General features: G+C 40.5%; 2 protein-coding genes, 1 non-coding gene and 1 pseudogene across 5 annotated transcripts; 2 read left to right on the top strand and 2 right to left on the bottom strand.

Moving 5' to 3' along the window:
* The first annotated feature begins 3,563 nt into the window (after window positions 1-3,563).
* Window positions 3,564-3,670, top strand: LOC115802897 (U6 spliceosomal RNA). The gene has a single exon (XR_004023475.1). It is a non-coding gene; the product is annotated as a U6 spliceosomal RNA (small nuclear RNA).
* Window positions 3,671-32,523: 28,853 nt separating this feature from the next.
* SINHCAF (SIN3-HDAC complex associated factor) lies at window positions 32,524-61,955 on the top strand. Of its 3 annotated transcripts, none has more exons than XM_022577898.3 (6): window positions 32,524-32,691; window positions 46,838-46,985; window positions 48,286-48,385; window positions 50,002-50,128; window positions 56,272-56,422; window positions 59,834-61,955. In XM_022577898.3, exons 2-6 carry the CDS (start codon window positions 46,858-46,860, stop codon window positions 59,991-59,993), a joined length of 666 nt encoding a protein of 221 aa, XP_022433606.1. In that variant the 5' UTR covers window positions 32,524-32,691; window positions 46,838-46,857; the 3' UTR covers window positions 59,994-61,955. The 3 variants fall into 3 exon arrangements, with proteins under 3 accessions (XP_022433606.1, XP_022433605.2, XP_089776590.1); XM_022577897.3 differs by lacking the exon at window positions 32,524-32,691 and adding an exon at window positions 32,713-32,918; XM_089920464.1 differs by lacking the exon at window positions 32,524-32,691 and adding an exon at window positions 33,824-34,053.
* Window positions 61,956-62,598: 643 nt separating this feature from the next.
* On the bottom strand, window positions 62,599-63,109 carry LOC111176505 (large ribosomal subunit protein uL16-like). Its single transcript, XM_089921569.1, has 2 exons — window positions 63,080-63,109; window positions 62,599-62,959 (listed from the first exon to the last, which is right to left on the bottom strand). The coding sequence occupies exons 1-2, from the start codon at window positions 63,107-63,109 to the stop codon at window positions 62,639-62,641; spliced, it is 351 nt and encodes a 116-aa protein (XP_089777695.1). The 3' UTR covers window positions 62,599-62,638.
* LOC115802890 (small nucleolar RNA SNORA70) lies at window positions 63,023-63,144 on the bottom strand (annotated as a pseudogene).
* Window positions 63,145-71,780: the final 8,636 nt, after the last annotated feature.

Here is a 71,780-nt window from a genome sequence, read left to right as displayed (position 1 = left end):
AACTCCTAAGAGACTGATGTGTAAAACCAGCTGCCAATTTGTAGTTTCACAGTAAGAAGTATAACGCCAAGAAGACCAGATGGTCAGCCCAGTCTCCCTTATGGGAATAGGTGTGAGAAGTGGGAAGGCACATGTTAAACTAGGATAATAGAAACCAGAGTCCAGGAGTTCAAGATCAGGATCTTAGAGGTCATGAAGCCCTTCACTATCATGATAAGTGAAAATTCATGTTATAAAACAGTATGTACAGTGTAACCCCAGCTTTGTTTGTTTGTTTATTTATTTATTGGCTGCGAGGCTTGTGAGATCTTAGTTCCCCAACCAGGGATCTAACCCAGGCCCTTGGCAGTGAAAGCACGGAGTCCTAACCACTGGACCACCAGGGAATTCCTCCAGCTTTGTTTGAAGATAAAAAATAAACCTGGAAAAACATACATCATAACATTATAATAGCAGTTATAATCTCTGCATAATGGAATTACGAGCAATTTTTATTTTTCTTATCTCCACTTTATTTATGTATGTATTTTGGCTGCGCTGGGTCTTTGTTGCGGCACACTGGCTTCTCTAGTTGCAGCGCGAGGACTCTAGAACATGTGGGCTCAGTAGTTTCAGCGCGCAGGCTTAGTTGCAGTTTGTGGGATCTTAGTTCCCCAACTAGGGATCGAGCCCGGGCCCCCTGCATTGGGAGCACAGAGTCTTAGCCACTTGACCGCCAGGGAAGTCCCCTTATCTCCACTTCAAATTTTTTCTACAAAGTAATTATGAGTTCCTTTTGAGGAAACAAAATAAAGGACAAATTAAAAGTCCAACATTAGAGACTTTGGTAAGTAAATCATGAAAATCTACATGGGATGTTATGCCGTCATTAAATACCATGTTGGAGAAGAGTTTTTAGTGCTTGAGGAAGTAACAGTTAATATTTATGAGGCGCTTACCATGTGTTAGGCACCGTTCTGAGTGCTTTATGTGTCAGAACTCATTTAATTCTGTACCAAGCTTACAAGGTAGATGAGGAAGCTGAGGTAGAGAAACGTTAAGAAAATTGCCAAGGTCACCCAGCTGATCCCAAGGTCAATTTTCTTTTCCATAAAATAAGTTCCCTTCCTAACATTAGCTCATCAGATTGATATGTGAATTAAAGGAGATAACGAATATAAAGAAAATAATCCAGTGTCCAGAATGGGGGTTAGCAAACTTCAGCCCACAGGCCAAATCCAGCCCTGTCACCTGGATTTGTATGACCCATGAGCTAAGAATTGTTTTCATAGTTTTAAATAGTTGGAAAAAATCAAATCGAAAGGAGAATAGTGGGACTTCCCGGGTGGCGCAGTGGTTAAGAATCCACCTGCCAATGCAAGGGACACAGGTTCGAACCCTGGTCTGGGAGGATCCCACATGCCGCGGAGCAACTAAGTCTGTGCGCCACAACTACTGAGCCCGTGTGCCACAACTACTGAAGCCTGCACGCCTAGAGCCCGTGCTCTGCAACAAGACAAGTCACCACAATGAGAAGCCCATGCACCGCAATGGAGAGTAGCCCCCCCCGCTCGCTGCAACTAGAGAAAGCCCACGTGCAGCAATGAAAACCCAACGCAGCCAAAAATAAATAAAATAAACAAATTTATTTTTAAAAAAGGAAAATAGCATTTCATGACACGTGAAAATTACATGAAATTCAAATATAAGTGTCCAAAAATAAAATTTCATTGGAACACTGTTAAACTCATTCTTTTTTGTATTGTCTGTGGATGCCTTTCTGCTCTGCTGGGATGAGTAGTTGAGACAGAGCATGAGCTGCAAAGCTTAAAATGTTTACTATCTGACCCTTTACAGAAAAAGTTTGCCAAAAGCCCCTGTTGAGGTCTAGCACTGATTATAATAGTTACATGAAAGAAGTCTAGTATTAATCAGTTAAAGCAGTGGCCTCCGACTTTGGCCGCACTTCAGAAGCTCCTTCCATGCTCCATTGGTCGCCCTACCCTGCTCCCCTTCACAATTTCAGCTTATCCTGTAGCGAAGTAGTTGGGAAGTTTGTATTTTCAAGGGCATACTGTGTCTCATATGTTTGTGTTTACACATATATCTAGTTTAATTTTGACAATGATCCTATGACAGTGGTATTATGACCCCAGTTTTACAGATGAGGAAACTGAGGCCCAAAAAATGTAGGTAGTTTGCTGAAAATTTGTACAGTTTAGGAAGTGGCAGTAATAACAGTTTTCTGGAGCTTTGTTAAGTGAGTATTCTTACCATGCACGCTGCCTCTCTGAACCTCTTCTGCTATTTCACATGCTTTGTTTATTCTATTCTCTCTGACCCTTGGTCACTTCCTGTTTGGGGTGGGCACCCTGATACCACAGAGAAATCAAACATCAATCCCATAACTACCAAGAGGAGTAGCTAATTCTCTGGCCAACCACAGTGTACTAATGGGTAAAAGCTAACCTTAGTTACTCCTTTCAGCCCAGGTAATATTTAAATCCCAGTGTATTTTAACCCTATTCGTCTGGAACTGACATTGCTGTCTTTGTTGAGGGACACTGTTGGTGGACATTCTCAGTGGAGGTGAGCACAATGGCAGGTTGATGGGGATGGGGATTTCTGAAATCACACTATGTAGACTTTTCACCATTTCACCGGGCACTTGTGTAATCTTGTATGTGCTCACTTTTACAAAGTGAAAATGGCTTTTCCTGTGTACATTTGCATTTGAGCACCTCATGCTTGCTGGTAATGCCAACTCATAGCAAATGAAAGATCCATAAATAATGTTAAATCCAATGGTACAGTATTTATTTATGCCAAGTTTATTAGTAAACCTTGGTGCTATTTTTTTTTCTTCTTTCACATAGAATCTGTACTTATTTCGTCTATTTTCATGGTCCTTTTTAGACTGTTACTTTAATTCAGTTTTTTTCCTTCTGGGCACATTTAATTTCTCCCGCACTGAGTCCATCCCCCTGTGGCCACTCAGTAACCAGGGCAGGCCAAGGGGAAGAGAGTGTTGGGTTCTTTGCCAGCACTGGCTTGGAAGCAATGTTGTCCAGTGACTCTGCTTGCCAGAAGTGTGAACAATACCTCTGGGGCCCAGATCCAGTAGAAGGTGTCTTGCAAAGTTGCTGCTTTCCTGGAAGAGCAAGTCTTAAACAGTTAATGATTGTAAAGAAACTCATTAGGAAAGGCATATTTTACCTCCTTTTCTATCACTGTAATAGAGGATTCAATCAACTGTAATTTTTTCAGCCAGGTGCCTGTGGAAGCTGCCTTGTTTGTTTGGCTTTGTTTTCATGAAATCGCTTGTCAACTGTGTTCTGAGCATCAGTGAGCTAATCCTGCCCCTCTGTCATATCCACGGTAGACAAAGGCCACTAGCACAGAGTCTCCACAATGAGAATGGCAGAGGATCTATTAATGTGTCAGTTGCCTGTGAATTACAGCCAAGATATTTGCCCAACATATGGCACAAGGTTATCACACTGTAAAAGCATCTCATTGGAAGACAAGCAACGATGCACGCACACAGACACTCATAACTACTTAGTCGTATAAAAATTATGCCCGTGCTCGCTTCGGCAGCACATATACTAAAATTGGAACGATACAGAGAAGATTAGCATGGCCCCTGCGCAAGGATGACACGCAAATTCGTGAAGCGTTCCATATTTTTAAATAAATAAATAAATAAATAAAATAAAATAAAATAAAATAAAAAATAAATAAATAAAAATTATGCCCAAGGACAAATACTCTTGGGAATTTGATGCAACCACTAAATGACAGTAGAGTTAATCTGTTGGGAGCATTTTACAAGATAGGACAAGAATAAATTAGAGATAAAATCAGAGCAGCTTTTGGAGATAAAGTGGAAAAACAACCACATTTAGTTCTAATCCTCAATTAGGATTGAGGGTGGTGTCCATGGGCAGGAAAGAGTGCTAGGAGCAGAGTCCATTTTACCCACGAAGACATTTCAATGGAAAGGAACAAGGTAGTGTCATGGAGACAGGTATCACCTGGCCTTCTGACAGCCCCTCCAGACAGGCCCAAGAGGTTTGTCTTTCACTTTTGCTAATTAGGAATCTTTAATTAGCAGCCCCAAGTTAAAAGGATGCAGATAACTAATTCACTAACAAAGCTCAAAGACAGGAATGTATAAAATAGAATGCCAAATTATTCATTTCCAATGAGAAATACAATGGCACAATTTAACAGTTACTGAGTCAGCCTAATCAAAGGCCTCTCTCCTGGTCGGTAAGAGAGGCCTGTAGCAGTGCGTTCCTGTGTTAACCGAAAAGGGCACACTGGGTGAGTGCATAGGGGGACCATGGTTGCAAGGTGGATGGAGAGAAACGGGCAGAGTGGAGCAGATACAGTGGGAATGGCATCAGTTTCTCTGTATGTGATTCTGAGCCCAGTAGACAAAAAGCCATACAGAGTCGGGAAAGGGGCTGTATATCAGTTTTCTAGGGCTTCTGTAACAAAGTACCACAAACTTAAAACAACAGGAGTGTATTCTCTCACAACTCTGGAGGCTAGAATTTTGAAATCAAGGCATCAGCAGCGTTGGTTCCTTCTGAGGCACTGTGGGAGAATCTGTTCCCTGCCTCTTTCCTAGCATCTGGTGACAGCTGGCAATCCTTGGCGTTCCTTGGCTTGTGGACACATCACTCCAGTCTCTGCCTCCATCTCCGCAAGGGGTTCTCCTTGATAAAGATTCTCTCCTTGACCAAACTCTAGTCAGGCTCCTCTGAACTCCCTTCTCAACGAGACCTCGACTTTTGGAGTTCTGTGTCATTCTTTGTATCACCCAGTTTTAGCCAGAACGCCCCACCGTTGATACCAGATCACACTCGATATGTGGTTTAGTTTGTCATCCTGTTCCATCCCCCAAGTAATGTCTGATCACCCTGGCCTGACTTCAGCAAGAATCCTGTTAGTTTCCTTAAGCAAGAAATCCCCACTTAACCCTGCTGTTTCCTCTTAGTGATTTTCCATCCACTGACCGCCCCCCCCCCACCCTGCTCTCTGGCTATAAATTTTCACTTTTCCTTGTTGTGTTCAAAGTCGAGCCCAAGCTCTCTCCCATACTGCAAAACCCCATTGGAGTGGTCCCTACACCTACCATGATGGTACCCTGAATAAAATCTCCCTCATTGTTTTTTAATGTGTTGTGAATAACCTTTCTCATAAGGACACAAGTTAGATTAATGACTCACACTACTGCAGTGTGATACCATCTTAACTACAGTTGCACCTTAAACAACACGGGTTCGAACTGCATGGATTCACTTACACTACCACAGTACTATATGACCTGCAGTTGACTGAATCCACGGATGTGGAATCAAGCATACGGAAGGCAAACTGAAAAGTTATACGCAGATTTTCAGCGGAAAGTCAGTGCTCCTACCTCCCCCCGCCACCTCCTCTGTCAAGGGTCAACTGTAACCACAACTACAATGAGCACCTCACATCTGAGGTGCCGGGATTTAGGGCTTCAACATGTCTTTTGGAGAATACAGTTCAGCCCGGAACAGGCAGCCTCACTATTTCTGCCTGAAACACAGCATAGTGGACACTCTGATGTTGTCTTCCACACTCTTATTCCTTCTTCTGCTAGGGTACCTCCCTCCTCCTGTCTCCAGGGAGACTTTTCCACCACTCCAAACCTGGGATTCCACACCCCTGGCCACACAGGACTGAGATGTCACCCAAGCAGAGCATGTGGCCGGTCAACTAAAACCCTTCCCTCAGATTTCTCTGAGTAGAGTTGGTGGGGGAAAGCTCTTCCCCCTGGGATGTGGGACTTGGGCATGAAACCCTAGACCTGCTGCGCTGTGTCCCCAAATAAGTGGAGAGAACTTGTCTGCAGTACGAGCAAATGAAACCACCAGAGGAGAGAAGATGAGAAGAAGTGCAGAGAACCAGAGCTTGGAGGTTCCTTCTCCCAGCTTTCTCCAGGCTCAGCCCTGGCACTTCCAGGGTCATGAGAACTAATCAGGCCTTCTCTGTGCTCAAACTAGTTTGAGTTGGGATCTATCACTTGAAAGGAAAAGAGTCCCAGGAGAAACATGTAGCGTAGAGAAGACAAAAGACACAGAGCATTAAGTGGATCCTTGAGGGCTGTGCCATTTGGGAAAGCCCTGGGGAGAGCCCCTTGGGAAGGATAACGTCCCCCCAGAGGAGCAGAGGGGCTGGCTGGAGAAGAGAAGGGGACCCTGAGAAATACTCAGGGACACTTTGGGGGCTGAGGTATGTGGCTCTACAGGGGAGCCACCAAATCAGAAATGTTGGTGTTAAAGCTCAGCTGGACTCAGTTATGACCCTGTGGGAGGGACCTGAAGATATTTGAATTAGAAATGAAAAGGCAAGTTATCAAAAGATTGGTTGGCAAGCCTAGAATCCTAGCAAGAGGTATTGACCCGAGCTGTATGACTTAACTGTTTACTAGCATCAGGCTCCAATATCTGTTTTTACAATAGAACATGCCTGTCAGACATATATTAATTTATTCATTATTCAACAAATATTTATTAAGAGCATATGATGTCCCAGGCACTTCAGTAAGAATGAGTATATACTGACACACAAAAGACATGTGATTTCCCCTCCCATGGAGCTTTCAGTCTATGGAGAAAAAAGATATTTAATGAATAAATATACTACTAAACGTATAATTACAAATGGTAGTAAATGGGAAGGAAAAGTTATAAGAATTATGAGGAACCTATTTTACATCAGAAGGTCAAGAAAGGTCTCTCTGAAGAGAGACTATTAAGACTTGAAAGTGAGTAGAAGTTAGCCAGACAACGGTATGGGGGAGGGGGTGGTAAGGCAAGGCAGGAGACGGCAGGAGAATCCACGTGAAGGAAACAGTATATGCAAAGGCCCTGTGGCCAGAAAGAGCTTGACGAGAAATGAAAGAGAGGCATGGCTGAAGAATAACTAGGGTGGGCAGAGAGTGGCTTGAGAAGAGCCTAGAGAGATGGGCAGAGGCCCAATGTAAGGATTCTAGAGTCTATCCCAACTGCAATGGAAAGGCACTGAAGAATTTTAATTAATGTTCCAAGGCACCTTTTAAGAAAGAGAAGTGATTGAAGAAGGACAGAGAGAAAAGAGAGACCAATTAGGAGGCTGTTTGCAATAGTTGAGATGAGAGAAGACGATGGCTTGGGCTGGGTGATGACAGAGACGTCTGCATTGGAGACACTTGCTGACGGTAGAATTGATGGTGTGGGTCTGGTGTGGATATGGTAGGTGACAAGAGGGAGGCACTGAGAATGACTTTCAGGTTACTGGCTTGAACTTTTGGTGGTTGGTAGTGCCATTAACTGAACTGAGAAATAATGAAGAAGGATGTTGCAAGGAAACAGGCAAGCAAGATCAAAGGGGGATTTCAGTTTTAACATGTTCAGTCTAAGATTCCTGGAGGACTTCCAGGTGGAGATAGTAAATACTAGTTGGATATGTGAGTCTCATGATATAGGAAAGATCTGGGCTGGTGGTAGAAATCTGTGAATCACTGTAAAAAAGCAATCAGAATAGTTGAGACTGCCTAAGAACAGAGTATAGAACAAGAGAAGAGGAGAGCCTGGGGACGGACAGGAACTCCTTGCACTGAGTTGTTGGGTACAAGCCAATGTGTTAACAAAGGGGACTGAGAAGGCACAACCAGGCAGGTGGCAGAAGAACCAAGAGAAGGCAGTGTCACAGATTCCAAAAGGAGAGTGTTATGAGGAGCCACTTGTCCCATGTAACAACTGCTGACAAGTCCAGTAGGATGAGGACTGAAAGGTGTTGACTGAATTTGGTGGCCTCATCAAGAGCTTCCTCAATGGAGTGGTGGGGGCATAAGCTAGATGGAATGGGTGGAAGGGTCAATGGGAGGTGGGCAGTGGCATCAGGAAGAAGTGTAGACAGTGCTTTCAAAACCTATTTAGGGAATTCCCTGGCAGTCCAGTGGTTAGGACTCTGCGTTTCTACTACCAGGTTCAATCCCTGGTCAGGGAACTAAGATCCCACAAGCTGCATGGCCAAATAACAATGATATCAACAACAAAATCCTCTAATACCTCGGAGTCCTAACCATTGGAGCAGAGAAATGGTACAGTGACCAAAGAGGAAATGGGGGGTCAAGAGGGGTAGGATTTAAATATGAAAGATACTAGAGCATATTGGAATGCAAATGGGAATCATTCCAACCAACCAGGAGGATAAAGACCAGAGGAGGTACTAGATGGAAACCAGGAAGTAGCTTAAGAGGATGCACTCTCCTCCAGACAGGGTAACACCTGCCTCCAGCTTTGCTCTGCTTTTGTTGATGACCTTCCCTCCTCATCCCGTTTCTTCTGGTTGACCTAAGAATGCTTCATTTCCATGAATATTTTTCACTTTCTTCAGAGTCTTTAAAGGTGACAGTACATCTTTGTGTTCATTCCGTTGTGTTTTGATTTTATAGTTTAGTTCTTTGGGAAGAATTTTCATCTTTCTTAGATACTCTACTGATGAGACAATTTTTGTCCCAGTGTAGCCTAAGTGGTGTGATTGGAGCACCTAGTAAAATTTATCCTTGCCCCAAAGTATCCTTTAGTCAGAACTAATAATAATTAACTTAAGTATAGGAGTTACCTTTAATGAGCATCCTAATTTCACAGATGTTACCTCCTTTCATCTTGGTTTTTTGTTTTGTTTTGTTTTTTGAGGTTATTTTTGGCTGCACCACATGGCTTGTGGGATCTTAGTTCCCCAACCAGGGATCGAACTCTGGCCCTCAGCAGTGAGAGTGCGGAGCCCTAACCACTGGACTGTCAGGGAATTCCCTCCTTTCTTCTTTTTTTCTAAATTTTTTTTTTTTTTTTCCGGTATGCGGGCCCCTCACTGCTGTGGCCTCTCCCGTTGCAGAGCACAGGCTCCGGACGCGCAGGCCCAGTGGCCATGGCTCACGGGCCCAGCCGCTCCGCGGCATGTGGGATCCTCCCAGACCAGGGCACGAACCGGTGTCCCCCACATCGGCAGGCGGACTCTCAACCACTGCACCACCAGGGAAGCCCTTTTTTTCTAAATTTTTATCAGAGTATAGTTGATTTAGAATGTTGTGTTAGTTTCAGGTGTATAGCAAAGTGAATCAGTTATACATATACATATATCCACTCTTTTTTCTTTTTTTTTTAGATTCTTTTCCCACATAGGCCATTACAGAGTACTGAGTAGAGTTCCCTGTGCTACATAGCAGGTTCTTATTAGTTATCTATTTTATAAGAATTCTGTGAGGTAGTTTTCAGTATCTCCATTTGGAAAAGAAGAAACTGAGACCAGGAGCAGTTAAGAGATTTGCAAGGTTACAGAGTTAATAAATGGCAGATCCTGGGTAGTCTAAACCCAAAATTTCAAGCAAAGCTCTAGTTGGATCTTTACACATGTAGTTTCATTGCTCTTGAGGTTCATATGGATGATGAAATAATCACAGATATTCTGACAACACTTCCCAGCTGTCAGCCTCCAAGAACAAGGGGCAGGGAGCCAGAGTAGAAGCAGAAAAGCACAGATTTGACATTCAGCTCTGAAAATGCCTCGTGACTGCCCTGAACCCATCATGTGGGTATCTTTCACAGATAACCGTCATTCCACAGAATTCAGCTCATGTCCTCACAAGTTAAAAGGAGACTGAGAAGTAATCTGGTTCCTGTGGACAATCAGACTGGAACCACGCATGTATTAACTGCAATTAACCTGGAGGAGGCTTATATTCTTACTCTTGTTTCAGCACACAAAGTGGAGGGTAGAATAAAGCTTTCCCACAACTTAATTTTCTGAGAATGGTGTTTGAAGTTGGGATGAGATAAGGGATATGAACTCTCTTGAAAAAGGTACTGCCACATTGCTGTGTGATGCATTATTGGTGGTGGTGGAAGGGAATTGGCAGCTCGCGGTATTATCCCAGAGCTCAGGGCCTTGTGAGCCAATGACCCTGCCTCCTACCAGGAGGCGATGGAGGCTACCGTGCCTCCCCTGCATCCCCCAACTGTAGTGCTCCATTTATTGAATGGCCCATTGCTCTTCCATCACACCAAAGAGATTAAAAATGGAAGAGGGACAGTGTCCTTTAGAAGCTGTAAGGACAGTTCAGAAGCCCAGATCGATTCTTTCTTGGTTATGCTAAGTAAGCAAAGGTTTTGGGAAATGTCCACCATGTCGTTAAACTGTAGGACACCCCACACACACTTAGTGATAGACAAACTGAGAAAAGCCATCCATTTTTCAGAAAATTATCCTATATAAACTAAGAAGGTAAAATGATAGGTGCACTATTTGGATTCAGAAGAACCAGGGTACAATCCCATTTCTATAACTTATAAGATGTGAGATCTTCATTTCTCTCAAGCTCATTTTGCTCAGCGATAAAATGGGTCTAATAATAATGCTTAGTTCACAGCGGCAGTGTGAAGTAAAGAGATAAAGTGACAGACCAGATAATATCGGTAAAGTGCCTGGTGCTTTGTGTTACAGCCATTGGTCTGTAGCTGAAATGTAGGAAGGTGGGCTTGTAGATGCCCTGAGGAAAGTACAAGGAATCAAGTGAGGTTTCGAGAACAGTTGCTCCAGAGTGGAGGAAGTGCTGGTCTGGAAAAGTGGGAGGTGGGTGTGCAGGAGTTTGGGTGCCCTGGGGGCTGCAGAAAGTGGTCTGCTGGCTTAGTCGGATTTGGACTGGAGGTTATAAGGCTTTGTCATTTCTGACACATTAAATAAAGTCTGTCATATTGACTTCTAAATTGGAGGTTTTATAATTCACCCTGGAGGGTAAAAAGCATTTTGCTGCTAGATTCACTGCTTGGTTGTATTCTCTTTCCCGAACTCATGTGATTTTCATTTCTCAGAACCAGTTTATCAAGACTAAAGACTCATGCCTATGCTGTTGGCTTGTTTGGAGAAAACAAAGCCATTAATGATAGTTAACATATTAATTGCAGAATGTGCTTCTTTAGGTTTCTGTTGGCAACAAGTTACCAGTCTAACAGAGTAAGTGAAGTGCATCCAGACTCAATTTAAAACCTGGCCAGGCAGGGCTTTTAATCTCCACGCTTCAGAATTTCGTTATTAGAGTTGCCAGAACGCCAAGCTTATAATTTACAAGTAGTACCCGTGTGTCACTTAGAAAGAAACCCAGATCTGAAAATAGAAATGAAACTCAGGAAAACACCAACCCAGATAAATGAATCTTATGTCAAATGCAGAAAGCTTGTAAACCGTGCTCAAGGTTACACTAATTGCTTAAATTTCGATGAAAGCAGTTACATTAACCAGTTAGTATGTCACTGCCCAGAGGAAAGTGGCAATTCGAGAGAATTATTTCAGAAAATTTTCTCACATCATTTCTTGCTCTTTTTTTCTTCTCCTGTCTGACTGATTTTTCAATTCTTAGGTAACAGAATGCTCTTTCTATAACAGCCATGGTAATACTTCCATTGGGATTACTTTTACCTAAAGCATTACCCCTAAAGGGCCAAGGTCATGGGTGATCCCTATACAGAACTTTGTTACATTGCCACACACTGTGTCCCTAACCCCAATCAGTTGTTAGAAACGTATATGCCATTGTTCAGGGTAGGACAAGAGTGAGATTGAAGTTGAGGGTAAAAACAGAGTACTCGCTGTTAAGGGTAGGACAGATGTGAGAAGGATAGTTGCAAACCATTGTGTCCAGGGCTAAAACCTTGGACCTCCTTTCTCTTTACCCCCACATTCCAGCCAATCACCAAATCCTCCTAGTGTTTTCTCAATTTTTTGTTTTTGGGTCGGGGGCGGGGGGGACATTATCCATCCTTTCTTTCCTTTGTGTGGTGGTTTGTTTTATATGTCAACTTGGCTAGGCTATACTACCCAATTATTTAATCAAACACTAATCTAAGTGTGGGTTACTTTGAAGGTATTTTATAGATGTGGTTAATATCTTCAATCAATTGACTTTAAGTAAAGGAGATTATCTTGTTATTGTGGGTCGGCCTCATACAACCAGTTGAAAGCATAGGGGAGGAAAAGCTTTTTCTCTACTCTCTTAGGTTGAGCGAATGGGAGCTGCAAATTAAAGTCACAAAAGACTGATTAACAGGAAGAGAAAATGGAGTTTATTTATGCAATATGCATATAGCAGCAGAACTCTGTGAGAACTCAAAGGAATGGTTAGAATTTGGGGCTTATATACCATCTTAATACTAGGTGAACGGAAGATGGAGAAAGGCACTTACAGGAAAACATTTATCTTTGTAAAGATAAATGGGTTTTCAGGAGAACAAACAGGAGATAAGAAAGTTGGTGATAATGTTTGTCTGTACAGGTATGAGTAGTCTTTCCGACTCCTTCAGGGCCATAAAAAAACCCTCCTCTGTAGAAGGGGTAGCTCTTTTTCACATTTTCCCTTCTGGGAATAGATCTGCCTTGAAGAGGAATTTATGGCAGCCTAATTTCCCAGAAGTTGCTGCTTTTAGTCAGATAAGGGGAGCTCTGAGAAGGATTTTTTTCTCTATCTGTTGAATTTCAAGTATCTTCACCTTAAAATAATCTTTATACCAATATAGGATTCTGAGTGGATTCCCACAAAAGACTTTAGGAGCAAAAATGGAAGTTTCCCAGAGAGGAAGTAATTTTGCCTTAAGACGGCAGTCTCAACTCCTGCCTGAGTTCTAAGTCTCCAACCCGCTGTCTCCCCTACACATTTCAGTCTTGTCAGCCCCCACAATGATTAAGCCAATTCCTTAAAATAAATCTCTTTATATATACATATGTAATATATAGGCTCTGTTTCTCTGGAGAACTCTGAGAGATATACAGCACCACTATCCCTAATGAAGGCCCTTATCTAATATTCGTACTATTGGAAACTTAACTAGTCTTCCTATTTGAAGTGTTTCTCTGCTCCAAAATCTTATACATCAACTTCTTTTTTTTTTTGGCTGCATTTGGTCTTTGTTGCTGCTCATGGGCTTTCTCTAGTTGCGGCGAGCAGGGGCTACTCTTTGTTGCAGTGTGCAGGTTTCTCACTGCGGTGGCTTCTCTTGTTGTGGAGCACGGGCTCCAGGCACGCGGGCTTCAGTAGTTGTGGCACGCGGGCTCCATAGTTGTGGCTCACGGGCTCTAGAGCGCAGGCTCAGTAGTTGTGGCACACGGGCTTAGTTGCTCTGCGTCATGTGGGATCTTCCCGGACCAGGGATGAAACCCATGTCCCCTGCCTTGGCAGGTGGATTCTTAACCACTGTGCCACCAGGAAAGTCCTATACATCAACTTTAAGTTTATCTTTCATTGGTTGCTCCCCCAGGCCTGCAGGAGCAACTAGCTCAACTAGTTCAACTCATTAAGGAGGCAGTCTATGCCCTCAGCACTTGGCGGACTCCACTGATTCAGCCTTATTTTCCAGCACTCTTTTTCTTCTAGTCTCCAGTTCCTGAGTATGCTGTGGGCATTGTCAGCTTCTCGCTATCTGCATTTTTTATCACCCATTTCCCCATTCCCTTGTCCTTGTTTATACATGTCCTACCATTCCTCCAAGGTCTAGCTTTTCTGACAAGTCTTTCGCTGCTTGTATTAGTTTCTTATTTCTACTGTAACAAATTATCACAAACATAGTAGCTGAAAACAACACATATTTATTCTCTTATAGTTCTGGAACTCAGAAGTCAACAATCAGTTTCAGTAGGCTAAGGTCAAGATGTCAGCAGAGCTGGTTTCTTCTGAGGGGGAATCTATTAACTTGCCTTTTTCAGTTTCTAGCAGTCACCTGTATTCCTTGGCTTGTGGCCCCTTCATCCATCTCCAAAGTACATCACTTCAATCTCTACACCTGTCGTTGTCAAATGGCTTTCTCTCTCTCTTATAGTAAAATTTCCTTCTGCCTCCCTCTCATAAGGACACTAGTGATGACATTTAGGCCCCACCCAGGTAATCCAGGATAATCTCCCCATCTCAACATTCTTAATTTAATTTCATCTACAACCTCCCTTTTGCCATACAAGGTAACATTCATAGGTTCTGTGGATTAGAATATCTATGGGGTCAATTATTCAGCCTACCACACTGCCCCATCTTTCTTACTTCCTTAACTCCAATGAGCATGGTTAATTGTTTAAAGCACTCTCTCCAACGCCCTCTACTTCTTTGTATTCATGTCTTCTCTCCCACCTATCCGGAAAGCCATTGTCTCTAGAACTCCTGAGTCCTTCTAGGACTTAGGCAAGTACAGATCAGCACCACTGCAAATTCATGATGTCCAATCTCAGCTAAATCCCTACACCCCCTTGACAACACTTTCATTTATCCTTTGAAAGCACTCTCTCCCATTCCACTCAACAACGATTCCCTCACGATTCTTCTCAATCCACTCAAGCACGGGACTTTCCATCTTAAACTGACTAAACTTACTTCCATTTCACTGACAAAATCAAGGTCATCAAGCAACAGATATCTGAGCTTCTCCCACTCCTAGAAATGTGGCTTCATTTTTCACCATGGCTACATCCTTCCCATGGGTCTCAGAGGATGAGATATCCTTCTATTGCTCCAGACCAACTCATCTACTTCTGTTCTTGAGTCTTCTCTGTATTCTTTTCCCAGGATCTTGCTTTATCAGACATACTGTCTCTTTATCTCCAATGTCTTCCTTCTCAACTCATTCTTTTCATTTCTTTCAACAAATATTTATTGAGTACCTACTATGCAGCATAAAATGCAATGCTGGGTCTCAGCCTACAAGCATGATCAAGTTATTCACACACTAAAACATAACAAAACATATAAACAAAAAACTTCCCTTGAACTTTCATTCCTCTATAGCTTCTGCTCTCTCCTTCCCTTCCTCAAATCAGATCTGTTCATCTATTCCTCTAAACATGTTGATTTACCAGTTTTCTCAATCTCACTTCATGTGACCATTATCCAAATTAGAAAAAAACACTTATTCTAGACTCCATCCTCTCCTTCATGTACATTTAGTAAAAACCAAGTCCATCTTATTTCCCTCCTTGAAATCTCCCAATCTGTCCTCTTCAGTTACTTCATTTATATCCAATTATGGACCTTAATGATATATATTTTTTAAGCTAAAAAAATTTTTTTTGGCTGTGTTGGGTCTTCGTTGCTGTGCGCGGGCTTTCTCTAGTTGCGGCGAGTGGGGGCTACTCTTTGTTGCAGTGTGTGGGCTTCTCATTGCGGTGGCTTCTCTTTATTGCAGAGCACAGGCTCTAGGCACATGAGCTGCAGTAGTGGTGGCACACAGGCTCAGTAGCTGTGGATCACGGGCTCTAGAGCGCAGGCTCAGTAGTTGTGGTGCACAGGCTTAGTTGCTCTGTGACATATGGGATCTTCCCTGACCAGGGCTTGGGCCTGTGTTCCCTGCATTGGCAGGCGGATTCTTAACCACTGCGCCACGAGGGGAGCCCCACCCTTAATGATATATTGCCTAAACTATAGCACTATAATCTTAAGTGATCAGCCTGCTTCCAATCTGATTCCCTTTTAATCTGTCCGCACTGAACCTAGAATTAGATAGTTAAAAACATGAATCTGGGACTTCCCTCGTGGTGCAGTGGTTAAGAATCCGCCTGCCAGTGCAGAGGACACGGTTTCGAACCCTGGTCCAGAAAGATCCCACATGCAGCGGAGCAACTAAGCCCGTGTGCCACAACTACTGAGCCTGTGCACCACAACTACTGAAGCCCACGTGCCTAGAGCCTGTGCTCCGCCACAAGAGAAGCCACCGCAGTGAGAAGCCAGTGCACTGCAATGAAGAGTAGCCCCCACTCGCCGCAACTAGGGAAAGCCCGCATGCAGCAACTGAAGACCCAACGCAGCCAAAAATGAAATAAATTAATTAAAAAAAATAAAATTAAATTAAAAAAATAAAAACATGAATCTAATTATGTCATTTCCCTGTTTAAATGCTTTTAATGGCTCCCGTTTCTTACAGCTTAAGTCCAAGCTCTTTATTAACATGGCTCACAGGCCCTTCATGACCTGACCAAACTTATCCCCCATTAATCCCAATCATGCATTTGACACTGTAATAATTCTGCATGTTCCTTCAATATGGCATGCATTTTCCCACTTAAAAGCTTCTGTTTATGCTGTTACTGCAACTTGGGAAGCACTGCCCATGTTTGTTCACCTGTCAACCTCACATTCATCCTTCCAGATCCACTCAAGAAGCATTTTCTCCAAGCCTTCTCTGAACACCAGGCTGTGCTAAATATTCCAACTTTGTGTTTCCTTAGTACCTTGTGCATACTTTATCATGTTATGCTGAAATTATTATTTACCTATCTGGGATCCTTACAAGCTCTGTAAGGGCACAGACCATGTGAACTCATACAGCAGTAATGGGGAGTATGTTTTATTTAATACAGAGCTTGTATTATTTTGAGTATTTGGGTAATTACTTTTTATGCAACTGTTACGTCTCCCTTGTGAGGCTGGAAGCCCATTAAGGATGGGAAGTATATTTTATAACATTGTGCATCCTTACCAAATAGCAAATGTCCATAAAGATATTAATTAACGATTATTATTGTGAATATTATGAAAAACAACTCAAGTTTATACTCTACTACTTGTGGGTTAGCTCTATCATTCCTACATAATAAGAGAAGTCCATTTGAGGTAAAATCTACTTACAACAAATTCCAACAAGATTTCTAAATTCTTATACTGATAGTTAATATAAAACATTGAGAGGAGTGAAGTGTCAGTTAATATTACACATACACACAAAATTTTTTTTGTTATTGTAAAAGTATCCAGCTAACAGGCAGAGATATCAACACAATTTGGCTACCTTAATAGATAATTCCTTAGGTAAGGAACACCATATTTTACACTGCATATGTAGACAGTCCTGTTCAACCACATTCTTGCTGTGATACCTTTAAGTCCCCTCCCCCGCCCCAGATAAATTCACCTTTTTTCAAAGCACTGCCAGAATGATCTAGTCCTCTTTTGCTTTCTTACAATTTCAAGGGAATTTGGAAGAGTCAAGGCAAACATTTTTTTCTGTAAAAATATTTATTATTTCCACTTGGCCCACTGCTTGGGAGAGGGCTCCAGGGTGGTTAAAAAGCTGCCTAGTGCACATGAAAAGACGCTCAACATTGCTAATCATTAGAGAAATGCAAATCAAAACTACAGTGAGGTACCACCTCACACGGCTCAGAGTGGCCATCATTTAAAAATCTACAAATAACAAATGCTGAGAGGGTGTGGAGAAAAAGGAACCCTCCCACACTGTTGGTAGGAATGTAAATTGGTGCAGCCACTATGGAAAACAGTATGGAGGTTCCTCAAAAAATTAAAAATAGAGTTGCCATGTGATCCAGCAATCCCACTCCTGGGCATATATCCAGACAAAACTATAACTCGAAGAAATACATGCACCCCAATATTCATAGTGGGACTATTTATAATAGCCAAGACATGGAGAGAACCTAAATGTCCATCAACAGATAAATGGATAAAGAAGATGTGGTACATATATACAATGGAATACTACTCAGCCATTAAAAAGAATGAAATAATGCCATTTGCAGCAACATGGATGGATCTAGAGATTATCATACTAAGTGAAGTAAGTCAGAAAGAGAAAGACAAATACCATATGATATCACATATGTAAAATCCAAAATATGACACAAATGAACTTATCTGTGAAAAAGAAACAGACTCACAAACATAGAGAACAGACTTGTGGTTGCCAATGGGGAGGGGAGGTGGGGGAGGGATGGATTAGAAGTTTGGGGTTAGCAGATGCAAACTATTATATATAGAATGGGTAAACAACAAGGTCCTACTTGTATAGCATAGGGAACTATATTCAGTATCCTGTGATAAATCATAATGGAAAAGAGTATGAAAAAGAATGTATATACATATGTATAACTGAATAACTTTGCTGTACATCAGAAATTAACACAACATTGTAAATCTACTGTACTTCAATAAAATAAAAAATTTTTTAAAAGTTGCCTAGTGGTTGCAGAGAGAATCTTCAGGCCAAAGGCCTGACACAAGGCGGATGTCAGAGGGGCTCCTCACAGGCCACCAGGCTCTGTTCTGGAGGTTCCTAGACGTGCTTGAGGGTAAGCCCTTTTGAAGAGATCCTCGCCCAGCCCAGTGTGGGGGCCTGCAGCCTGTGGAGCTTAGTTAGGTGGTGGCCGTTTCTTGATGTTTCACCTTTTCATCTAGGAAGTGGCTCTCCAGGAAGTCACAGAGATGGGGGTCTGCATGGGCAGAACCCAGGGCATGCAGATCCAAAAGGCTGGTTCATGAGATGGTGGCTTTCCTAGTGTCCTGGGTTTCCCCACTCATCTTGGGAGTGCTTCTCCTTGTCTTGGAAGAGGGCTCAGTCGCCGTGTAGGCTTTGCATTCTCAAGAGATACTCACACTTCTGATGAATCTGGGAGTTCATGGTTGATCAGCAATAAGGAGCTAAGCTCCATATTGTTGGCTGGTCCCAGAGGTTGAGGATGGCTGAGTGGTTGATTCTGAAGGTTGTGACTGGAAAAGAGGGTGGAGGGTGATAGGAGGCTAGAAGAAAGGGCGTCCCTGGGCCTTTTCTGTCCAAATACTGTTGAAGCAAGAGACAGATCCGTGGGACCAGGAGAGCAACGAAGGCAAACTCTTTATTCTTCCAATATAGCATAAACATTTTTATGCAAGTGTGATCTGGATAAAATAAGAATACCTTTCAAAGAACATAGCCATCATAAAAGGGCAGCATGTAGGCTGAGGGAATGACCTAAGAAGCCTGTTCTCCTTATTCCTTATGGCTATTTCCTTCTTAATACTTCAGGTGTGTTTGAGCACACTTTTGTGCACCAGTTGTTTTACCCCTTAACCTCATTGTCCACTACTTCCCTAGAGCTTACGCCACTTGATCCTCACAGTGTTTGTATCACCCAATCACTTGGGCTTTTCTTCCTATAGAGGTATCTCTGATTTTACATTTGAATTTACAAAAATTATTAATGATTATGAGTAGCTTAACAAGTATTCTTAGGCAACTGCTTTTCACAAGGCACTATGGAAATTCACAGACAAATCAGGTGTGGATGATCCTGTGGATGTGCAGGTTTTTTTTTTTTTATACATTTATTTATTTATTTGGCTGTGTTGGGTCTTCATTTCTGTGCAAGGGCTTTCTCTAGTTGCGGCGAGTGGGGGCCACTCTTCATCGCGGCGCACGGGCCTCTCACTGTCGCGGCCTCTCTTGTTGCGGAGCGCAGGCTCAGTAGCTATGGCTCACGGGTCCAGTTGCTCCGCAGCATGTGGGATCTTCCCAGACCAGGGCTCGAACTCGTGTCCTCTGCATTGGCAGGCAGATTCTCAACCACTGCGCCACCAGGGAAGCCTTTTTTTTTTTTTTTCTTTTTAATATGCAGGCATCAAGGGCTTCCCTGGTGGCACAGTGGTTGAGAGTCCGCCTGCCGATGCAGGGGACACGGGTTCGTGCCCCGGTCCGGGAAGATCCCACACGCCACGGAGCGGCTGGGCACGTGAGCCATGGCCGCTGAGCCTGTGCGTCTGGAGCCTGTGCTCCGCAGCGGGAGAGGCCACAACAGTGAGAGGCCCGCGTACCGCAAAAAAAAAAGTTAAAAAATGCAGGCATCAACTGCAGAAATTCTGATTCCATTGGTTTGTGGCCTAATACATTTTAAAATTTAACACTTCTGTTGATACCAAAATCAGACAAAGACACTGAAAGAAAAGTAAACTACAGACCAACATTCCTTATGAATGTTGATGCAAAAATTCTCAACAAAATTCTAGCAAAACAAATTCAGTAGCATATTAAAAGTACCATGACCAAGTGGGATTTATTTCTGGAATGCAAGAATGGTTCAACATACCAACCCCCCCCCAAAAAAAAAACACCAAAAAAATAAAACCACTTATATGATTATCTCAATTAATGCAGAAAAGCATTTGGTAAAATTCAACACTCTTGTATGATTAAAAACACTCAACAAACTAGGAGTAGGAGGAAACTGCCTCAACATAATAAAATCCATGTGTGAAAAAACCCACAGTGAACATCATACTCAATGATGAAAGATTGAAAGCTTTCTCTCTAAGGTTAGGAACAACACAAAAATGCGCACTTATGCCACTTCCATTCAACATAGCACTGGAGGTTCTATCCAGATCAAATAGGCAAGAAAACTAAATAAAAGACATCCAAATTGGAAAGGAAGAAGTAAAATTATCTCTGTTTGCAGATGTAAGGAAGGAAAAGATTTTCCTGAACACTCTTATCCCTGGCTGCGTCTGAAAAGTAAATGGACAAAGACAGATTAACAGGAGAAAAGCATACAGATTTATTTGTTTTACATGACATGAGAGCTTTCATAAGGAAATAAAGACCTGAAAAAACAGTTAAAACCTAAATATTTTTATGCCAGATTTGATAAAGTGTAGACAGTTGTGAAAAAAAATGATCAGTCAGAATATGAGGGAAGGGTAGTAAACTGAGGGAAACTTATCAAGGCCTGCTTGATTGGGCTTTCCTTGGTGACCCTTTATTTTTGGAGATAAGGATGCTCCTTTTCTCTGGGTAAAGGCAGGGCATCTCTCACATGAGATGAAACTTGTTGATGAAACAACAGGACTTGCTTCAGGGGAAAAGGGTTGGGGGGAAGGTCAAAATGATTTTCCTGTTTCTGCCATTTTCTCAAACTTCTTTAGCTTAAAATATCCAACATATCAAGGTGACATATTATGGGGTAGCATGTCTTGAATATCATCACAGATGATATGACCTTATATGAAGAAAACCCTAAAGATTTCACAAAAAGAACTGTTAGTACTAATAAATGAATTCAGCAAAATAGCAGGATACAAAATTAACCCACAAAAATCAGCTGCATTTCTATACACTAACAATAAACAATCTGAAAAGGAAATTATGAAAATGATTCCATTTACAATAGCATCAAAAAGAATAAAGTACTTAGGAATTAACCAGTGAAGGAAAACTTGTACAATGAAAACTGCAAAACGTTGTTGAAAGAAATTAAAGAAGATATAAATAAATTGAAATGTATCCCATGTTTATGGATTGGAAAACTTAATATTGTTAAGATGTCAATTCTACCCAAAGTGATCTACAAATTCAATGCAATCCCTATAAAAATCCCAATGATGTTTTTTTCTGAAGTAGAAAATCCCATCCCCAAATTTATGTGAAATCATAAGGGGTCCTGAATAGCCAAATAATCTTGAAAAAAAACAAAGCTGGAGGACTCATACTTCCTGATTTCAGAACTTACTACAAAACTACAGTAGTCAAAACAGTGTGGTACTGGCATAAAGAGAGACATATAGACCAATGAAATAGAACTGAGAGCCCAGAAATAAACCCATGCATATATGGTTAAATGACTTTTGACAAGAGTGCCAAGACCATTCAATAGGGAAAGGACAACCTTTGCAACAAATGGTGCTGGGAAAACTGCACCCAGAGTTTTCCACAAGCAAAAGAATGAAGTTGGAACTTACTTAACACCATATACAAAAATTAACTCAAAAGGGATCAAAGACTGTAATATCTAAAACGTAATACCTAAAACTATAAAACTCTTAGATGAGAGAATTCCCTGTTGGTCCAGTGGTTAGGACTCGGCACTTTCACTGCCGTGGCCTGGGTTCAATACCTGGCTGGGGAACTAAGATCCTGCAAGCTGCATGCAGCCCCCTAAACAAAAATGGCCACCAAAAAAACCTCTTAGATGAAACATAGGGCAAAACCTTCATGACACTGGATTTAGCAGTGAATTCTTGGATAGGACACCAAAAGCACAGGCAACAAAAGAAAAAATAGCTAAATTGCACTTCATAAAAGTTAAAGCATTTTCTGCATCAAAAGAAAATATCAACAAAGTAAAAAGGCAACCCAAAGAATGGGAGAAAATATTTGCATACCATATATAAGGGATTAATATTCAGTATATAAAGAGAACTACTAAAACTCAACAACAACAAAACAACCTGATTCAAAAATGGGCAAAGAACTTAAATAGACATTTTTCCAAAGAAGATATACAAATGGGGCTTCCCTGGTGGCACAGTGGTTAAGAATCCGCCTGCCAATGCAGGGGACAGGGGCTCGAGCCCTGGTCCAGGAAGATCTCACATGCTGCGGAGCAAGTAAGCCCGTGCACCACAACTACTGAGCCTGCACTCTGGAGCCCACGTGCCACAACTACTGAAGACCACACATCTAGAGCCCTTGCTCTGCAACAAGAGAAGCCCCCGCTCGCCAGAACTAGAGAAAGCTCGCGTGCAGCAATGAAGACCCAACGCAGCCAAAAATAAATAAATAAATAAAATAAATTTATTTTTAAAAAAAGCTATACAAATGGCCAATAAGCATATGAAAAGATGCTCAGCATCACCAATCTTCAGGGAAATGCAAATCAAAACTACAATGAGGGGGCTTCCCTGGTGGCGCAGTGGTTGAGAGTCCACCTGCTGATGCAGGGGACACGGGTTCATGCCCCGGTCCAGGAAGATCCCACATGCCGTGGAGCGGCTGGGCCCGTGAGCCATGGTCACTGAGCCTGCGCGTCCGGAGCCTGTGCTCCGCAACGGGAGAGGCCACAACAGTGAGAGGCCCATGTACCAAAAAAAAAAAAAAAAAACAAACTACAATGAGATACCACCTCATACATGTTAGGATAGCTACTATCAAAAAGGCAGAAAATAACAATTGTTGGTGAGGATGTGGAGAACCTTTGTGCACTATTGGTGGGGATGCAAAATGGTGTAACTCCTCTGGAAAACAGTGTGGTGTTTTCTAAAAGAAATTAAAAATAGAATTACCATATAATTCAACAATTCTACTTCTGGATATATACCCAAAAAAATTGAAAAGAGGGTCTTGAAGAGATATTTGTATGTACATGTTCATGGCAGCATGATTCACAATTGCTAAAACATGGAAGCAACCCAAGTGCCCACTGATGGATGAATGGATAAGCAACATGTGGTATATAAGTATAATGGAATATCATTCAGCCTTAAAAAGAAGAATATTCTGACACATGCTACAACGTGAATGAACCTTAAGTACATTATGCTAAGTGAAATAAGCCAGTCACAAAAAGACAAATACTGAATGATTCCACTTATATGAGATACTTACAGTAGTCAAAACCATAGACAGGAAGTATATAGAATGGTGGTTGCCAGGAGCTGTGGGGAAGGAAGAATGGAGAGTTACTGTTTAAGGGGTATAGTTTTACTATACTTTCAGTTTTACAAGATGAAAAGAGTTATGGAGATGGATGGTGGTGAAGGTTGCACATTATGAATGTATTTAATACCACTGAACTGTATACTTAAAATGGTTAAGATAATAAATTTTGTTATGTGTATTTTAGCACATTAAAAAAAACTGAAAAAAAAGTTCATTGGTGATTTTCATGCCCTCCACAGGTTGAAACTATTAGATTTAGCTCTCGTCATATAGAGACATCAGAGTAACTGAAATATAAAGCAGAAATTGATGTGTGCCTTAAGATATACTGACAAAGTGCTAGAAGAGTTCAGAGGAGGAAAATAGTACTTGCTGTTTGAGGAATCAGGGCCAAGTCCATGGAGGACTAAAGTGGAATGAATCCAGAATTTGGACCTAAGAGACGTGGTTTCCTCGTTCACCTCCACCTCTTACCATGACACATGAGGCACCGAATAAGCCTCATAACTGTGAGAAAGACTCACATCTGTCACAGAATTATTGTGAAGGCTTTAAACAATGAAGAGAGATAAAAACATGTGGAAGCACAGAGAGTAATGCTAGATCTAGAGCTGACAATCAAAAAATGATAATTATGTCTGAACCTGAGCTGGCATTTGAGTCAGGGCTTGAAGGATGGATAAGATTTAAACATTCAGAGATGAGAGGGAAGGTAATTCTAGGTAGAAGAAAGAAAGAAGAGCTTTTATGGGCTGCATGGTTTTATGGCTATTTATATACATGTACCATACAAAACATTTTTGGAACTTTTGAAGCCAAACCAGATATGGATCTTTGGTTCAAGAAGCTAACAGTTACCTTAGTAATTCATTCATTAAACTAATACAGACACTTTTTCTTTTGTAATGTTGCTTGTATTCTTAATGGGCTACATGCGTTTTAATAGGTGTCTTTCTACCTTAAAATATTTTAGAAGTAATTGATGTTCATAAAAGCTCGAAGAGGAAAAAATTATATAAAATAAAAATTACTCCTCCCGGGCTTCCCTGGTGGCGCAGTGGTTGAGAGTCCGCCTGCCGATGCAGGGGATACGGGTTCGTGCCCCGGTCCGGGAATATCCCACATGCCGGAGTGGCTGGGCCCGTGAGCCGTGGCCGCTGAGCCTGTGCACCTGGAGCCTGTGCTCCGCAACGGAGAGGCCACAACAGTGAGAGGCCCGCGTTCCGCAAAAAAAAAAAAAAAAAAGAAAAAATACCCCTCCCACTTTCTTTCTCAATTCTATCTTCCTCAGAGATAACTGTGATTAAGACTGTGGTATGTCTACTTAAAATCACTTTTTATGTACGTACAACCACATTATATATATATATTCCTTTTGGCCCTTCAAATGAAATCATAATTTACCCACTGTTCAGGAAACTGCTTTTTATCCACTTTAGAGTGCTAATATCTTCCTATGTCAGTATATATAAAGCAACCCTATTCTTTGAAATAGGAGCATAAGGTTCCATTTTATGTGTTTCATCATTTCTTCAATCAGTTACCTATTGATGAGCATTTGCATTATTTCCATTATGAATAATGCTGGAATGAGTATCTTTGGACGGACCTTTGTGCTTTGTATAAATATATCTTAGGGGAAATTCCCAGAGTGGAAGCAAACAAAATTTTCACATTTCAATAGATAATGTTAAATTGGTATCTTAATGGAATGAATAATTTATACTCCCAATAAAAGAATATGAGAGTTTCTGTTTTCCTACATGTTCATCAACCCTGGATATTATCAAACAAATTTATTTATAATCAAACCTACATAAAAGTGGTTGATTTTCCTTACATTAAAATTATTAATAAAGTTATAAAATTTATAACTAAAAATCTTATTATAAGTATGACTAAAGTTCGGCATCTTTCCACATGTTTATTTCCATTTATATATTTTTGGGTGAATTAACTTTTTAATATTCTTACTCTATTAAGAAATTATCTTTATTTTGCAAGATTTTTTCAGTTTGACTTTTTTCATTGATACTATCATATTTTTACCCATGTACAAATTTTTAACTTTTATGTAGTTAAATTTATTAATCTTTCAAGTCTTTTGAGTTCCCTCACTCCAGGATTAAAAAATTATTTGATATACATTTTAAATTCCAACATTTAATTGCAACATTTTTTTAAAATAATATTCATGATATGACAAACAGGGAAAAGTTTATAAATTTTATCTTTTGATTATATTGCATCAATTATGGTAAAAGTTAACAGGAATATGTTTTGTTTATATTCAGTTTTCCAAATCAAGAATTTGGACAAAAATACCTAATTATTTAAAATACGGAGGCTTCCCTGGTGGTGCAGTGGTTAAAAATTCGCCTGCCAATGCAGGGGACATGGGCTCGAGCCCTGATCCGGGAAGATCCCACATGCCATGGAGCAACTAAGCCTGTGTGCCACAACTACTGAGCCTGCGCTCTAGAGCCCACAGGCCACAACTACTGAGCCCACGAGCCACAACTACTGAGCGTGCGTGCCACAACTACCGAAGCTCACGCACATAGAGCCGTGCTCCGCAACAAGAGAAGCCACCGCAATGAGAAGCCCTTGCAATGCAACGAAGAGTAGCCCCCGCTCACCGCAACTAGAGAAAGCCTGCGTACGTCAACGAAGACCCAACGCAGCCAAAAATAAATAAATAAAAATGAATAAATTTATTTTAAAAATATGAAATTTATTCTAGTGCTACTGGCAACTGTTCTGCTTTGAAGAAGTGTCAGAGGTAAAATTTCAAAGAATGCATTTTAGGGCTTCCCTGGTGGCGCAGTGGTTGAGAGTCCACTTGCCAATGCAGGAGACGCGGGTTCGTGCCCCGGTCCGGGAGGATCCCACATGCCGCGGAGCGGCTGGGCCCGTGAGCCATGGCCGCTGAGCCTGCGTGTCCGGAGCCTGCGCTCGCGGCGGGAGAGGCCACAACAGTGAGAGGCCTCAAAAAAGAATGCATTTTTTCAGAAGTAGTTTCAAAGATCTGGGATTCCCTTCCACAAAGTCTTATTTTGTAAATTATTAATCTAAGTATAGATTACATTATTGGCATTACAGTAGTGTTTTAGTTGTCAACAACTGAGTACTAACACCCTTCCCTATTTTCAACAAGCTTGAGGATATGTTTTAATTCTATTCCTGTAAAGAAGTTTAAATTATATTCATATACTAGACCTTGCCTGCTAGCAAAACAGTATGCAATGTTTTACTCTCCTCTGATACCATCTTCTCTAACCATTGCCACAGATGCAATATGGTACATTCATTACCTCTGTTTCAACTGCTCTGCCTTGTATTTCCATTTCTGGAACACTAAAGCACTGCCAAATTAACAATATATCTAGATAAACTATTAATGCTTATATCATCTGAAACCTTGAAACCAATATCTCTCATTTGTTGACCTAAGTTATAAGATTGCATTCTAGTTTTTAAAATTCAAGTACAAAAATTCAAATTCTTCAAAATATATATTTAAAAAGTTAAAAAAATTAACTGTGAGCAAAATATTAAATTTTTCTAGATTCCTAGATATTTTATTCCCAAAGTTCTTAGAAATGGCCACCCAGCATGTCTCTTTTACTTTTCTGTATTGTGTCTGCTTCTTCACTTGTTTAACTGTTGGTGATGTACTATGCTTGCCTTCAGTAATGATTTGAATAGTTAGAAAAGGGGTTGTTCCAGGAAGTGGATTCTATGGCTGGGGGATCAATTTCTTATTGACATTTAGAAAAATAAACTTTTGCAGCAGAAATATATATTGATTATACCAACTGTAATCTAATCATAGGGGTTTGTCTCTAGATTCTCTGCCCTTTTGTGGTGCAACTACTTCCAACTCAGTGTAGGTACCAAATCCAGAGGGCTTACATTCTGATTTCTCTTAGATTCCAGCACCTGACATGATCTTTTCACTCGAACAAGATTCATGTGTGACTTTTATTCAAAGTCATGATGCTTCTAGTCATGTCTTTCCCCACCACCACAAGTACCTGGCTGTCTCTAAGAACTTTGTTCCTGAAGTTGCCATTGGTTCAACGTTCTTTTCATCCTCCAATCCTTCATCTAATCCTGCTGATAATTCAGCTTCACCTCTTCAAAGATGCTTTCTCTTACCTCCAGATTACATCAGATCCCCTTGCTATACATGGTTAGGTTCACAGTTCCTTTTCCCTTTTATTTCTCACAGTTTGTAATTATATTTGTTTGGTTATTTGGAATGCCTGCCTACTGCATTCCATGAGAAACTGTTTCTGCATTGCTCCTCATTTTATTGTTAGAGCCTGGCAATTAGTAGATACTCAATAAGTATTTGTTGAATGACTGAATGAATAAATTCATGTCCAAACTCAAATCTCATACTCTCCAAAACAACATTCCTAACCTCTCCAGCCACAGTGATAGAAAAATCCCTTTCCTGAACTTAAGGCTCCTATTGTTTTTAATATTTATTTATTTATTTTGGCTGTGCCGGGTCTTAGTTGTGGCATGTGGGAACCTCGTTGCAGCATGCAGGATCTTCAGTCGCGGCATGTGGACTCTTAGTTGCTGCATGCATGTGGGATCTAGTTTCCCAGCCAGGGATTCAACCTGGACCCCCTGCATTGGGAGCTCGGAGTCTTACCTACTGGACCACCAGGGAAATTTCCTTAAGGCTCCTATTGTTGATACCGCTCATTTATCCCATGGAATCATACTGATAGATTCACAGAATTCAATAGGAGTTTACAGATAGCAAGGTTTCTATTGTAAATAATGTAACTCATTGAAATAAAAGTCTTGGTTTTATTTTTGTGAATGCCATCATTAATGATGGGGAGTTGCCTTCTGAAGTATACTGGACCATCCTTGGACTATTCATATGTTTAGAAATATTTCTGATATTTAGCAAGACATTCTTGTGATTTTCAAGGCTAATTTTGGTTCCTAAGTGTAAAAAAATAAGCCCATTGGCTTTTCTTTTCCTTTTTCTTTGGCTCCGCTGGGTCTTCGTTGCTGCTCTTGGGCTTTCTCTAATTTCGGTGAGTGGGGGCTACTCTTCGATACGTCTCATTGCGGTGGCTTGTCTTGTTGCGGAGCACCAGCTCTAGGCGCGCAGGCTTCAGTATGCGTGGGCTTCAGTAGTTGTGGCACACCGTCTCAGTAGTTGTGGCTCTCGGGCTCTAGAGCTCAGACTCAGTAGTTGTGCCGCACAGGCTTACTTGCTCTGCGGTATGTGGGATCTTCCCTAACCAGGGCTCGAATCCGTGTCCCCTGCATTGGCAGGCGGATTCTCAACCACTGTGCCACCAGGGAAGTCCCTGGCTTTTCTAATGTTGGTCCTTCAGATAGTCAAAGATTGCTCTCTTGCTCAATCAAAACATAACCCTTCCTTCAATTATTGCATTTATGCTGTGGTTTCCAGACTCTTTCATCATCCTGATTTCCTCTCCTGTGAACTCATTCTAGTTTGTCAATGTCCTTCTTAAAATAAAATTATTTTTGTTACTGATACTTTTATTTTTTAAAGTATGCTACTCAAATGCCATAAGACTTAAAATTTCTATAAATTCAGAGGTTGCTCTTTCTAAGAGTAAATTTGTGACAATTCTTTAAGTCTTTAAGTTCAGAAATTTGAAAAGTTAATTTTGATTAAGTAATAGATACCTTTTTCTGGCAGCTGCCAACAGTTGCTGGAGGATTGCTTAGATCACATAACCAATTCCATACTTATAGTTTAAAATTATCTGACTTGCTCTGAACCACTTGCTAGTTGAATTTCAAAAGGATTTAAACAAATAACTAACAAAATACTGTGCTTGTTTAGGCGTGAGGAAAACGTTTAGTCTTATAGCTATTACCTGCTAAGGAACCAAACCCAATGTTTACTAATAATAATCAGCTCTTTCCTGGGCTCAACAAAAATGTTTTGATGTGGTTTGTACCAGTCTCTGATGAGCGTATCAGCCTTCATTTAAAAAACAATCATTAGTTTGAGTTGTCATTACAAACCTTTCTAAATTGCTGATAATATCCTTCATTACCAAGCATGAATTGTCCTTTTCAGTCCTTTATATATAATTTTTCCTCCATTCCAAGATTATAATAAATTGTAAAATTGCTGACAATAGTTAATCCTCAAAAGAAGACAACAAAAGCTACAGAAGAAAAAGTAGCAAGTAAAATAGAATTATATAGAAATAAATTAGATGAGGTAAGAGGGGCTTGAGCCTCCCTACTTCTGAAATGGTTTTACTATCTGGCAGTTATGATCATTAAATGTTTGATAAATGAACGAAAACATTTGAGCAACAGGCATAATTCTACAGCGGGGACAACAAATTATAAGCAAGGTAGTTGGCTTAATCAGAGTATCTGGTAACTTATTTTCAATTTCAATTTTTACTACATTTTCAATTTCAATATTTTTGATAACTCAGTATGACTTCAAAATAGCACTATAGTCATTAAAAATACCCAAATATTTTCCTAACATGGTGTAGTTCAATCTCCTATAATCCAAATTTACATATTATAAATTCCTTCCTCCCTCCCTCCCTTCCTTTCTTCCTTATGAAAAAGTCACTTAGGCTATTCAGGAAATAGTATTTTAAAGTAGCTCATAAATGAAGCTATTGGCCCTGGATAGAGCCAGATATAACAACACGCTCAAGCAATGAAATGAACAAAAGAACCTGTGGAATGCACCTGGTTGTTCAAAAATAGCAGGTGCTTTTTTTTTTTTTTTTAAGATTCTAAGGAACTCAAATTTCTCTTTAAGGATTTCGTTGCTACCTTTCCTACAAAAATTACCCAGATTGCTTCTTGACCCCTACTTTGAGAGTAGAGGAAGTCTTACTGTATGGTATTAGCTCAGTAGCATAGTATATCCAAAATACTGTAATTCCTGCATTCTTTGCACATTTGGACCTATTTCATCCCTGGATTACAATATATATTCTTTTTTTTTTGTATTGAAGTATATAGTTGATTTACAATATATTAATGTCAGGTGTATAAGATAGTGATTCAATATTTTTATATTATACTCTGTTTAAAGTTATTATAAAACAATGGCTTACAATATATATCCTTTACATAAACTTTCAAGAGGAAAGGCATTCAAGGTGTGTATTTATATTTTATATAAATATATATTTTATATTTAAATAAAATATATAGATATATCCTATAAGTAATAATTGAAGTTTGAAAAATATTACTATACTTGCAATTTCCATACTTTCAGAAGCATATACTAATGTGAAGTTACTTTTGGAGTATCTTTCATAAACCATATAAGTACTTGAGACAACCAGGGCCAAACTTAAAAAATCCTCTTCAAAAAGAAGAAGGTAGAAGTTTATGCTTAGAGTCCATTTTGCCACCAAGCCCCAGAAATGGTTATTAAGCCTATTCTGCTTTACTTATGATAAGGACAGGCATTATATCAATCAAGGTGATCACTGTAACTTCCAAACTCATTTTAAGTTGAACACAAAAATTCTAAACTAAAACTGTTTTTTTTTTTTTTTTTTTTTTTGTGGTACGTGGGCCTCTCACTGTTATGGCCTCTCCCATTGCAGAGCACAGGTTCTGGAAGCGAAAGCTCAGCGGCCATGGCTCACGGGCCCAGCCGCTCCGCGGCATGTGGGATCCTCCCGGACCGGGGCACGAACCCGCGTCCCCTGCATCGGCAGGCGGACCCTCAACCACTGCGCCACCAGGGAAGCCCCTCTAAAACTGTTTTTATGTGAGATAAGTCTATAATAAATTTGAAAATGTCCACTGATTTATTACTTACAAGCAATTAGTCAGAGTTTATTATGTACTGTGCACTGTTTTTAGGCACTAGAGTACAAAAATGACTACAACATTAAATTCTTACCCTTAGGGAGCTCACATTTTAGTGAGAGGTGTCAGTTTTTTTCTCCTTTGTAGGTATTTAATATATCGCTTTCATATACAGCTACAGAAGTAGTATGCTACAGAGCTTAAAGAAAAAAGAAGCATTAGTTGAAGAATTCAGAAGTGGACTTGTCTTGTATGTACTAGGAATTGGCTGTCCTATTAAATTAGCATTTCAGAAGTATCTACTTAAATCCATATTGTTGACACTACAGTGAAAGCAGTGAAACTTGTCAGCAGATGATTAAGTTTTATGGTTGATGTCCACACTTTTGTATCCTGGGACCAATATCAAGTTTCTGGGAAAAACATCCTTCCTCTCTCCACATGTCCCTCTATCATTAAGTCAGGGTCTCAGCCTGCTGGTGTTAGATGTGTTCTGGGAATAAAGGTGTATCACAGTCATTTTTCATTTTTCACTTACCAATTTGAGAAGATTTATTTCAGCTTTTCAGTTTTTTTCCCCTCCTGAGGCAAGAAGCATGGCTACTTTTTCAATTCCCAAGACCACCAGTTGGTAGTATTATTTCTGGGTGAGTGGAACACACTTTACCAGCAGCTGGAGATGGCATGCACGTCCCTAGATTACTGGCTTTCCACTAACTAGTCTTTTAGGAAAGCGACACTGTTCCCACGGAAATTAACAACCGTTCAACTCAGACTTGAAATCTTAAGGCCAAAGTGGAGAAGAAAATTGGATTGTTATGGGTTGGGTTACTGTTTGAGGAGGGCAGACAGGAGTTAGTGAATGGATAGAGTGTCAAAATGGGACTTTACTAAAAGACTCATTAAAGACAAACCTCTTCTGGCCCCAGAAAATTAAAAAAGAAAAAAGATTCAAAAACCCATTTTCAAACAAAATTTAGCAAATGTGGGAAACGTATAAACTCAGTGTGGATGCTTGCAAGACCACCTCCCCTGTCACTTCAGGCCAGAAACCGGGCACAGGTGTGAACATTTTGCAAAAACAGCTTTCAAAACTATTTTTCAACGCGAAACGGTGCGCCTGAAAAGCTTCAGAGTGGAAAGCACTTCACGCAGTCTAGTGTTCTCCCTGGGTTGCTAACCTTTCCGCCTTTCCCATCCCGCCGCTCCCCCTTGGCCGCCGCCTCCAGCCAGGGGGCGTTTGTTTACGTGACGTCAGCTGTAGTAAGCAGTCCCCGCCCCCATTTCTCTCTGGCCGCCGCGTTTCCCGCGCCGCGGCGCTTCTCCCCTTAAAAGGACAATAGAGGCCTCGGGAGCGCGCGCGCCCGCCGGGCCTTCTCCCCTCCCAGCCATCGACGCGCGCGCGCCCGTATGCAAATAAGTTCGATTCAGGAGAATTTTGTACCAGGAGCCGCGCGTGCGCAGAGGGAAAGCGGAATCTACACCTTCCGCGCCAGCGGTAGCAACTGCAGAACTGCAGGAGACAATCTTTCTAGACAAGGCAGTTGAGGAGGAGGGAGCGATTGGGAGGTGGGCTTGGCTTGGCGTGCACTCCGCACCTCGGGAACGTTATTGCGCGTGGAACGTCTGCTTTTGGCAGGTGAGTGACTCGAACCATTACTGTGGTGCAAAACTGTCTCACGAGGCATTGATTTGAGAGTGGCTCTTTTTCTCTTTTCACCTAACCTCACCACCTCCCCCTTCCTTACACAGACACACACGCACACATTTATATACACACAGGAAGTTTTGTCTTGGAGATGGCATTGCTGGGAGCGCTGTTTTCGTGATCTTCAGACCTCAGATTCTTTTGTATCTGCATGTTTAGTGAGTGCTTTTCAGTTGGGGAGGGTATCTGAGGCAAACCGAAAGTCTTGAGGTGGGGGAAGTGAGTGGAGCCTGGAAAGGAGTGAGGAATCGCCGGAGGTGAGGGATCCACGTTGAAGGTGACAATGACTTTTCTCAGCCGCAGTGTTCGCTGGCGACAAGGAGTTCGGTGGCTGAAAGGCCCGAGCGAAAAGGAGTTGCTGGCGATTGCGGAGGGGCCCCGGGTCGGTGCACCCGCGTGGGCGCGCGCCCGGGAGTGGCCGGCCGCCGTTGTTGGACCTCGTGCTTTAGTTTCTTGCGGCCCCCGCGCGTGTTGTGATGAGGGTGGACAATGAACGCCCCTCGCTCGAAAACTAAGTTGCCGCCTACTTGCGAGCTGTCGGGCGGAGGGCGTTTAAATCGGCCTTTCGGGTCGGTGCCGGCGTGGCCCGAGTGCACGCGGGTGGCATTGTCCGCCCAACTCCGGAGGGATGCGGATGCGACAATGAGCAACACGCGGCTGCTCGGAAGCGGCCCCGGCTAGCAGACGCCTCTCCCCGGGCCGCGCCCAGTCAGCGCGGGCGTCCGGGGTGTCTGTGGAGCCTCAACTTTGGTTCGCAATTTATTCACCTGTAGCGTAGATGTGGGCGCCGCGGCGCTCTCTAGGGCGACCGTGCGCGGCTTAAGATGGCCAGTCGGAGCCGAGTTGACTCCGGGATGGAGGCAGCGGCGTTGACTGAGCCGGAGGAGTGCGGCAACTCCGGAGGGCACTGCTTTTTGTGCCGAGCGTGACAGACCACGTGCTGGGGCTGCGACCCGGGTTTGGTCGGGGGTCCGGCTGAGCGTCCGGCTCGCGGTCAGCCGGGAGATGCGGGCGCTGTCGGGGCCGGCCGGCAGGACAATGTGACTTGCTGATGATGGCGTCTTGCCAGTTTAAAAAGCAGAGTGAAAGTCGCCAACTCTCGGCCGGTGCGGGGCGGGGAATCCGGGCGTTTCTTATCAAGGACATTGCAAAACTTCGATTAAATGGGCCTGCTGTTAGGGGAGGACGTTGGGACTAGCCCCGGAGTCCCAGGGCGCAGGGTCCGGACCCTTCCCCTGGGCGGTCGTCAAGTGTCTCCCCCTGAGATACAATCCCACGTCCCTGAGGCTGCACGTAGGCAGCGCCCGGCTGGACAGAAAACAAAGAGCTGCATGTGCCGGTGCGGGCCCGGCCGGCGCTCAGGGCGGCCGCCGGGCGGGCTGGGCCCCCCCTAAGTTCGGACGAGTTTCGGGAGGGGCTTTTTGTCTCTCGGGCCCTCGCGGGGAAACTTTGGCGGCGCTACTTGTGCGCGGTGCGGTGCCGGTGCGCGGGGGAGGCGGCGTGCTAACGCGCGGCGGGCGGCCGAGGGGCGGCAGTCGGGGCCCGGCGCTGGAGCCCCGGCGCCGGGTGCCGCGACGGCCGAGGGCCCGGGAGAGCGCGGCCGCGAGGGCTCGGCCCGCTCCCCGGGGCCGAAGCCTGCGTCTGGGAGGTCTGTGGATCCGCCTTTGAAGTCGAACTGTTGCCATGTTTGAATTACGTCAGGGCAAAGCCATGAGGAGGAACAAGCCCCGGCAGCGCGGCGTGCGGGAGGCGCGGCCTGCGGGAGGCGCCGGGCCGGCCGGGTGGGCGGGCGGGCGCGGGGCCCGTTGTTCCGGCGCAGGTGAGGGAGGCGGCGGCGAGAGACGCGCTTCCCTCCAGCCGCCGCCGCCGCAACCCCCGCCCCGCCCTGGCGGGCAGCTCTCTGCGGGAACTTTTCCTTCCGACCCCAGTTGCTGTGTTTACCCACCGATCCGCCGGGGAGCGGTTCTCTTTGCTGCCTGGGTGCTTCTGTCTCGGCCGTCGCCGCGTGCCCGGGGTTGGGGGGGGGGGAAGCGCAGCCTGGGGCGACCGCGGAGAACCGGGGCGGGATGGGGAGGCATTTTGCTGCTTTCGGGGAAACCGGCGAGCGCGGCGAGCACCCCTCCCCCACAGCCGAGCCGCGGCCCGCAAGTGCAGGGGGCCCATCCCCGACGACACCCGAAAAACCACTGCGGGGAAGTTCGGGGCTCCGGTTGTCCTACAAAGGGAAGTGAGGACTGTGGGTGAATCGTGCGTGCAGCTCTCGTCTTTGTGTGTTTACGTGTGGGAGGGGGGCCAGCTGGGGCGAGGGCTGGTTTGGTTGGGGGGGTGACTTCTTGGGGGTGGTAGGGCGGTGCAGAGTTTGTTCTCGTAACTCTGACCCTACTAGGTTTCTTTGTTTTTGTTTTCTCGCTCTAACGTTCGATTACTCCAGGCACCCGGAAGACCAGGAATTACTGTTCAGTCAAACATCAACCCGGGGCGAGACAGTTTCTCCCCAGCCGTCCTTCCCCCCTCACTCCTCTCTCACGTTGTCCTAAGGAAGCTTAAGAAAACTACACCACCTCCTTTCCTCCGAATAATTAAAAAAATGAATTTGACCTTGTCATTAAAAGTACTCTCAAAGCACCTGTTTTTGAACTGGAGTTTGCCGGACTTGAAAAGCCCTTTAATAACTTACGTTGCAAAACCGAACACGTTTATTAGTTGCTGAATCTAAATTAAATTCTGGGAGTTTATTTCTGGTGGACTTGGAGAAAAGCCCGATGGCATTTAAAGTATTTATATAGTGGTTTGGGGAAGGGGGAATCTTTCTTGGCCCTAAAGGTATGCTTGGCTCAATGTTCCGGGCGTTATCTTTGGACGACCTTGAAGAAGCTAGCACGTAGGAGTTAGGCCTTTCTTGGAGATTTTCTCTGGGGGCTGGGGAGGAAGCTGCTCAGGGGTTGACACAAGGTGATGGCTAGCGATCCGCTAGCTGCTTCATAGTTCCTGTGAACTGGGGTTGACCTTCTGGTTACCCCCTCTTAGATTTTCTTTCCAAGCTAACTTTTTTTTTTTTTTTTGGTATGTGGCCCCAGGCATAGCTCAGAAATTATGCTGGTTTGACACATGGATGCTCCTTTGGTATTTGGGGTTTGCCTGCAGTCTAGACATCCGATAAGCAGCACCACGTCTGTTGCTTCTTTCCCGATTTCTCCTGCATTTTGACCATATTTAAGGGCTAGAATCTAAAAGTGGTCATTACCGAAAAATAATAATATCCTGAGATGCCATGCCCACACAAACCAAAGCATCCATACAAATTGAAATCAGTTTTGTGCTGTCATTGTTTTTTTATTAAATAAACGTTTTCCCCAGGTTTTGGTTGACTAAATTACAAATACTTAAAGGCTACCAGTATTAGTAACAGTACATTTCTTAAGTGAATAGAAAGATCTTGTCGAGAGAATGAGAAACTTTGGATTTAATAACTTTTTGGCTTTGGGCAGTTGTTTCTCTGGGTCAGGTATTTAAAATGCATATGAGGCAAGGCACACTTAAAGCAAGTTTTACTTTTGGTTGTATTTTCTTTGTATATTATAAACATTTATTTAACTTGTTGCAGTTTGAAGTAAAAAAATTTCCAATATGTATGCTCAACAATAATCATTAAAATGTTTGCAGCATAAAAATAAATAAAATGCGTATGAAGAGCTTTGCAAATACACTGTGAAATTCTTTGATTTGTTTTTCTTAATTAGTATTTTATAGCCGAGTTACAGCTAGAATTTCAATATTCTGGGAAATTTCAAATAAAATATCTTAAGGGTTTTTGTTTTAAATATAAGATGAAATGTGCAGTAGAAATTTGGTTTATAAAGGTAAATGAGTTGAGAGTGGGAAAGACACAGACAAGGTCTCTGCTGTCTTCCCTTTTTGCATTACTTTTGCAAGAGATTGGAGTTGAAAAGTTCAATACATAGTATATTCTAGAACCTTTGTGGGCCTCACCGCTGCTGTTGCACAGTACTGTTAATTCTGTGTATCTGGAACCTGGATGATCAATTTTTTCCCAGAGTTGTAATCAGGCCCTGGGAAAACCTGGCTCATGAGGCTCAAATTCAGGCAGATTTATGTCAAAAAAGCAATTTGAGAATGATTTTCCATGTAAAATAAGTTTTTCACTGGGGAAAGCTTAAGCTTATTTGAAATCTAAACCAACTTCATAAGCTGTTGTAAGGACAAATTAATTTACTGTGCCAGGCACATAGTAGGTTGCTTTAAAAGTATTATGTTTTCTTTTTTTCCCTAAGCAGTGTTGGGAATATAATTGGCTAAGAATGAGGGGAACACATTTGTTGAGGCACTAGGTTAGTTGTTCAAAAGCCTCTGGGGTTGAAATGCCTAGGTTCCAAAGACTTGATCATCTTAAAGATGTAAGTCATTTTGTAGTCAAATTTTGTCACCTGCAGAATAGCAATAATAATAATAATACCTGGTTCTTGGGGATATAAATAAGCAAATCATGTGCTTGGTAAATACTGACTATTGTCCTGACAACTTTGGGAAGTAGACATTTTACAGAAGACAAAACTGAGGCCTGGATCAGTTTCCTTGCTGGAGGAAGTAATTCAGTAAATGATGAGTGGAAAGAATGAATGTCTTTGGCCTCTCCCCCACTTTCAGGAACTGGTTCTGGGAGTACACTGCCTTCAACTCCTGGTTGCCAATCCAATTCTGATTCAACCACTTTACATCAAAAAGTCCTGTGGAAATCTAGAATATGCTATTTTCTTTCTTTCTGATTTCTCTTGTCCACAAGAGTGTCCTGTTATAAAGTGAAAATATTTTATTGTCTTTTGGTTCTCCAGTTTCTTTCTCTCTTTTTTGTCAGTTTCTCTTTTAATTGAATCTGCAGCTAAGGTTTTCTGTATTATGGAAATGATCTGGAAATGCATAATGCATAAGAAGGGGGAGTGTATTTTCAAGGGAGCGAAGTTTTCTTTTTGTACTAGAAATATGGAAGTCACAGGCACATTTGCTATTATATATTCAAGTACAAAAGTTGCAGTTGAACTAAACTAATTCATTTCTAGCTTCATATTTAGTTGTTTTCACGTACTATAAGTTTGTTTGGATTAATGTTTTTTTAAATTTGGTTGGTGTTAATGTATGCTGAGTTTAAATAGCTCTCATTTTGCGATTCATTTCTCCACACAGTATTCTCCTAATCTTCCCTTCCTCTCCACGTGCCTGCTTGAAATCAGCAAGAAATATTTCTTCTACCAGTTGTTATGAAAGCATTGACTTGTTTACTATTAATCTTTTCTAATTAAAGTAATTCATTTGGTTTACATTTCCTGGAAATCTTTAAAGCTCACAATTTTTTTCTACAAAAGTCTACAGACTAAATGTTAAAGAAAAATGACACCATTCAAAACATCAGTTTTTTAATACATGTTTTTATTATGGACACCATTCCTATTTCATGCCCTTAAAAACACTGTTCAACACTATTTTGGCTACCCCACTCTTCTTAGCAAGTTCCACCCAGTTTTGTATACTTTGTACATTCAGCACCTGGTTGTAATGTAAGACTTTCTGCCCTGTGACAGTTTATCATTGAGTAGAGGAAATAACGTATTAAACAAGTTCAGGTGTGTTTGTTAGCTATGGAAAGGTTTTGTAAAAAGATATAATCCTTAAAGAATTTCTCAGGTTAAGGGGATGGAGGAGAAACCATCTTGGACAAAAATAGGAGCCTAAGTAGAGATGTGGCTAGTTATTAAAGTTGGTTTGACACTCCTGGAATATCAGAATTCTAAGTTGGGAGCAGCTGCTAGCCAGGACTAGATCCTGAAAAGCTTTGAATTTCTTGCCAAGGAGTTTGGATGTATCCTGAAGCCAGTGTTGGTACCTTGGAAGGGATATTAACATTTGAACTTTAAGAAGATACCACCTGTTTGAAGGGTGCAAGGAAGTCGGTTATGAGGCTCTGACAGGTGTTCGAACACCATAATGAGGGACAAACAGGCAATGGGGATGGAAGGGACATGAACCAGAGAAGTGAAGGAAGAAGCAGATTTTCTAAGGATTTCATCATGGACATGGTGGGGACCATGCAGAGGATGAGAAGAGAGAGCCTACTTGACTTGCAGATTTTATGTGTGACTGTATGGATGATAACCAAGATAGGTGAACACAGGAAGAGCGTGTTTGGAAGAGAAGACTATATAATCAATTTAGGGCATTTAAAGGTTAGGACTGCCAGTTCTTGTATTGGTGCTTCAGAGAGCTTAAGGAACTTTTCTGAGGTTTGGGTTAGACCAGGTGTGTGCTTTCTTCACATTTTTGTCAAACTTGAAAACGGGAGAACAAGCTTCACTGAAAGGAATATGGTCTAGTTTCATGAACTTAAAAGTCTCTGAAAATGCTAAATTTCTCTTTTCCCACAAACCTGGTCTTAAAAGAAAACCTTCAGAAATCAAGATTCTACCTTCATTTTAATTTGTTGTGCGTGCCTTGGGACAGATAGTTTATATTTCTATAATGTGCAAGTCTTATAAATTTAAGGAAATAAATGATGTACATACACTGATATTTTCTACTCTTGCTTCACAGCGTCCCTGGAAAGTAGAAGTGAGATTTCACCCTAATATTACAAAGGGAGAAGTTAAAATTCTAAGTGATTTCACCCTAATATTACAAAGGGAGAAGTAAAATTCTAAGTGACTTTGTATTTACTTGTAAAGACAAAAGCAGAAATAGACTCCAACTTGACTCATAGCGCCTTCTTCACTACACTCACAATAGTTACATGTCTTACTGATAATCATCTCTTAAAAGCAAATAAATACTATGTTCCCAACCTTTAACTTTCCCATCCACTGGAATCTCTCTTAATCTGGTATTGGGATACCCAGGTTTTTTAATAACACTGTCAAAATGGGATTTTTTTATACTATCTAAAACTCAGACCTGGATTTGTGATTTTTATTTTTAACCTGTGCTACTTCAGCTGAACACTTATTTCTGAGTTTGACCGCTTTCCCGTAGGAGGAGTTCTAGATTCTGCTAACGTGGATTCCATAGGCACCACTGTATACATATTTTACCATGTAATTTCTCAGGCTGGGTACATGTTTGGAGAAGCTATTGGCGAACAAGTGGGGATCCATCACCTCTTTTTCGGTTTTCCTCCAGGCAGGTTTAAATTGTTAAATTTCACTTAAAAAAGTGAATCAGTAAATTCAGAACCTTTGGTGTTGGGATGTGGGTTGGTATCTACTAGAAGCAGGTGAGAGGAAATAGTAGTGTTTAATTGCTCCATGGCTTTCCTTAAGCCCTGCCGAAACATGTCTCCTTGTAGGGGAATACTGCATCCAAGTGGCCTAGCAGTAGGAGAACACAAAACACTCAGTTCCGTTTGACCCTTTGTGAAGTGTTGCTCCAGTTACACTGTTAGTGTTTACTGGATCCTGTACTTATATGTGATTAAAGATAGCGTACTGTTGACTAAAATGGTGTCCAGGGTAGCATTACTAGTTCCATGAACTCAAGGTTGCCCATAGCTTTTGATCATGAGTGTTTTTTCGTATTTCTCTTCATTTCCCATCATCCTGCCACTTAAAGTTCAGGTCTAAAGGATACATCTCCTTCACTTCAAAGTTGTCTTTGGTTGCTTGGTTCCTTTTGTCTTTGTTCACCACTGCTTCCTTCCCACTTTACAAATCTTTTGCTTGTCTCTTCTCTGCAGTTTCCTTTCCATTCTGTTCTGTCTGTTCTGATTTTACTAGTCTATTCTGTACTCTCTCCTGTGGAATATATTTCCTAATGTGTGTCTCTTTGTCCGTATGTCTTTGAGGAAGTTTATTTAAACTCTCTGGGAGTTTTCAGATTCCTCTTTAGTTAAGTCAAGATATGTGATGATAACTTAGGTTTTGGGGTGTGGTGCACTTGATTAAAAAAATATCAGTATAGAAGGGAGTAAAGTGAAAGTAAGCCTCCTTCATTCTTGCACCCTTCAGAGGCAACTGCTGTTTACTAGTTTTTAAAAATCTATTTTAAAAAGCCAGTTTGTGTATTTAAGTTCTCATTAAAAACATACTATGGGATTATACTGTATAACAAGATACCTTGGATAAAAGTTCCCTCCCTGCACATGTCGTAGAACTACTGCCATCTTTTGAAGGGCTGAAAGGGTATTCTGTATTATGAAGACACCATACGTAAACCAGTCTGAGAATCCATGGACATTTAGGTTGCTTCCAATTTCTTATGTATTTTTTTTTTAAAGGTCTAGGTCATTTGGATTTTAGAGAGAAAAAGTGATGATTAGAAGCTATAGGGTTTTGGTCTGTTGAAAACTAAGATCACTTTAATTGAGGAATGTTTTAATTTGGGAGGTTGCACCCCTAATTTGTGCATCAGAATTTCACTTCTCAAGATGGCATGGACAAGTTGTGAAGTTAACTGTAAAGCTGATTTATCATCGTTGGCATTCTTACTTCTCTCTGGTTTCTTCTATCTATCTAGTCCATCCAGTGGCATTTTGAGTTTTGACAGGTACTTTTGAATATAAGAAAGACTTTACTACCCAGAAGGAGTCTAGAAAGTAAAATTGGGGAAGTTATTACATTGGAGGAACTATTGGTGTCCTTCAAAGCATACATAACAACTAAGGTGAGCCTAATACATGTTACATTTATCATAATAAGGACCCTCTCCATTTTCCTAAATGTTAAAATCACACCCTTATAAGATTTGAAAGACAAGAAAATACTCTGCAGAATTAAGTTCTTCACCTCACTGTCTCCTAATTCCATATTAAAAAGGGTACTAGAAGCTCTAAAATTTGCATTTCACGATTCTTCATACTGTTTCTTAGTTGGAACTTAAAATCAGGTATTTGGTATTATTAAAAATTGTAAGACATCGCCTTCAAGCTATTTTTCAGAAAACTTTTCTTAAATAGCATCCCTTCACTATTGGCTGTGAAGATTTCTTTCCCATTTATATTGTATTGTACTTAGTAAACTTAACCTTATGTGTGCCGAATTAAGTGTAGTAAGACATCATCCCTGCTCCTTGGCTTCATAATCTCATTGGATCAGATTAGAATTGGCTCTTTTGTATCTTGATAAACAGTGGTTACTTCAGCCTTTCCTTGTCCAACACTAAGGTTGCATTTCCCATCCTTTCATTAAGTTGATGATTGAATTCTTTTTAAAGGTAAATTTATTTATTTATTTTATTTTTGGCTGCGTGGGGTCTTTGTTGCTGCGCGTGGGGTTTCTCTAGTTGCGGCGAGTGGGGTCTACTCTTCGTTGCGGTGCGTGGGCTTCTCATTGTGGTGGTTTCTCTTATTCTGGAGCACGGGCTCTAGGCGTGTGGGCTTCAGTAGTTGTGGCACGTGGGCTTCAGTAGTTGTAGCACGCAGGCTCAATAGTTGTGGCTCACGGGTTCTAGAGTGCAGGCTCAGTAGCTGTGGTGTACCGGCTTAGTTGCTCCGCGGCATGTGGGATCTTCCCCGACCAGGGCTCGAACCCGTGTCCCCTGCATTGGCAGGTGGCTTCTTAACCACTGTGACGCCAGGGAAGCCCGATCACTGAATTTTTATGATCAACTTTTTGGAAGTTTTAAAGTGGAAGAAACCCCAGTAAATCAATCAAAACAAATGTTTAGAATTGATTGTTGCATTTAAAAAATTCACATTGTTGTCTATGTATGCTATTTGTTCGTGTAATTATAGTTATTTCTCTTATGGCTTTTGCTGACTTAGCTATTAACTTTAATCTTTTTAATTTGGGGAGATTGAATTAAATTGGACAGAACAGTAATTTCAGCATGGTTGATTTGTCTTTAACTGTTACAGTATTGAAAAAAATTTGTGGCTTTTTGGCTGACAGTAGATAAAGAACTAATGTCAATGAAAGTGCTTTATAAGACATGAAGTGCTATACAAATGACAGCTTTTTAAAAAAGTTTAATCGATACATTTATTGAGTACATACCACATGATTGGCACTATTCTAGGTGCTGAGGTTACAAAGATGAATAAAGACAATAAGAGAATTCCCAACCCAGTCTATTTTTATTTTTAAAAACAAGCTTATTGAGATATAATTTATGTACCATAAAATTCACTCTTTAAAGTGTACAGTTCAGTGGCTTTTAGTGTATTTAGAGTTTTGCAGCTATCACTACTATCTAATTTTAGAAGGCAAATGACGGTTTTTAATCAGCATTTTATTCCTTTCTGATTTTTGCCTTTATCTCAAAGGTAAATTTTCTTCTGCCTTCTGCAAATACATGCTTAAGGGTGAGATTGTACGGCGTACACTCTCATCTGTAACTATTCATCAATTAGGAAGCAGATGGTATTAGCTTCCTTCTGTTAAAACACTGCTGAATGATGTGACACCTATAAGAATAGATGCAAAAATCACAAATAATTTGAACAGATAAAATAGATTGTTCTGGAGAGGGATCATTTAATATTGCACAAATGTGGGATTAGGAAAGAAATACTCTTTTTTTTTAAATTGAAGTTGATTCACAATATTATGTTAGTTTCGGGTATACAACATAGTGATTCAGTATTTTTATAGGAAAGAAGTATTCTAAAGAACCACCCGGTTTGCTGAGATAACAGAAATTCCAAGTTTAAAATCAAATGTGCCATGCTCACCCACTACCTTCTCAAATATATAAAGTAACTTGGTTTCAGAGCCAGTTTGTGTCCTTAGTTTTTTCCCAGAGATTAGGTAAGGTTTTCTGTTTTTTAAAACATTAGTGGGTCTGTAGATTTTGTGAAAATATTTTCAGTTAATCTCTGAGCTCCCCAAAGCTCAAAATGGCTAAACACTAACCACTGCTTAACTGGGTTGCTGTAAACAGAGCCCAAAATGAAACGCCTGTGTATTTGCTGCAGATTCCCAGGTACCTCTCAAGTGCAGGAATAAGCTCAGAAAAGGTTTAATAGGTTTATTAAGTAATCATCCGTTAAAAGGCTCATGCGCTACTTGTGTGCTGCATTAGGACAAGTGCCTGCCTCCTTACTGCATTTAGCACTGCTTGGAAGAGGATGAACCCTAGGATTTAGACCCCACTCAGATGTATAGGCAGAAGAATTTTGTCAGGAAAAAAAGGTTGCAGAACTACATAAAAGATTATCAATCAGAAGACATCAGGCTATTATATTTTTTCTGATGTCTAAGAAGAATATCCTCAAGCTGAAGAATGGATTGTTTCACTGGTACTATTGGGTAAGTTTTGTGGAGATCCCCAACAACAACAAAAATCATACTGAAGATGAACAGTTGATTCACAGTAGCTGCTGATGAAAAGGAAAGCCTCAGTACCTAGCGGTAGCCCTAGTATTTCTTAGCAGCTTGCCCCCATGATAACTGGCACAAGCTCTGGCTTCTTGGTCAAATCCAGCCTCAGTGAAGGTAGTTCATATATTGGAGATGATCTGATTTTTGTATAGTTTTGATGGCATGTCTATTTGTGGAGAGAAGGGGATTGTGAGGGTAGAGATAGGAGTCTGTCTGTTGTAATAGGATTTGGTCTGTGTGTTAATGGAATGAACTGGCCTTTCTTGCTGACTTCCTTTATCCTTGCTGAGAAGAGAGGTTGAAGTTTCCTAGAGCTATTGATGAAGCTGGTGACTGCGAGAGGAACTCTGGACTTTTGACCTTGATGGTAATGGAAGGTGTTGGGGGAGTTTGGAGAGCCCACAGGTTGGTGTAAGGACTAGAAAGTTATGTTACATTTTTGCCTCAAAACAGACATATACAAATTAAAGCAATAGCTTCTACTTTCTGAGTACTTATTTTAATAAGTTTCTATAAACCTGTGTCATTTGACGTGGTTTTTTCCAAAGCAGCATGTGGCCATTTTCTTCAGGAGGCAATTTTCTTTTCATTCATCATATGGGTTTGTTAGATGGAAAAAGAAATCTACCTCATTTCACAGGTCTGTGCCTTTTCCTACTATATACAGAGCACCTTCCTCATTTTTTTCCTTTCAAAAAAATCTCATTTAATGAAAATAATTAACTTAATCAACTAGGAGTATTTTATTTTCTTGTTTTAACAGTTCTTAAATCAAAGTAACTGTTAGTTTAAGCTTAATTATTGAAATGCATCAGTGTCCTTCTGCCCCATTGCACCTCCCTTTTTGCTTGCCTCCCTCACCAACAAAAACATCAAAGAACACTTAATGAACAGTGGCCCCTGTTTAAAAGGAAGACTTAAGTCTTTAGTTATTTGCTGATAAAATATTTTCTTAAAAACAAGTTATAAATCATTTGTTTATATTTCAGAATCCCTGCATCTCAAACACACACACACACACACACACACACACACGACATCCTGGATATTTGGTTATTTTTCTGAATCACTTTCATATACTTGCTCTGGTATGGCTAACCAGAAATGGAATGGAATGAGGTTAGGCAAGAGGTCATCCAAAGACAAACACCAAAATTTTTGTTTTACTTGTATATTTGAGTGTATTTCTAAGAGAACTTTTAAAAGGGTGGTGTTCTGTAGTTATAACTCCTAAAACTGTGGGCACAAATCTAGCTGGTATTAATAATTTTCTCTTCTTGATGCTTTATATGATGGTTTTGTGATAATTTGTATTTGGGCCTTTACACACACACACACACACACACACACACACACACACCCCCTCTGCTCTGGATTTGTCCCTTGGGGTTTAGTTTCTGTTCATTACCTTTTCATCACCTCTCTTAGTCCAGATGTTCTGGTGAAGTTGGTCCTTGGTTTGGATATTCTAAATTACTTACAAGGTACATGTTTACTGCCAGCTACATTTTTGTTGCATCCGGCCCTGGAGCTGAATCTGCCTTCCTTGCTTGATGTTGAGATTTTTTTGATCATGGAAATCACAGTTCACGTTTTTGAACATATGCCTCCCACTATTACTGTTCTAAGGCACAGCACCTCATTGAAAAACTTCAAAAACCTCTGTAACAGCTGTGAGGGGCAGACCACTGGGCAGGCAACATGAGCTCATTCTTAATTTATCTTAATGATTTATAAAATTATTATTCTTAAATTATAACCCTGGATTTTTGTGTATTTTACGTCCTCCTTTCAGTAGTTTCAATTCAGGGACAACTTGCCTTAGAACTTCCCATTTATCACAGAAGAAATCCCCTCTGATTTCCCATAGGGCAAAGTAGTGTAGGTTGATGCATATTGAGCTACTTGTGTGCTTAGTATCAAATAGTGGTCCTGTAGTAAATGCTCAAAACTTTCCAAGAGGGGGGAATCACATTAATGCAGAGATGCAAAATAAAAGGGGGTGCCTTAGCTTAAATTTTAGGATGTGTCCTCCATCGCGTATGGTTCCATTATTTCCCAGGATAGTGGGGAGAGTTTGTTGTATTCTCTACTTAAAGTCTTGAATTTTAGAAAATGCCTCCTTCCTGCAATTTTATTTTATTTATTTTAAAAAATTAATTAATTAATTAATTTATCCTTTTTTGGCTGCGTTGGGTCTTGTCTGCTGAGTGCGGGCTCTCTCCAGTTGCGGCGAGTGGGGGCTACTCCTCGTTGTGGCGTGTGGGCTTCTCATTGCGGTGACCCCTCCCGCCGTGGAGCACGGGCTCCAGACGTGTGGGCTTCGGTAGTTGTGGCTTGTGGGCTCTAGAGCGCAGCCTCAGTAGTTGTGGCGCACGGGCCCAGCTGCCCCGCAGCATGTGGGATCCTCCCCGACCAGGGATCGAACCGGTGTCCCCCGCATTGGCAGGTGGACCCTTAACCACTGCACCACCAGGGAAGTACCCTTCCTGCAATTTTAGAATGAGTGTTTGCCAGGAGGGGAGAAGGACGTAGTAGAAGCCTTGTTAAATACCTGAGCTACTTTGTGTGTTTTAGACACTTGCTATGCTCGTGTGCCTAGAATTGAGGTGGATCCAAGAGGTTTTCACCAGTGCCCTCCTCTCTCGGTCATGTAATACCGCATTGCTGGGGGTAGGGTGGAGCAGAGAGTTCGCTTTTAATGGTTTCTTGTTATAGCCCTCAACAAAGCTGTGTCATCAATTCCCTTGGCTTTACAGACTATTGCCCAGAAGAAAAGATGTTTGGTTTTCACAAGCCAAAGATGTACCGAAGTATAGAGGGCTGCTGTATTTGCAGAGCTAAATCCTCCAGTTCTCGATTCACTGACAGTAAACGCTATGAAAAGGACTTCCAGAGCTGTTTTGGGTAAGATCATGTGATGTTTGTACCATTTTTGGAGTGAAAAAGATCACAGTATACAGAAGTATTTCTAAGCAAAGGGATTGGAATAGTATGCTAATAATTAAAATCACTCATATTCTAATCTAGGTTATTTCAAGGCACTTGCTCTTAAATCAAACAATACTGACAGCCTTCCTTTTTCCAGATTATGAGGAACTACCAAATTAATTGTGAAGCCCTTTAGAAGTTATAATCAAACAAACCCTTTTGTTAACTTCAGGATGTACAAAGAGATTTTTTAAAAAAAATTACCCTTATTCTCTCTTACAGTAATTGTCCTCCACTAGTTTTCTGTCCTTTGTATTGTTTTTCTAAATTATAGAAATATATTTTAACCCAATCTGCTGAGGATACTAGCAGGACTTAATGTACTGCCCTGAAACCTGTCAGGCTATGTTAGCTTTTATTTTATAATTTCGTTCTTTATTTATCTTTTGACAATAAACCTCTGCTTAATAAAATGGAAATTACTTTCCAACAAATACTTGGATGAAATAAAATACTTAATGTTGAGCCATTTCCCATGTTAGAAATTAATTTCACCACTGTTCTTTCTTATCAAAACATTTTGTGGATTATTTATTGTTAATCCTAGACTTTGTACTTAATTTTGAAGGTTGTCAAAGAGTCTCCACTAACCAACCTTGTCTTTTGAAATTACATTTTTCTCCTAATGTCTTTATTTCCAATTGTATATATAATCAATGTTATTAGTATTTTTCTGTGTATATATAATACAGGAAAAGTGTAGTAAATGAAAAATTCCTCAGAGAGACAGTTAAAAAATAGCTTGGTAACTATAGATTTCTTTCCCCCATGCAGATATATTCATTAAAAAAAATATTACAGTGCCTCTCTGGTTTTGTTTGTTGTGAAACTAGAATATCACGGCACATTATTTTACTTAAAGGGTCGTGTTTTATTGCTTATGAAGTATCTACACATTTCAAGAAAGATTAATTGGACAGCATTGTTTAAAACCATGGTGACCAGGATCTTCTCTAGGTCTTAAATTTTGCTATTGTTTTAAAAAACATTCTTTATTTTAAAATGACCAAATTGTAGCACATGGAATTGATTCATTGGATCTAGAAGTTAATTATATTTCTGAAATAATTCTACAGAAACAATGGAACTGGATCACTCCAGACAATTAGAAATAACAGCTATAAACTATAAATAGTGTTTTTTCTAAAAGAAATGTACTTGCATGAGTTCTTTAATGTAAAGGAGACTAATAAAGGTTTGATTGTTTTCTTATCAGGTTACATGAGACTCGTTCAGGAGACATCTGTAATGCCTGTGTCCTGCTTGTGAAAAGATGGAAGAAATTGCCAGCAGGATCAAAAAAAAACTGGAATCATGTGAGCTCATCTTTTGTCTTCCTCAATTATACCTCTGTTATAGTTAAAATAACATTAGTTTTTCCCCCTAATTTAGGAAATAATATGTTCCTAGGGTAGAAAAGTCTGAAAAGAATAAAGAAAAGCACTAGTTGCTGCTCAGATATAATCACTTAACATTTTGGCATTTTGGGGAGCAAAATAGCTTGGTATGGCATTGCTCTAGGGTTGTATCAAATATACCCATTTTTGGAGATCCACAGCGTACATTTCACATATTTTTAGGTTTAACCCAGAAATTCCTAGAGTTAATTAGACATGGATCCTTTTTTTTCATCTCCTAGGATTATGTATGTCCTAATTCATGTTGGTACTAATGAGCACATTGGTTTATAATCAGAACTGGATTTAAAGCCTGCCTTTACCACTTACTAGTTGTGAACTTTGGGCAAGTGACATTTATTTATAAAGTGCAAAGATAATAACTATCTCACAGAACTGTTGTAAGAACTGAATGAGATGATGTATATAAAGTATAACACATAGTAATCACTCACGTAGAAGCTATTGTTATTCTCTATATTAAATCTAGTTGAGATCAAACTGGAATGTAAATGTGTTTTCTATTTGCATTTCACTTTATAACGTCACTAGAATTCTTTAGAAAATATTTTCAATTACCAGAACGACACTGTTAGGTCTTATTTAATTTTTCTGTATGCTAGCTTTCAGAAGATTTATGACATTTATACAAAATGTTTGTTTTTAAGCAGGCAAAAAATATTTGTTTTTTACCTTTTTTCTTACACTAGCCTTACACTGTCCTTTGGTGACAGTGTTTCATTATTATAATAGGTTTCTGTGGGTCTGTTAACCTATAAAAATGTGAGTTTTTCTTTAATTAATAGCTTACCTGGAGAAGATCCAAATTGTGATTTTGAAGGTGATGTCAACCTTTTACATAAGGGTAGAAATCTGCAAATAGCCAATGTGAGTGAAGGCATGAGAAATGAGACCATATGGGGCTAGACCAGTGGCCACGCTAGGCTGTGGAAGAACATGCCATTGCCCTCACGTGGCTGACCTCAGGGATTAAGGGTGTGTAGTAAAAAGAGCATAAAGCATAGGTCTGAAAACCCTGATTTGCGTCTGGGCCCCTTCCCCACCCACCCTTGCCCATTTACTAGCTTAGTGAAATAAGGCAAAATACATAGTTGAATATCTCTTGTTTTTCTTTACCCTAAAACTGGAGTAACAAATTACTGCTTACTGCTTTGTGGTGAAGTTAAAATCAAAAGTATATGAAAACTTTTTGTAAACTGCGGAACATCATCCTATAGAAATGTTAATTGTTGTTAGGTTTGGTTTTTCTTAACCTACTTGGGTCATTTTCACCATATATAAAATCTATGTAAATTTTTTGCCCAGCAGACTCCTGCTATTACTTACTTCAAAGGAAAAAAACCACTAGATAAATTATTCTTTAATACCATGTGATGATTAAAAGTGCACATGAGCTCTCAAACACTGAGTAGGAAATTCAAATTTGGCTCCTTCAAATAAGCATTCATCTGAACCAAGGGAATACAGAGGTGTCATTTTTAAAATGGTATTAAATATTTAGTATTTTCTTCCAGGTGGTAGATGCAAGGGCAGGACCCAGTCTAAAGACTACCCTGAAACCAAAGAAAGTGAAAACTCTATCTGGAAACAGGATAAAAAGCAACCAGATCAGTAAACTGCAGAAGGAATTTAAACGTCACAGTAAGTTTGATATTGAAACATGAGGATTTAAGAATAGTTGTTTTTATTTTTGTCTGGGGTGGCACATGGCATGTATGGACCATATTTTCTTTTATTGCTTTTTAAAAAAAGAGTGGGAGGCAATGTTGACTTGGGAGAGATATTTTATTTCTATGAAATCTTCGAACTTTATCTTTGATTTTGGTGTCTTAAAAGTACTTTCACCAGCCACTTCTTCAGATTGTGCTAAGAACACAGACCATTCTGATCTCTTTATTGACATCTTAATTTTCTAGAGGATGAACTTTTCAAGTTTGTTTACTTGATTTTTATTCTTAAGGAGTTTGAGGCCTGGAGATATGCAGAAAGGTATATAAATAATTAGTGGACAATCTGAGACTAAAGCCCAGGGTCTCTGGAGCGTAATTTTGGAAATCATAACTCAGATATTGCAGTAAAAGCCAGCCTCAAAACCTTTAGGTTTAAGGGGGCTTGGTGTGTTGTGTGGGGTGAGAGGATGGGAAAGGAATGATAAATTAATATTAAGCTCGTCTACTTTTATTGGAAGTCATTGGGGGCAGGGGACCTTTTGTGGTACTTCTGTATTTAGGAATTTAGATTTCAGATTTTTTTTTTTGCGGTACACGGGCCTCTCACTGCTGTGGCCTCTCCCGTTGCGGAGCACAGGCTCCGGATGCGCAGGCTCAGCGGCCATGGCTCACGGGCATAGCCGCTCCGCGGCATGTGGGATCTTCCCGGACCGGGGCACGAGCCTGTGTCCCCTGCATCGGCAGGCGGACTCTCAACCACTGCGCCACTAGGGAAGCCCTAGATTTCAGATTTTGAAAAGGAAATCCACTGCATATAATGTTATTATGTTATTTATTACACCCAGGGGGGTCTGAGGCAGCACTATTGAATCAAACACATTAGTGTTTCTGTGGGAAAAATGTAGGCATATTCATATAGGTGGAATAAACTAACTGTAAATAAGCTAGTCAGGTTTGCTTACCTAATTATAGTCCAGGTCAGGCCAGATTTTGTGACCAAAAGGGTTAGGAATAAACTTTTGTTTTGAGAACCTTTTCAGAATTGTAGGTGGACCTGTATTGGAATTTTCAGGATTTAAAAAAAAACAAAAACTGGGGAATTCCCTGGCGGTCCACTGGTTAGGACTCTGAGGTTCCACCGCAGGGGGCACGAGTTCCATCCCTGGTTGGGGAACTAAGATGCCGCATCCCGTGCAGTGCGGCTTAAAAAAAAAAATCTGTAGGACCTTGTTAGACAAAGTTTTATCAATCAGTGCTTGTTTTATAAAAATGGAAAAAGACAAGTTACTGATCAGATAGAATGAGAGGAAGGAAGGAGAACTATCATCTCTTGAGCATTTTGGTATATGTACCAAGCACTTTACATACATAATTATCCCAAGGATTTCTATTTTAGAGATTAGGATAGGAAGTACAAAGTAGTGATTTCACCTTGACCAGAGGTCACTTAGTAAGTGGTAGAGATGAATTTGATCTGGGGTTTGTCTAATTTCAAAGCCCTGTGCTGTTTCTACAATATCATTCTGCTCTCTGGGATAGTGTAACTCATGCCACAGGACTCCAAAGTCTTTCCAGATCTGCTACTAACTCTACTCTCAGGTAAGTTGGTGTTACCAGTCCATAGTTATTCTGTTAATATATTTAATCTTTGGCTAAAATATTTTAATACATTTATAGTAAAATATTTAGGCAGCATCAAATATGTGTATATTTTAATTATACATGTTTGTTTCTTAACCAGCTATCACCAAAGGGGGGAAGAAAGACTGACTCTACCCTTTATTCTCTTTAAATGTTTTAGTGAACATTTAGAAAATAGTAATTTTCTTCTATAACTTGAGGGGTAGAGAAATTGATATTCGTTGTATATTCTTAGCGTCTCCCTTTAATTATAGGGAAAGTGACATCTGACTAACTTTTGCCTTACCTAAGGGAATATGTCCAGTGTAATTTTAGATTTTTGTGATAAAGCTGTGCTGTGGAGGGGTTGGAAACTGAAAATAACTGGATTTTGGAAACTCAGAGTGAAACATGATTTTCCCAGGTGCATTGTGAATTGCTAGCAGCTGTGTGCACCATAACAGTTTTGAGATATTTGAATTTTTATACATCACCCACTAAATGGTTTCCCTGTCTCTGGTTATATATTTGCTTCCATGCATCTTGCATGTACCTGCCCTGTATTCCTCTTCCTGGGACATTCTTTCCTTTGTGGTGTACTGGAAAGGCATTGGACTTAGGGCTTGAAGATCTGGATTGGAGTTACAGTCCTTGAACAGATATGTGACCCTGGTGTTGCTTAACATTTAACCACAATTTCCTAATCAGAGAAGTGAGGATAATCAAGTAAAAGGGGTTTTGTAAAACAAAACAAAGCGAAATAAATTCCCATATAAATGTTAGCCATTCTTTTTGTCATTCTTCTTCCTAAAACCTGCAATGATTCTGGTTGCTGTAGAATAAAATGGAAAACCCCTAGCAAGTCTTTGGATGTACCATTTTAGGGAAAGGGTCACTTCCCTTCGTGTGCCTAGTGTATTCTGCTTCCAATTTTACTCATCATCCCCACCTACCCCAAGCTTTCTAACTAGTCTTTTGTGCCTTTCCAAATCCTACCTACCTAATGTTTAAGACTTCAAAAATTTCAGTTCTTTGAAGAATTTCCTGATTTACATTCTAGAAGAGAGTTTTTTTTTCCCTAACTGCGATTCTATATATAATTGTATCCTAGTGTCCCAGGTGTTAGATTGAACCATATAAAATTGCCATTTTTATAGGTAGACATGGTCCACTAACTGCAATGTCAAATGGTTCATAGATATTAAATGATGACTATCACTAGAGCAGCATAGAGATGACTGCTATTGCTGTTAATTATTAGGGAAGTCTTTTGTTTTTTTTTCTAAACACACACCCTAGCAGTGTATGTGCTGTTTATTTATTTAGTTAGTTAGTTTGCACTGGGTCTTAGTTGCGACGTGTGGGATCTTTAATTGCAGTGTGCGGACTTCTTAGTTGCGGCATGTGGACGACTTCTTAGTTGCAGCACACGGACTCTTATTTGTGGCATGCAGGCTTCTCAGTTGCGGTATGTGGACTTCTTAGTTGTGGCACGCACGCAGGATCTAGTTCCCCAATCAGGGATCAAACCTGGGCCCCTTGCGTTGGGAGCGCGGAGTCTTACTCACTGGACCACCAGGGAAGTCCCAGGGAAGTCTTTTAAATATTCCTGTAGTCTTATTCCTTTAAAGCCTGCTACTCCTTTTTTTTCATTTATTTTTTTATTTTTTTACATTCTTTTTTTAATATTCTTTTCCATTATGGTTTATCATAGGATATTGAATATAGTCCTCTGTGCTATACAGTAGGACCTTGTTGTTTATCCATTCTATATGTTAAAGCTTATAGCTGCTAACCCCACCCTCCTACTTCCTCTCTCCCTCAGCCCCATCCCCCTTGGCAACAACCAGTCTATTCTCTATGTCCGTGATTCTGTTTCTGTTTCATAGATAGGTTCATTTGTGTCATATTTTAGATTCCACATATAAGTGATTTCATATGGTATTTGTCTTTCTCTTTCTGACTTACTTCACTTAGTATGATAATCTCTAGTTGCATCCATCTTGTTGCACATGGCATTATTTCATTCCTTTTTATGTAAAGCCTGCTACTCTTGAGAATTTTGTTTGGTGTTTTTTCATGAAGTTAAGCTATTCATATATTGGAAGTAAATGAACATATTAAAAACATCAATTGGTGCCTTCTTTGTTTTAGATACTTAATTTTATGCTATTGTATATAAACTTTTGTTAATAGAAAATGCTTGTGAGCGCTATTCAAAAAAGTTTTCTTTAGTCTGTTTCTTCCCATGTAGGATATGACACAGGGTTTGATGTCTAGTGGATACTTAATAAATATTTGATTAGTTCTGTGAATTGGAGGATTATTCTATCCACCTATCCTGGGGGGCGGGTGGTGAGTCTTTAGCCAAAGGTAAGATGTGTGGTAGGCTCAACCCCTGTCTGATGTTGCTGTTGCTGAGAATAGCAGTATGATAGCTTTATAGCTCAGTGACTATCCACCAAAAGATTTATTTTCTGGCTTGTAAATTTATATGAAGTCTTCTGAGGGCAAAAACACTAAATCATGTTTAGCTTGTATCTGATGAATTGCCTTTACTCCTTATTAAGTCAGGATCTATTGTTTTCCCTTTATGGGTAAGGTATCATTTTTCTTTGGATGCTTTCAAGACTTTTTTCTTTTTCTTTAGTGTTCAGAAGTTTAATTATAATGTGTCTTGGCATTGATTTCTTTGGGTATATCCTGTTTGGGGTTTGCTCAGCTTCTTGTATCTATAGGTTTATGTCTCTTGCCAAGTTTGGCACGTTTTCAGCCGTTATATTTGAGTAGTTTTTCACCTCCGCCCTCTTTCTCCTCTTCTTCCGGGACTGCAGTCACATGAATGTATGTTTTCTGTTGTAGTTCCACAGGTCTCTAAGGCTCTTTCATTTGTTTTCTTTGTATTGTACAGGTTGGGTGATTTCTGTTGTTCTTTCTTCCAGTTCACTGATTGTTTCCTCTTTCCCCTCCATTCTGCTGTTGAGCCTGTCTACTCAGCTTTTTATTTCACTTATTGTATTTTTTCAGTTCGGATTTCAGTTCCTTGGTTCTTTATAGCTGCTTTTTTTAACTGAGGCCTACTTGCTGAGGCTATGTTTTCATTTATTTCAAACTTGTTCATAATGGCTTATTGAAGCATTTTTGTCATAGCTGCTTTAAAATCTTTGTCAGATCATGCTAACGTCTCTGTCATCTTGGTGTTTAATAGATGCTTGACTTTTCATTCAATTTGAGATCTTCCTGGTTCTGGATATGATAACGATTTTTTATTGAAACCTAGACATTTTAAAATTGTGTTGTGAGACTTCGAGTTTTATTACTTCTGTTTTAACTGGCTTTTTTTTTTTCCAGAAGGGGAAATGGGGGGGGGGCACCACCTTGTTACTGCCAAGTGGTGTTGAAAGTCAGGTTCCCCCTGACCTTTAACCTCCTTTCCAGCCTCCTTTGGTATCTGAGGGAGGAGGAGCTCCTGACTGCGGCTGGGTGGGGGTGGGCTGGGAATTCAGGCTCCCACGTGGTGAGGGTGCTCCTGTTCCCGGTGGGCCACAGTGAAGGCCCCGACTCTTCAGAGGGCTTCCACTGACATCACCCTGGTGGAGGTGTTGGGGGGCCTCCTAACAGTCTTGGGAGGATGGAAACCTAGGCTCCCCACTTGGCCTTTGCTCCAGTGGGTGGGGGTGGGGACCCTTTTTTTTTCTGTGGTGTTTGGCTGGAGTAAAGGGGTTATTGTTGGGCTTCCCTGGTGGCGCAGTGGTTGAGAGTCCGCCTGCCGATGCTGGGGACACGGGTTCGTGCCCCGGTCCAGGAAGATCCCACATGCCGCGGAGCAGCTGGGCCCGTGAGCCATGGCCGCTGAGCCTGCGTGTCCGGAGCCTGTGCTTTGCAACAGGAGAGGCCACAACAGTGAGAGGCCCGCGTACCGCAACAACAAAAAAAAGAGGGGGGGGGGGTTATTGTCTCCGAAAGGATTCCTCTCTCGCTAAGCTGCCCCTTTCCTGGTCCTTTGGCTAGAGAGGGCAGGCTTCTGTTGGCTCTGTGTGTGTGTGTGTGTGTGTGTGTGTGTGTGTGTGTCTATATCTGCACCCATTGGCATTTCTGAGTTGTTGGCTTCTTCAGCTGCAAGACTGGGATTTAGGAGACAAAAAGAAAACCCATAAAAGCTAGGGAGCTCACCCCCGCTTCCTTCCTTAAGTCTTGAGCTCACTAGCTGTTGCCGACTTTCAGAGTGTTTAGTTTTGTTTTATGTGTTGTGTCCATATCTATTTTTAGTTGTACTTATTAGCAGGAGAATAGAGAAAAGTGTGTCAGCTCTTCATCTTATTGGAAGCTCATTTTCTTTTAGATACACTTTAGTACAAATATCTTCAAATGTCAGTAGTAAATAGAAAATAAATTTTTTCTTTTTTTTTTACTATCTCATTCACTGTGTTTTATGCTGAGGCTTAGTTGCAGCTGCATATAGTGAAATTATAATTTGTTTTCACTTTATTTCAGATTCTGATGCTCACAGTACCACCTCAAGTGCCTCTCCAGCTCAATCTCCTTGTTATAGTAACCAGTCAGATGATGGCTCAGATACAGAGATGGCTTCTGGCTCTAACAGAACACCAGTGTTTTCCTTTTTAGATCTCACATACTGGAAAAGGTAAAAGCAACAGAAAATATCTCTCTGACCAGCAAACCTTCTTAATTATAGGCAACGGTTTCCCACTTCCTTAGCAATTAAGTGGCATTTGGCACACAGCTGGTAGCGTATGTGTTTGGAGGTGGATTAGGCAAGAATGGAGCTGAGAGTGTGGATTTTCTGTGTTTTTTCTATTAAAATTGATTTAAAGTAGAAATCATGTTAAGAAATCTAAATTTCCTATGATGGAGTATACTAGGTATTCATTCTGACCAACTCTCCCACTGAAAAAAAGTAAAAGGGCTAGAAGTATATATATTTTTTATGTCTTTAAAATTGGCATCAACAAGTAGACAAGTTAATAAGGAATAATCAGAGGCCAAATGCTGAGTGAATGAGGGACCCCGAAGTCAAAAAAGAGGTAATAGACTAAGAAAGAGAGAATATTTAAAGAGAAAGTGGTTAAGGATTTTCTAGTTCACAGATTTGGGGAGACTAACAAGTTAAAAGCAAGGTAATAAGCAATTATCTTATGGGTGAAGAAGATTCACCTATAGATACATCATAGGGAAACTATGGAACATGGGAGGCAAAACAGATTTTAAGTAGTGAGAGAATAAAGACATTATTTTCAAAGGAACAGCAAACCTACAAGCTGAATTCTCAGCATGAACAACGGAAGCCATAAAACAATAGATTAATACCTTCAATGGCCCAAGAGATAATAGCTCTCAACTTAAAATTATATATATGTAGCAAAAATATCTTTCGCAAATGAGGGCATAGGACTTTTTGACTAGAAAAAGAAAATTGAGAGTTTGCTGCCAAACTGACTCAATAACAAAAATTCTATAGGCAGAAAGAAGAGATCCAAGATTGAAATTCTGAGAAGGATAAATAAATATTTGTTGCCTATAGGTAAATTTAAACAAACACTGAAGGCTTAAAATGATAATAGATGGGAATTTAAAAAAAAAGAATTAAATGACAACAGTAACATATAAGTCAAAGTAATAGTAGTGATGGGAGTTAAAATGTCCTAATATCTTTGTATTGTTGACAGTAAATGTATTGACACTTTAGAGTTCAATTAATTAACTGTATAACCACTAAAAGAATAAAAATAAGAACGTAAAACCTCCAGAGAAGAAGGGAAGGATGGAGAGTTTTAAAATATACCTAGCAGGACTTCCCTGGTGGCGTAGTGGTTAAGAATCCACCTGCCAATGCATGGGACATGGGTTCGATCCCTGGTCCAGGAAGATCCCATGTGCTGTGGAGCAAATTAGCCTGTGCACCACAACTACTGAGCCTGCAAGCCACAACTACTGAAGCCTGTGTGCCTAGAGCCCGTGCTCCGCAACAAGAGAAGCCACCGCAATGAGAAGCCTGCGTGCCACAACGAAGAGCAGCCCCTGTTCGCTGCAACTAGAGAAAGCCTGCGTGCAGCGATGAAGACCCAACGCATCCATAAATCAGTCAATCAATCTAGCAAAATAAAATGATGAAAACCTCCATATATTTGTAAATTAAGAAACCATGGGTTCAAGAAGAAAGTATAAATTAGAAAATCCTTATAACTAAAAAAACCCCCAAAATACCACAAATCAAAACATGTGGTATGAAGTTAAAGAGGTGGAAGAAAAGTTGCCTTTAATGCTTCTTACAAAAGAAAGATTTAAAATAAATGAAGTTACATGTATCCAATTTAAAGATTAATGAAGCTCAATATAAAAAAAAAATAAAAGCAAGGAAATCCTAAAGATAGGAGTAGAAATAAATGGAGTAGAAAATCAATATGAATGGATAGTATCAGTAAAGCTAAGAGTTGGTTCTTGAAAAACATAACCAAAAAAGTTACTAGAGATAAAGCAGGTCAAGAAAAAGAGATGGTACCCATAAGCATCTTGGATAAGAAAAGGGAGATTCAGCTATAGAAAAAGCAGAAGTTTAGAAGACAATAGGATATTAGAAACAGCTTCATGACAATAAATTTGAACATATAGGTGAAGTGGATACATTAGTAGAAAAAGACACTTCACCAAAACTGTCTCAGGAAAAAGTAGAAAACCTGAATTGTCTCATAATAAAGGAATGGATTCAGTGGTCAGAAGTCTTCCCTCGAAAAATCCCAGGCCTAGATAGACAAATTCTACCAGACATTCCAGAAACAAATGATTCTAATCTTGCACTGGCTTTTCCAGATTATGGATAAAAGAGGGCATAGGCTCCAAGCATTCTATGAGGCTAACATAACTTTGATATGTTATAAACAATATATCATAACTAGATTAGATTTATTCTAGGGATGTGAGATTGTTTGAAGCATTAGAAAGCCAACTAATATAATTTGACAGTTTCCTAAAGGAGGGAGAAAATGCTTATTGTATTAGTGGTATATTGAAGATGTTTGATAAATTTGAACTTTGCTTCAAGGTTTAAAATAAAACCTTTAGCAAAATAGGAATAGAAGGTAACCACATTGATAAATAATTTGCATTTTTGAGTAAAGTTGAACACGTTCCCATTCCTATAGCCCAGCAACGTAACCTAGGAAAACACCTTCAGACCTGTGCACCAGTATGTACAGCATGTTTGTAATAGCAAAAATTGTCCCATCAGAAGGAGAGTGGGTAAATTGTGGTATATTCACATGGTGGAATACCGTACATAAGTTAAAATGAAATAAAGCTCTAACAATATATATGAACCTCAGTCACTGTTGAGCAAAAAAATTGTAGCGTACAGTGTGATTCCATATATATGCATTTCTATATATATATTTTATTTTATATATTATATATATGAGATAACAAGCAATATGTTTAGAGATGCAAACGTTGTATATAAAGAAAAAACAGTGATAAACCTGAAATTAAGGAGGAGAGAATGAGATTGGGTGGAGTGGGATTGGAGAGGGGCATACGGGGGACTTCATAGGAAATAATAGTTTTTTTTAGAGTGTGTGATCCATGGATGATTTGTTGTGTTGTCATTTTTGTATGCCTTTATGTATATTTGATAATATGTGTATATATTTTTTGTCTGCTCAGTATTAAAATAAAACCACCAGCTGTATCAGCCTGTTTATGGTGGCTGTTTTCTTTAAGATTTGGTGATTTTTGGAGGAAACCGTTTATAACTTTAGGAGCAGCCTCTGAAACTGACTGCTGTCTCTCAGATTGCCTTCTTCCCCCTTAATATTTGATAAGATTCCAGTGTGGGGTTTAAGGCGCCTGGGTAATTCCCATTACCTAGCAAATTGGGGTCACTCTAGGAGCCCATTCATTAGGAATGTGATGAGATTGTGGAAGTAGAACCTTTGATCATGCTGTACTAGTTATAATGATGAGTAGATTTTTCCTTTTTTTGTATTCCTATTTTTCTGCCTTATTTAATATATTTTGTTGTCCCTCCATTTTTTTCTTTTAGACAGAAAATATGCTGTGGCATTATCTATAAAGGCCGTTTTGGGGAAGTCCTCATCGACACACATCTGTTCAAGCCTTGCTGCAGCAATAAGAAAGCAGCTGCTGAGAAGCCGGAGGCTCAGGGGCCAGAGCCTCTGCCCATCTCCACTCAGGAGTGGTGACTGAGGTTGCTGTAGAAGGGGAACAAAAAATGAGTTAAATTTTGGAAAACACCAACAAAATGACCCTCCTGTTTTTAACTTGGATACCTGTTATTCTGCCAAAAGATGATTTCTAGAATAGTTTTGAGTGGGTTATTTTCCCTCCAGTTCCACAAAGTCTGAAGCCAGTATCTAGCTTACTAAAAGGAAAAAAAGAAGTGTACATAATATTTAAGATGCTGAGTATTTCATAGGAAAGCTGAATGCTGCTGTAAAGTGCTCTTTAAGGCTTTTTAAAAAAATCCCCTTCTAATGAATGAAATTAGGGGAATTTCAGGGGACAGAGATGGGATTTGTTGTATGATAAACGTATGTAGTTTTAGTCTTTCTATATTGAGAAGCAGTGGTTGGGGCATTTTTTAAGATGGCTGGCTACACTTGTTTTCCTTCGTTATAATAAATTTGTCATAACTCAGTAAACACAGACTTGCCCCTAGAGGTAGTTGTTAATAACTTTGAAATATTAAGGTGTTGCCAAGGTTCTGATGATTCAAACCTGTACTACTGAATATTAAGCGGGACGGACTAAGCTCTCTAGTGCGAATATCTTGAAGGAGTAATTTCTAAACATACAGAGGTAACTTGACTGTATATGTTGCATCCTGTGTCACCTCCCTCCATATTGATATTTGATAAAGTTTTTAATTTATATGAAACTTCTAAAGCAGAATCAAAGTTCCTCTTGGGGAAATGTCAAATCTTTAGGATAGGCAATCCTATATGAATAGTACCAAAGCATTACCCCTTGGTAGAGAATGCACTCTATTAAAATGTTAAATTATCTGAAAAATAAAATGTGCAAGTCTTCAGGATGGCACATGAAAAAAACAAAGGTTAATGCTTCTTGGGGCACATTTCTTAGAGGGCTTGCAAGTGTGTAAATAATTTGTTTATGTTACATGACTGGTGACTTCAATGAAAATCTGCACAATTCAGTTTTAGCTCTGGATTACTTCGGTTGACCTTTGTGAAGGTTTTATCTGTGTAGAATGGTTGTTTGACTTGTTTTAACCTATTAGGGTTTTGGGTTTTTGTTTTTTGTTTTTCATTCTATATTAAAGTAAAATTCTACTAAAAGAAAAGAGGTGTGTGTTAATGCTGAGTGGGTTGGTTTTGGTTTGGTTTCTTTTAGTCAGGCTTTCTGAACATTGAGGTGTTAGATGATACATCCTAAACGTGGAGCTCTTCAATTGTAAAACCTTCATTAAAAGCCTTTTACTTGAACCCAAACCAAAGTACTATCTATTGCCTCTTTTCTAAAAGTTCAGGAAGAATATATCACCAGTTCAGACTGTTCATAATGCGGGAGGATCATTTGCCTACCTTGTAATAACATGACTCAGTGCTTATTTTTAAAACTGGATTTTAAAGATTGGATAGTATAAATAACAAGAAGGAGTGAGCCAATTTTTATGGGTATCCTATAGTTTTATAGTTCTTAATCTAAACTTAAAATTTTATATTTCTTCCTCTGGAAAAAGCTACAAGCCACCATATGCACAGACTACATAGTGAGTTGGGTCAGCTGTCCCACAGACTTTGAGGTGTATTACAAGAATCCCAGCCATTATCATCTTCCTCCTGAGTTATTTTGAAGTGGTTTTTTTTCTCTCTTTTTTTTTGTACATTTTGGCTGCAGTACTGGTGGTAGAATATACTATAATATGGATCATCTCTACTTCTGTATTTATTTATTTATTACTAGACCTCAACCACAGTCTTCTTTTTCCCCTTCCACCTCTCTTTGCCTGTAGGATGTACTGTATGTAGTCATGCACTTTGTATTAATATATTAGAAATCTACAAATCTGTTTTGTACTTTTTATACTGTTGGATACTTATAATCAAAACTTTTACTAGGGTATTGAATAAATTTAGTCTTACTAGAAAATAAAAGAAGCTGTTTTGTGGCTTTGTCTGAAAGGTGTTCTTAAGTAAGAGTAACTAATGTTTTTGACCCTCACAGATACTCAGTGTAAGCCCTTAGTATTATAACAAGCCATGAAGGAAAGAAGTCCTCTTTACTGAGAAACACAGACTTTAAAATATAGATCTTCCTCCACTTACCATGGGGTTACGTCCCAATAAACCCAAAGTAAGTTGAAAATATTTTAAGTCAAAAATGCATTTAATACATCATAGCTTAGCCTAGTCTACCTTAAACATGCTCAGAACATTTACATTAGCTTACAGTTGGCAAGATCATCTAACACAAAACCTATTTTTCATTAAAGTGTTGACTATCTCATGTAATTCATTGAATACTGTACTGAAAGTGAAAGCAAGAATGGCTAAATGTACTGGTAGTTTACCCTCCTGATCGCGTGGCTGACTGGGGTCTGTGGCTCACTGTGGCTCCCTCCTGCCGCTGCATCACAAGAGTGTCATATACTGCATATTGCTAGCCTGGGAAAAAGATCACAGTTGAAGTCTGATTTCTACTGAATGCATATCGCTTTTGCATGACTGTTAAGTCAAAAAATCCTAAGTTGAACCATCATTAAGTTGGAGACTGACTATAAAGACATTTTTTGTTGTTGTTGACAGGGACAACAAAGTAGGGTTTATTGGTGGGCATGGGTAGGGAGGGGGCAGCGCCAAGGCTCTCACGAGTGCAGGGCGCGCCATTTGTCCAGGGGGCCACGATTAGGGATGTACTTGACCCCACAGCCATCTGGGATGAGCTGCTTTTCTGCCACCATGTTTTCAAATTCATCTGCATTAAACTTAGTAAATCCCCACTTCTTGGAGATGTGGATCTTCTGGCGGCCAGGGAACTTGAACTTGGCCCTGTGGAGGGCCTCAATCACATGCTCCTTGTTCTGCAGCTTGGTGCGGATGGACATTATGACCTGGCCAATGTGGACCCTGGCCACTGTGCCCTGGGGCTTTCCAAAGGCACCACGCATACCTGTCTGGAGCCTAGACTGGCTCCAGGGTCAGTTATTAACGTCCGCTGTTAATGTCAGTCATTAACGTCCGCTGGAAAGGGCTGTCTCCAGGGTCCCTTAGGGCAACCCATACAGGCAACAGGCCGTATACACTACCGAGGAGGCTTTTGCGCACTGGGCCCCCATGGGGAAAAGAGCACAGTCGGCTGAACTGGCTGCAAATGTAAAAGACATTTTTTTTTGTAAAAGACATTTTAACTGATGTGCACAGGAATTAACCTAGTGGATAAGATGATTTTAACAGTGAAGGACAAAAGGTCTCCAGTGTTTCAATGTCTGTAATACGGTTTTATTAGTATTGTCTATGGACATAATGGGAAGCATCATTGAGACTTTAGAGAAACTATAAAAGGTGGTTATAGAGAAAGGTAGATTTTTGGGATTGGGGTCAGACCTGGGTTCTCTGATTCCCGGCTCTACCCCCTTATTAGCCATTTGAGTCTCTTGACTTTTGTGAGTCTCCAAACTTCTTTTACTTCACAGAATTGTTTACTTTACAGATTTATCATGAATCCAAAGAGGTATAATTCATACCAAAGGTTTTTTTTCTGTGCCGTGCGGCTTTCGGGATCTCAGTTCCCCAACCAAGGATTGAACCTGGGCCACGGCAGTGAAAGCCTGGAATCCTAACCACTAGGCCACCAGGGAACTCCCATATATCAAAGTTTTAAAAACAGTTTATTACCTGGGAAAGGTAGATCCTCTGGGTCAAACTTCTTATACTACAATTAAATTAGCTTTGGGATAGTCTAGGTGATTTTGCCAGCACCTAATCTAGTTACTGTGAAGCTACTAAGTTAACCTAAGTACTACTGGAAGGATGACAGCACCTACATGATCTATTGCTGTTTAATAAAATTACCAAAAATGTAGTGGCTTAAGAGAAATTGATCTCAGTTTCCATCTAGGTGCAGTGTGGCTGGGTCCTTTGCTCAGGGTCTCACAAGGCTGCAACAGGTGTCAACTCGGTTGCATTCTCATGAGGTGACTTGGGAATAATTCACCCCAAATTCACTTGGGTTGTTGGCAGAATTCATTCCCTGTGGCTGTAGGATGGAGAGCCCAGACTACTGGCTGGAGGGCCCCCTTAGTTCCTTACCACTTGGGGTCTCCCAACATGGCACTCACGGTACCCAGCCAGCAGGTCTCCAGAGCCAGTCACCTAACAAGACAGTTGTCCTGTCCACACTCAAGTTACACAGTGAACACAAGAGGTGGTGTGTGGAGACCGTAGAGTTTTGTCTGCATAGCACCTCTTTTTCTTACGTGAACCACTTGAAACTGGGCCTCTTTGTCCTAAAATACAAGCATTTGGGTGTAGCAAGTAAAAAGAAAAATAGTTCCCCTATTATGAAATACCTACTGTGGTGGGCTTGGCACCTGTAAACACTGTTCAAACAACCTTGCAAAGTGAAAAAACGAAACAATCTGTTTACAGGTAGTCAGTGAAGGGGTGCAAGGGGGGCCATATAACTTAAATAAAATCAGCTTTCCTGATTCCAAAGCCTGTGCTCTTAAAACTGGACCCTGTCCCTGCTATAGCAATGGTGCCTTCTTAACCTGCATTTTGGGTGGTCACCTGGGTCTCTTCCGAAGGATGAAAACGAGGGGCAAGTTTTACCCTTGTGAAGAGGTTGACCTTTGTCTAAATCAGTTAATCAAATGTTGTTAATTTTGATGTTGAAAGTACATATTATATACTGTCTTTTTGTGGAGAAAATAGTCTCCAGGAGGTTTAGTTGAAACAAAGGAATCTTCTAAAAATAAATGAAGGTAGCCAGAACTAACTGCTTGCTCTGTAGTAAAGAATGGAGGATACCGAGGGAGCCTCTTGATTGACCGTCCCTAGAGCAGTTTCCCAATCGCCCAGATTTAGCATTATGCTGGCCTGGCAGTCAGTTTTGTGTGATGTTCAGTGGACTGGGAAGGGAGGAGAAAGCCCAACTGGATCAAAGTTAGATAATTTCACAGGCTCATGTTCTCAAAGAAAGGGATCTGAGCGTTCTAACAATTTCTCGGGCTATGGAGTTTGGTTACTTATTGTGGTCATGAGAATGCTTTAGGTTTCAAATATCTTGCACCCTGGTTAGAAACTGCTTGTTATTGTATGTCAAGTAGGGGCTTCTTAGACATGCTTAGTTGCAGGCTTCAGTGTAAAAGAGCTTAATCTTTCATTTTAGAGAGACCAAAAAGATTTTTGGCAAAGCCTGCCCTTTGTCTCAGTGTCTGAAAGTGGGGGAAATAATTTACTCTGTTTGAGAACTTCAATTCTCTACACTTCCGTAGCTTACATTAACTTTAACATTGTCCAGGTATTGTTTTTTTGTAACTGCAAGGAGAGTGGTTGTTTTATGTTTATACTTACCTCTCAGGAATTAAGACAGAGGTCTCAAGATTCTTCAGCAAGTCACTGGTAGAGTTAAAATAGGAACCTAAACAGTTATGGGTTTTTTTGAAGGTAACAGGTGTGTTCTTTGCTTCCAATCACCTTTACAGTCCACTCCAGTGTTGATTTTGCCCCCAACACTCCAAGGGTCACTGATGGCTTTCTCATGGGGAATTCCAAAGCCCTCATTTTACTCATCCAGCCTCTCAATAGCACTTGATACAATTGATAGTTTCTTTTTTTGAAGCATTCTTGGCTGGTAACACTGCTGTTCCCAGGTTTCCTACTTCAGACGCTCATTGGCCCAGGGTTCATCTTCAACCCTCTTCCCAGACCATCTCCGTTCCCACGGTCCCAAATACTATCTAAAATATGCAGACATCTCCCAAGTCTCTCTCCAGAACTTTTTATTAATCAGGGTGCCAGCAGGAAATAGATGGCTTACTGACATTGGATAATTTGAGGAAAGTTTAATAAAGGAACTTTACAAAGCTATGCATATGGTGTAGGGAAACTCCAAGGGAAAGTGCAGTTCTCAGGACTGGTAACATTGGGGCTAGTAATGTTAGGGTGCTGTTACTACCCTTAGGTCTGAAGGGTTGGGGGTCGGGAGTGGTCAATGGAACCAGGAGACAGGCTATGTAAAAAAGGGTGGGGGGCTGGGGGAAGCCATAGGAATAAATATTCCTGTCACTCTCCAGATTGACCAACTCCATCATTAGTACCTTTACACATACCGTTTGTTCCCTCTGACCCATTTCCCCACTATCCTATAGCTAGGCAACACCTACTTATCCATCAGGTTTCAGCTTAGGCACCACTTGGGGAAGGCTTCCAGAGCAACCACTACCCTCCCCAACACACACACACACACAGAATTGTATGCTAAGTAGGTTCCATGAAAGCAGGAACCATGTCTACTTTTTACTACAATAGTTCCCAGAGTCTAGTACAGTGGTTTTTAGTATATAAGTAGGAGCACAATAAATATTTATTAACTGACTGATTACAACTTTGTATTTTCACAAGTCATGATCATAGAAGAGTTGAATTTATGCTAATGGTCTTGATGAATTTCAAGAATTTAAAAAATATTTTGACTTTGAACATTTTTAAATATGCAGAAAAGTTGAAGGGATAGAACAATAGTATAACCTCTCCCTAGATCCACCAACTGTTAAATTTTACCACAAGTACTTTATCTGCTTTGCTGAATCATTTGAAAGTAAGTTATGGCAATATGACACTTCATCCCTGAATACGTAAGCATTCATCTCCTAGGAATAAGGATATTCTACATCCTTAGGTGTGCCGTTGCCACACCTGAGACGAATAGCCCAGTAATATCTAATATGATAGATCTGTGTGGAATAATTGCCCCTGTTGTCCCAATGTGTCTTTTAAAACTTTTTTCCTCATCCAGGATCTAGTCACAATTTATATGCCCATTTGGTTAATGTCTCTCCTCTTTTAATTTAATCAGTAATAGTCCTCCCTGCCTTTATTTTTTCATGACATTGAACTTCCTCAAGTATCAGAATCGGTTGTATAATGTCCTAAATCTTGGATTTTTTCTGGTTGTTTTCTTAGTAGATTTAGATTACACTTTCCGGTTGTGTGGGGCATCTCTTAGTGCATCAGTAGAGGCGCACAATGCCAAGTTGCCCCACTGTTGGTGATGTTAAGATGATCACTTGGTTAAGATGGTGACTGCCAGATCTTTCCATTTTAAAGCACATTTTTCCTTTTGTAAATGAATAATCTGTGGGCTGACACTGTGAAACTTTTTAAACACCCTTTCATTCAAGTGTTCATTGAGCACCTGTGTCCAAGACCCTACTAAGTGTTCTAAATAGTCCTTCGATGCTTGAGAAATCACGTAATCCTTAAGTCCTTTGAGAATCCTAGCTCACTAAGGTTCTTTTGCTTATTCTTGCCATTTACTTGCATTTGACTTTTATTTTCTTGATTTCCTTGTGGTTCCCATTGAGAAGTAAAGGTGTGATGGATGGGAGTAGGGTTTATGTTTGGCATGTGAGCTTATTAGTTAATATCACCGGGGCATAGATGAATAAACAATGGAATTAAAGTTAGAAGACTTGAATTCAAATCTTGGTTTTGGTATTTAATGGCTTTATGATCTCTGATAAATTTTCTCTGAGGTCTTTTCCTTCTCTGTAAAGTGGAGGAAATAATAGCAACCCGAGTTGTAGTAATAATAAAATGAGTAGGCGCACAGTGAAGGTTTGTGCCATCATTTGTTCCTTTTAGCACTGGGGTCTAAATACGGGATACAGGAGGAATGAAAACTTTTTTATTACCTGTAGTTATGGTGAACACAGCAAAGGTCGTCAACAGTTCACAGTGACACCTACCCCCTCCAAAAACAAAAACAAAAAAACAAAAAACAAAAACCCTAAAGCTTTCTTAAGTTTCAGTGCTTAAAGAAGAAAATGTATTCGCTACCAGATGATTACGCTTATAGCAGCACATGAATCCCAGGACTGGGAAATTGTATAGAGGGCATGAAGCGATGCCAAATATAACTACGCTCTACAAAAGTGTGCTGAGATCCAGGGAGTGGCCAAGATAGGCTCTCAGGATGAGTTTTTTTTTTTTTTTTTTTTTTTGCGGTCCGCGGGCCTCTCACTGTTGTGGCCTCTCCCGTGGCGGAGCACAGGCTCCGGACGCGCAGGCTCAGCGGCCATGGCTCACGGGCCCAGCCGCTCCGCGGCATGTGGGATCTTCCTGGACCAGGGCACGAACCTGTGTGCCCTGCATCGGCAGGCGGACTCTCAACCACTGCGCCACCAGGGAAGCCCCTCAGGATGATTTCTGAAGGGTAAAGTTTGGCTGAGCTATAACAGTACGGTGGAACCAATTCATAAAACATGCTGAAATAGTACAACATACCTCTTAGCCTCAAGGCCTAAATCTCCAGTTTAAGCCAGGCCAGTTGCCTGCTTCGGCCAGCCTAACCTCCTGGAACAACTCCAAGGGCGCACCATTCACATCCAACAGAAATGGTGTCCCTTCCACCCCTCCCCCTCCCCGGCCTCCCCCCACTCCCGCGTTATGCTAGCACTGAAGATAACGGCAGTGGAGTGCACGAATTCAGGGATGCTTTTGGCTCTAGCAGCTTGAGATTCTGCTTCCTAAACTCCATGAGACAGAGTTCAGGTCTCTTTGTAATGTTTTCCTTCTTTCTCAAATAAACCAGTGATGAGGGATGCAGTGGGGATATCTTTGGCCGTTTCTAGAGCATCCTGGAGATATCAGTCTGTCAATTGTTAAAATAAGGAACCTGTCATAATTAAAAATTCTAATTTTCATTTTCTTCTGAAGAACTTAAACCATTTCATTATTGAGGAGGCTGACATCTAGAACTACCAGGAAAAACTAAGCCCTTTGCTAGTTTTAACCAGCAGCTTTTTTATCTTGGCTACGAAGCTTCCCTTATCATATGGTACTATATGAATGTCCACAAGGTGGTGTTAGTCACACAAAATACTCTCAGAATGTTTTAGGCTCATCCAGTTTAGCGCGCTCATTTACAGATGGAGAAACTTACCTAATGATCACCTAGCTCATTAGTTGCGGAGCTAAAACTGGAGCTAATCCCTTGTTGAATCCACAGTCAGCCAAACGGTTATTTTAGCTTAAATGTAAGTCTTAGAAACATATTTAAAACATCTGGAGAATCTATTTCTATTTCCTTTTGACAAAGATAAGTTTAATCTTTGTTAAGAACTAAAAGCCAACCTTTACTGCTTTCTGCAGTTAATTTTAAATTATCACAAAAGAGAAAGAAAGCATACTTGTGTTTTCCTTCTCCAAATTCCCCATCCCAGAAGACTGCCATTGTGATAAACACATGCTACTGGGGAGTCAATTCTTGAATATCGCAGATACTGTGGCTGTAGTCCTAAAGGATTAGGACAGCCTGGATGTCTGTCCAGTGTACGTTTGGAGATTAAGCTGTTGCCATACAACTGAGACCAGAAGTTACCAAGCCCTCCCTAGAGCCTCTGATTGATCTTGTTGTTAAGGCAGCATGCTCCCACTGTCTCTACAGGTGTGGTTTCCAAGTAGTGTGCAAGGCTGGTCCTTTGGGGTATACAAAATAACTTCTATCTATTTTTTCTCATTCTTTTTGTCTCCTCCTTTTTTATTGAAGTATAGTTGACACATAACATTGTATTAGTTTCAGGTGTACAACAATGATTTGTTATGTGTATACATTGTGAAATGATCACCACAGTAAGTCTATAGTTAACATCCATCACTGACATATTGTTACAGATTTTTTTTCTTGTGATAACTTTTAAGATCTATTTTCCTTCTATGTTTTTATGTTTTTTAAGGTACATAATATTAGCACAGTGTTACATGTGCATATATATATGTATGGAAGAAACGTATTAGGAGTATATACTCATTTTACTTTTTTAATAATTGGAGAGAGATCAGAAAGGTTTGGAGAGAGTTGCATACTTTTCTGTATGTGTATTACATGTCAATAAGAAGTTTACTTTTAAAATATTTGAAGTTCATTGCTCTAGTTACCACATAGTGATGGAGGGTTAGGGGTAGGAGCTGTTTGTTTTCAAGTCCAAGAGATTATTTTGGTGAAATACTAGAGAAAATGGTTTATGGACCTTTCCTAAATTTGATGGGGAAGGAGGAATGACAGTTGCCAGAGCTGGTTTATATTACATGCTTATCAAACGGTTTCCTCTCCCGCGGTGTAATATTTCCTCTCCCCTGCCTTTATCACCAGGAGTGGAGTGTTTTTCAGAATGGCATATCCTCCCTTGGGACTAAAGTTATTAAGTGTGCCTTGTCATTGGTGGAAAGAAAAAAAAAGCCTGGCTTTACCTGGGGATTTCTAGTTTCTTCCTTTGCCTCCCATTCAACTGGATACCCACAATTCCTAGCCCCTAATTATTTTTTCTTAATCATATTGAAACTCCATAGAAAATAGAAATGACCACACTGGCTTATTAGTCTCTACATTTGCCAAACAACTGAAGGCACTGAAATGGGCCAAGAGAGATAAAATTATGTGCAAGCCTTTTTAAGGGAGGTTGAGAGTGGAGGGTAGAAAATCAGTTATTTAGATTTAGTAGTTGTAAAATGAAGCTCCACAGCTACCCAACATGACAGGTAATGAAGAATATGAGGAAGTAGTAGAAAGAGGTTCTTTTGGAAGAGAATCAAGTCAGAACATTTTGAGAGAAATTATTAGTGGGTGGTAGAAACTAAGAAAACTTGTTTCAGGGAAAACGAATGTGATTCCATAATTTAGCAATAAAATAATAGATGTTGCAAAGTGTCAGAAATTTATTTATTCCATCATCTATTTAGTTAATTCATTTATTTATTTTTGTGGTACGCGGGCCTCTCACCGCTGTGGCCTCTCCCGTTGCGGAGCACAGGCTCCGGACGCGCAGGCTCAGCGGCCGTGGCTCACGGGCCCAGTCACTCCGCGGCACGTGGGATCTTCCCGGACTGGAGCACAAACCCGTGTCCCCTGCATCGGCAGGCGGACTCTCAACCACTGCGCCACCAGGGAAGCCCTATTTGGTTAATTTTGAGTTCTTATTCCACACCAGCTGCGGAACGAGGCACTGAGAAAATTATAATGGACTACACACTACCCCTGCTCTCAAGTGTCTCATAGTCTTGGAAAATAGTAAGAAATGCTTAGACAGGGCTAAGCACTGGTGCCACGTTAGCACACGGAACAGCCCCACTGGTTTAGGGGAAGGTATTAAGTGACCATTTATTGAGCATTTTGTGCCAGGCACTGTGCTAACAAACACTTTAAAAATCACATTGGCTTTTAACAGCTACTCTACTTTTAAAACTAGAGTTTTTAATAAACTCTAGAGTTGTCTTCATTTTACAGATAAGAAAATAGAGGCTCAGAAAGACCAATAGTAAGAAAAAATTTTGATGCCAATACCAAAAATTCTGTAGAATTTTTGTAGATTTAAGTAGAAATATGAGAAAATAAAAATAATTTGAAAAGTATTAAAGATAAAAGAAACAATTCAGCCACTAAAATGTAAGCTTCCCTGGGTACATTTACTTTCAAACTTTTCATTGAAGTGTAACACAAAAGGCTAGGGCACTATGGTAAATGTACAGCTGGATGAATTTTAGTAACTGAGCACACCTATGTAACTTGCATCCAATGTAAGAAACACAACATTGCCAGTTTTCTAGAAGACCCTCCTATCCCTACCTCCCATGTCCCTTCCTAGTCACTACTTTCCCCTGACTTCTAACAATATAGAATTTTACCTGTTTTTTTTACTTTATATAAATGTAATTATATAGCATGTACTCTTTTCTTTTTTAACATCTTTATTGCAGTATAATTGCTTTACAATGGTGTGTTAGTTT

The sequence above is a fragment of the Delphinapterus leucas genome, chromosome 11 (genome assembly GCF_059928025.1).
Source record: "Delphinapterus leucas isolate spDelLeu-1000000601 "Yukka" chromosome 11, BTC_Dleu_Yukka2, whole genome shotgun sequence".
NCBI classification, from domain to species: Eukaryota; Metazoa; Chordata; class Mammalia; order Artiodactyla; family Monodontidae; genus Delphinapterus; species Delphinapterus leucas.
This window is presented reverse-complemented; position numbering and strand designations above follow the sequence as displayed.

Coding starts and splice junctions, on each gene's coding strand:
- SINHCAF (XM_089920464.1), top strand. CDS start 33,924: ATGGGCCTGCTGTTAGGGGAGGACGTTGGGACTAGCCCCGGAGTCCCA. Junction 46,986..48,285: donor GACTTCCAGAGCTGTTTTGG/GTAAGATCATGT, acceptor TTTTCTTATCAG/GTTACATGAGACTCGTTCAG. Junction 56,423..59,833: donor GATCTCACATACTGGAAAAG/GTAAAAGCAACA, acceptor TTTTTCTTTTAG/ACAGAAAATATGCTGTGGCA.
- LOC111176505 (XM_089921569.1), bottom strand. CDS start 63,109: ATGGGGGCCCAGTGCGCAAAAGCCTCCTCG. Junction 62,960..63,079: donor AGTGCGCAAAAGCCTCCTCG/GTAGTGTATACG, acceptor CCCTGGAGCCAG/TCTAGGCTCCAGACAGGTAT.